At 35.6% G+C, this 68,639-nt stretch overlaps 6 protein-coding genes across 6 annotated transcripts; 2 read left to right on the top strand and 4 right to left on the bottom strand.

Annotated features, from left to right (window-relative positions):
* The first annotated feature begins 8,388 nt into the window (after positions 1–8,388).
* Positions 8,389–10,392, top strand: LOC131623699 (protein PHYTOCHROME KINASE SUBSTRATE 4). The gene has a single exon (XM_058894716.1). It carries the CDS (start codon positions 8,559–8,561, stop codon positions 10,179–10,181), a length of 1,623 nt encoding a protein of 540 aa, XP_058750699.1. The 5' UTR covers positions 8,389–8,558; the 3' UTR covers positions 10,182–10,392.
* Positions 10,393–11,146: 754 nt separating this feature from the next.
* On the bottom strand, positions 11,147–14,074 carry LOC131623656 (receptor-like kinase TMK4). Its single transcript, XM_058894666.1, has 2 exons — positions 12,639–14,074; positions 11,147–12,558 (listed from the first exon to the last, which is right to left on the bottom strand). The coding sequence occupies exons 1-2, from the start codon at positions 14,032–14,034 to the stop codon at positions 11,345–11,347; spliced, it is 2,610 nt and encodes an 869-aa protein (XP_058750649.1). The 5' UTR covers positions 14,035–14,074; the 3' UTR covers positions 11,147–11,344.
* A 2,789-nt stretch (positions 14,075–16,863) lies between these two features.
* LOC131623746 (uncharacterized) lies at positions 16,864–17,343 on the bottom strand. Its single transcript, XM_058894768.1, has one exon. It carries the CDS (start codon positions 17,341–17,343, stop codon positions 16,864–16,866), a length of 480 nt encoding a protein of 159 aa, XP_058750751.1.
* A 9,216-nt stretch (positions 17,344–26,559) lies between these two features.
* LOC131623698 (protein ENDOPLASMIC RETICULUM-ARRESTED PEN3-like) lies at positions 26,560–28,229 on the bottom strand. The gene has a single exon (XM_058894715.1). The coding sequence runs from the start codon at positions 28,149–28,151 to the stop codon at positions 26,712–26,714; it is 1,440 nt and encodes a 479-aa protein (XP_058750698.1). The 5' UTR covers positions 28,152–28,229; the 3' UTR covers positions 26,560–26,711.
* A 2,750-nt stretch (positions 28,230–30,979) lies between these two features.
* LOC131623655 (glutathione S-transferase T3-like) lies at positions 30,980–33,310 on the bottom strand. Its single transcript, XM_058894665.1, has 4 exons — positions 33,195–33,310; positions 32,831–32,891; positions 32,485–32,574; positions 30,980–31,972 (listed from the first exon to the last, which is right to left on the bottom strand). Exons 1-4 carry the CDS (start codon positions 33,260–33,262, stop codon positions 31,097–31,099), a joined length of 1,095 nt encoding a protein of 364 aa, XP_058750648.1. The 5' UTR covers positions 33,263–33,310; the 3' UTR covers positions 30,980–31,096.
* A 6,596-nt stretch (positions 33,311–39,906) lies between these two features.
* LOC131623696 (UBP1-associated protein 2B-like) lies at positions 39,907–43,133 on the top strand. The gene is made up of 2 exons (XM_058894714.1): positions 39,907–41,487; positions 42,795–43,133. Exon 1 carries the CDS (start codon positions 40,010–40,012, stop codon positions 41,474–41,476), a length of 1,467 nt encoding a protein of 488 aa, XP_058750697.1. The 5' UTR covers positions 39,907–40,009; the 3' UTR covers positions 41,477–41,487; positions 42,795–43,133.
* Positions 43,134–68,639: the final 25,506 nt, after the last annotated feature.

The following is a 68,639-nucleotide window of genomic DNA, read 5'->3' as shown; positions in this document are numbered from 1 at the left end:
AGAAATAATACAATAAAAAAGAAACAAAAAATTTGTTCAAAAACATTTAAAATAAAATGATTATTTAATAATTTAAACAATAAAATGAAATAGATGATTATTATTATTAAAGGATTTATTTAGTAAGTATTTTATTTTATTAAATAAATTAAAAATTATGATAATTAAATAAGATATTCTGCACTATCTGAATTGCGATCCTGGATAAGCTACTCATTTCTTTTCGCATAAATGATAAATATGGATCTAATTAGCAATTATCATCTTCAAAGTGAACATTCTAAATTATTTGTCACTTCATTTAAAGTGAAATTTATCAAACAACTTTTAGTTAGATAAGTACTAGTTCGTGTGATTTGAGTTTACTTGTCAAGTCTTTCGCCCACCCCTTTTTATGTGAAACTTTATATCCCACACTCACATGGGGTTCCTACTTAGAAGTTAGAACTTTGTATCAAGCTCATTAAGAACACGTTTATTACAGATTATTTTATAATAAAAACATCATCTTTCTTTTAAAATATTTTATCCGTGTCGCACAAATTTTTAAAGGAAAATTTAAAAGTAATCTAGCAAGTATTTCAAATTAATTTTTATTTTGAACAATTTATTTTAAAAAAAAACATTTCTATGAATAATTCATTTCATGTAAAAAAATCGACTTTTATTTTCTTAAAAAAATATAAAACTATTTTTTTAAAACATTTTTAAATCATCCGTGACAAATAGACTAAGTTCTACTAAAATATTTAAAACAAATTAAACTAAAGGTTACTTGTACAATAATAAAAATAACTAAGCTGTATTCCATTAAATAGGATAAATCAACTTACACTCATAATATTTTAATAATGCCCATCTTTAAATCCAAATAGTCAATTTCAAAAACTTTTTTAGTAACTTTTTTAATGATTTTATTTTTCCAAGTCTTTCCCTTTTCTTTTTTCCATCCGATCTATTTTTTTTTACCGGATAATCTAAAAAAAAATATTCTACATACCATTTAAATCTATTTTCATCATCTTCTCTATCAAATATGCTATCCCAAAAGACCAAAACTCTAGTAATTATATTTTTAATTTTATCCTATTTAGTCTTATCACACATTCAATGCAACATATTCATCTCTAATATCCATAATATTGGCGACTTTCTACGTAAATGGAGGTAGTGGTTTTTTTAGTTTCTAGTCAAACATAAAACTATCAAATATGCTATCCCAAAAGGCCAAAACTCTAATAATTATATTTTTAATTTTATCCTATTTAGTCTTATCACACATTCAATGCAACATATTCATCTCTAATATCCATAATATTGGGGACTTTCTACGTAAATGGAGTTAGTGGTTTTTTTAGTTTCTAGTCAAACATAAAACCGTACTCTAATATTATGTTTAGTTTTTTTTTTTCTTTCGCACATATTCCGACCTACATAATAGATCGATTAACCCGACTCGTGCTACGGAGGCACGTCCACTGGCCAAACATTGTTTCTGCCAAGAATTGAACTCAGTATTCCCCAAATGTCGTCCATTACAGAGACTCGTTTGTCACTCGAGCCCAAACACTTGGTTTGTTTAGTTTTGTTTTTGGATGAGCCAAAATCAATTCTAATCGTGTAAAATTAATTATGAAATGATTTCGAGGTGTTTAATTCTTCTAAAGTAGAATTGAATCTACCTCCATAATTGATTATACTTGAAATTAAAATTTATAACTTCTGTATTTAAATGTGATTTATATAATGAAATTTATAGTTCAACTCAGTTTTACATAAAATGTATCCAAATATAAATCAATTCTACTAAAATCAATTATAACAAACTTCATTCTCTTAAAATCAATTATATCCACAGTAAAAGTAAATCCAAACACGAACTAAACCATAACCCTTATGAACCACTTCGAAAAATTATGAACCACTCTGTTTCAAAGATCTTATTTCATGGGTGTGAGATATTGGATCGAACTCTAGTATGGCCGAAGGGTAGCTTCTTGGTTCGACAGGGTTAAGCATGAAGTCGAAGGTTGTTCACATGCTTGTGTCGAAGATGCTAGGGTTGTTAGCATGTTAAATTAGGTTTTAGTGTTTAAACCCTAATTTGTTAAGTTAGCTTGTTTATTAAGTTGACTTGTGTAATGGGCCTTGTGGAAAAAGCCCATTAGTTAGTATGTTAGGTTTTATTATAAATAGCACATTAGTCTCTCATCATTGCTAAGCTAAAAATCCTAATTTAGGGTGAGAGAGGTTATTTGTTATTCTTGTAAACTTGTAATCTTGTTTTTTAAGAGAAAGTAAAAGAATAGCAGTTATAACCAATTATTGTGTTCTTCTTCTTCCTTGTCCTTTATTCTTCCTTGGTTTATACTTTGTTCTTGGCATTGAATTCACAACAAATTAGTGCGGTGAGCGTGGAGAAGATGCCTTCAACAAAGTATGAGATTGAAAAGTTCACCGGAGTGAATGATTTCGGTATGTGGCGCTTGAAGATGAAAGCCCTACTGGTTCAGCAGGGTTGTTTGGAAGCGTTGAAGGGAGATGCAGCCATGAATGCTGCATTAACGGCAGCGGAGAAGACAAATATGATCGAGAAAGCACACAGCGCAATTTTGTTGAACCTTGGTGATAAGGTTCTCAGACAGGTATCAAAGGAGACGACGGCATCAGGGTTATGGGTGAAACTTGAAAGTTTGTATATGACCAAATCACTGGTAAATCGACTCTACCTGAAGCAAGCTTTGTATTCATTCAAGATGGTTGAAGACAAAGTGTTGGCTGAGCAGTTGGATATGTTCAACAAGTTGATTCTTGATCTTGAAAATATTGATGTGAAGATCGATGATGAAGATCAAGCGCTGTTACTATTGTGCGCTTTGCCTCGATCACATGCTCACTTCAAAGAAACTCTCTTGTATGGAAGGGAGTCCCTGACGTTTAAAGAAGTCCAATCAGCCTTGTATTCTAAGGACTTGAATGAACGAAAGGAGCATAAACCTTCGTCTGTTGGTGAAGGTTTGGCCGTTAAAGGAAAATTCTTGCGAAAGAATGGTAAGTTCGACAAGAAGGGCAAAACCCAGTCGAAGTCTTACAGTGGCGAAGCATCTGGCATTCGATGCTATCATTGTAAGAAGGAGTGTCACACAAGAAAGGTGTGCCCTGAACGCCTGAAAGATCATGGAGGTAAGGATAATGGCAATGCAACCATTGTTCAAGATGATTTTGAATCATCTGATGTTCTTGTGGTTTCAAGTAGTGACTCGAGAAGAGAGTGGATTATGGATTCAGGTTGCACTTGGCACATGACTCCAAACAAAGACTTGTTCGAGGAATTATGTGATCAAGATGGTGGATCAGTATTGCTGGGAAACAACAAGGCTTGCAAGATTGCAGGTATTGGATCTGTTAGATTCAAGCTCCATGATGAGTCAATAAGGTTATTGACTGAAGTCAGGTACGTTCCTGATTTGAAAAGAAATCTGCTTTCTCTTGGTGAATTCGACAAGAAAGGATATGTTTTCCAAGGAGAGAAAAGTATCCTAAGAGTCATGAAGGGGTTGAAGGAAGTCTTGAGAGGCGTGAAGAAACAAGGCTTGTATACCCTTGAGGCTGAAGTTGTAAGTGGTTCGACAAATGTTGTATCCACGAAACCTTTGTCGAAGACAGAAATCTGGCACATGAGATTGGGCCATGTCAGTGAAAGGGGTCTGGTCGAATTAGGGAAACAAAATTTGCTTGGTGGAGAAAAAGTCGAAAAGCTGAAGTTTTGTGAACCCTGTGTACTTGGAAAATCTTGCATAGTGAAGTTCAACAAAGGCAAACATAAAACACATGGATCCCTTGATTACATCCATGCTGATCTTTGGGGGCCTGCAAGGTGTGCATCACATTCTGGAGCGAGGAATTTCCTATCCATAGTAGATGATTATTCCAGGAAATTATGGGTATCCATCCAGAAGACTAAGGATGAAACTTTTGAGAATTTCAAAAGTTGGAAGACTTTGGTTGAAAATCAGACTGGCAGAAAGGTCAAGAGGTTGAGAACTGACAATGGCCTTGAATTTTGCAATGAGGTATTCGACATTTTTTGTGCTGCCTCTGGTATTGCAAGGCACAGAACTACTGCAGGTACTCCACAGCAAAATGGTTTGGCTGAAAGGTTTAATCGAACTATTTTGGAGAGAGTCAGGTGCATGTTGACTAGCGCTGGACTAAAGAAGGTGTTCTGGGCTGAGGCTGTTTCGACAGCAACATATCTGATAAACAGATGTCCTTCGACAGCGTTAGATATGAAGACACCTGAAGAAGTTTGGTCGGGACATCCACCAGATCTCGACAAACTGAGAGTATTTGGCTGCGTAGCCTATGCTCACATTAGGCAAGACAAGGTCGAACTTAGAGCTCTGAAATGCATGTTCATAGGATACCCTGAAGGAGTCAAAGCTTATAGGCTATGGTGCCTAGAGCCAGGTCACAGGAGGTGTATCACCAGTCGAGATGTAGTTTTCAATGAAGCTGAAATGGCTTTTAAGAAAACTGATGATGATCGAAGTGCAGAAGAGCTGGAACAGGTAGAGATTCCTGTTGAGGTGGAGCATGTTGATGCTGAATTGCATATCCCTGATGAAGTCGAAGAAGAAGCAGAAGATGCTGAGGAAGATGAGGAAACTGACGATGACTACCTATTGTCGAGAGATAGGTCGAGAAGAGTCATCAAACCACCTCAGAGACTTGGGTATGCAGATTTTATAGCTTATGCATTAATCTCTGCCAGTGAGGTTCTTGATGATGAACCTAGAGATTATAAGGAAGTTATGAGGAGTCGAAATAAGACTGAATGGCTGAAGGCCATGGATGATGAGATGAAATCTCTTCATGATAATCACACTTGGGAACTGATCAAGAAACCTGCTGGGGCAAGGTTAGTCAGCTGTAAATGGATTTTCAAAGTTAAGGAAGGAATTGAAGGAGTGACATCGAAAAGATACAAGGCAAGGCTGGTCGCAAGGGGTTTCACTCAGAAAGAAGGTGTCGACTTCAATGATGTGTTTTCTCCTGTTGTGAAGCATAGGTCCATTCGAATGTTGTTTGCCATGGTGGCACAGTTCGACCTTGAACTGGAACAAATGGATGTGAAGATTGCGTTCTTGTATGGTGATTTAGATGAAACGATCCTGATGAGGCAACCTGAAGGGTATGTCGAAAAGGGAAAGGAAGATTATGTGTGCAAGCTAAAAAGATCTTTATATGGGCTGAAACAATCTCCTCGACAGTGGAATAGGAGATTCGACAAGTTCATGGCACGCATAAGTTTCATTAGAAGTCAGTTCAACCGCTGTGTTTAGTTCAGATTTTGACCTGGTAATTCATTTGTTATTTTGTTGCTTTATGTGGATGATATTCTCATAGCAAGCAACAATGTCGAAGATGTGATGAGGGTGAAGGTTGGACTCAATAAGGAGTTTGATATGAAGGATCTGGGAGCTGCGTCCAGAATTCTTGGAATTGACATTCGAAGAGATAGAAAGAAGTCTAAGTTATGTTTATCTCAAGAGGCATACCTACGGATGATTCTTGAAAAGTTTGGTATGTCGAATTCGAAGCCAGTTGTGACTCCAACAAATCCTCAATTCAAGCTGAGTATTGATCAGTGTCCCAGTAATGATGTCGAAAGAGCCTATATGAATAGCATCCCATATGCTAATATAGTTGGTTCTTTGATGTATGTTATGGTCTGTACTAGACCCGACATAGCATACGCAGTAAGTCTTGTAAGCAGGTACATGGCGAATCCTGGAAAGGCTCACTGGCAAGCATTGAAGTGGACTTTAAGGTACATAAATGGGTCTCTGAAAAGAGTCTTAATTTATGGTGGAGCCTTGGGTGAAGATGGTAAAGCAGCAATTGGAGGATATGTCGACTCTGATTATGCAGGTTGTATGGATTCAAGAAAATCTATTTCTGGATATGTTTTCACTATGTTTGGCACAGCAATTAGTTGGAAAGCAACACTTCAAAAGGTTGTTGCTCTATCAACCACTGAAGCGGAGTATATTGCATTAACTGAAGCTGTGAAAGAAACATTGTGGCTTGAAGGTTTTGCGAAGGAGCTGAAACTTCAAGGTCGAGGTATCACTGTTAAATGTGATAGTCAAAGTGTAATACACCTGTCGAAGAATTCAGCCTATCATGAGCGAACTAAGCACATTGATGTGAGGCTGCATTTCGTCAGAGGAGTAATCGAGCGTGGAGAAGTCCAAGTGCTGAAGGTTTCGACTGAAGACAATGCTGCTGATATGATCACCAAGACATTGCCGAGTTGCAGTTTTTCCACTGTATGCAGTTACTAAAACTGCATGAAGAAAGCTAGTTTGTTCCCTTAATGTTGTAGAGTTAGATCCAAGGTGGAGATTTGTGAGATATTGGATCGAACTCTAGTATGGCCGAAGGGTAGCTTCTTGGTTCGACAGGGTTAAGCATGAAGTCGAAGGTTGTTCACATGCTTGTGTCGAAGATGCTAGGGTTGTTAGCATGTTAAATTAGGTTTTAGTGTTTAAACCCTAATTTGTTAAGTTAGCTTGTTTATTAAGTTGGCTTGTGTAATGGGCCTTGTGGAAAAAGCCCATTAGTTAGTATGTTAGGTTTTATTATAAATAGCACATTAGTCTCTCATCATTGCTAAGCTAAAAATCCTAATTTAGGGTGAGAGAGGTTATTTGTTATTCTTGTAAACTTGTAATCTTGTTTTTTAAGAGAAAGTAAAAGAATAGCAGTTATAACCAATTATTGTGTTCTTCTTCTTCCTTGTCATTTATTCTTCCTTGATTTATACTTTGTTCTTGGCATTGAATTCACAACAATGGGGTTGAACATATTCTTATCTCATCTATCAGAAATTCAGACTTACCAAGATGAAACAACAAAACAAAAATAAAAACAACAATATAACAACAAATTAGTAATATCACACATCACAAACACTCCTTTCACTAAACAAACAGTAACTTAAGCGTGCATTACTCTCTATCAAACAAGATAAATTTTTTAGAAGTAAAAATAGACGTTAATAACAAGATAGAGAATATTCCAGTAAATACAGTATAAAATTATCATAGAGAAAAGAAAGCATGTAATCCAAATATTGATCAAGAGAGCCATGCGTAAATGGCTTAAAGGCAGGCAATAAAGCAGAGCATGTTACCTAGAAGATTAATGGTGACCCACTATACACTGCTTCCCAAATCAATCCACCTATGATAATTGATATGGTAAACCCATAAAGACATTTCTTTATGGTCTCTCAACAGTTCAGACATAACTTCTTCCCCTAAATGTCAAATCCAATGGACCCTCACTTAGGCACATTGTTATCTGGCGGGTGATTAATGTCTCAGATAGAACTTCTTTTCTTGCCTACTTTATTGAATCAATACTACTACCAAACTTATCAGCTAACCACAAGAAGAGAAAACCAACTTGGTAAGTAAGAACAGAATTTCATAAATTGCTATAGATGGAGTTGGAAAACAATCCAATCAAGGGAAAAAGTGATTCAGCCAATTTTAAGTCTTTGCAATAGTAACCTTGATTGTTCTAGAGACTTATGAAAGCTGTGAGTGAGTGAGTGACATAGACCTAACATTATTCTGTTATTCAAAGACAATGATTTGAATCACATGCATCACTTGTACAAATATAATAGGATAGGATTTGATATGCATATGACCTTGAGTAATAATAGCAATCACAGGTGTCAAAAATTGTATGTCCCTAAATCAATATAGAATTATTAATAACTTGTTCAAATAAAATAGTTCATTTCATTTAGATAGATCAGAGCTTTTTTTTCAGTCCAAAAAATTAAAAATAAAATAGCTTTAGGATCTATCTAAATGGAATGAGCTATGGCATTGAATTACACAATTAAGTAAATCTCTTATCTGATATGTAACACAACTTGGAATCCCAAAGGTATTATCAAGATTTATCATGTATATCTCTAATTCAAAAATAACATGTTTTGAATTGAGTAAAACCTACTTGATAGGAACTTCATAAAATCTCTAATTCAAAAATAACATGTTTTGAATCGAGTAAAACCTACTTGGTAGGAACTTCACAAATTATAAACATGGAGAATCATGTGCCAATTAAAACTATAATACTATTATCTTAATCTTAAAATTAAAAGGAACTTAAATTGGTTTCAATCATTGAATTTCTAGATAGAGATAGCTACTCACAGATGGTCATGAGGCAACCAAATAATGAAGTATCAAATATATATAGATAATTGGTTATTCAATCACTCTTTTTCACATAGATATCATAATATAGTTAGGATATATCTTCGATTTAAAAAAATTCGGACTTTTGTTGTATGCTTATAATAATACATTAAGTGTGTGAGGCAAATCATAGGCTGGGAATTTGTTTCATTGAAGAGTAAGGAAATAAGGTAGGGTAAGGAGAATATGACATGTTTGGTTAACAGCTTATAATTGGTGATATGTACACAAACCTGAAACACATATATATGATAGCAAAAGGAATATCATATGCAACCAACATCACAACCGAGTAGTTTTCTCAAATTCATTTCAATTTCATCTTCACTAGCAGAAGCACAAAAAGGGTGTATGAAAACAGATATGGAAAGAACAACAACAGCAATGAAAACCTTTGAATGCAGCCTGCCTCCAAAATCACCAATCTTAAGAGATAGAGCAGCATCTTTCTCATCATATCTCAACCCCCAAAAGCCAAACACTCGCACACTCGAAGATCCCACATCTGAGCTCAGCATATTCGATGCACACAAATATTTCAACGAATTGACCAACAATGAGAACATCCAAAAAGTCACAATCAGCAGCAACAACAGCAATAACAACAACAACAATAACAACAATAGTAGAGTCTCACCTGTGGTGGTTAACCTAAACAATGAAACAGAGCACATTGTTATACCAGATAACAGAAGATACTCCTCTGCTTCTTCCACGGTAGATAGTTATTCAAACATCAGAAACTATAGAGCGCGTTCCTTCCATACGGCAACACCAACAGCTTCATCAGAAGCTAGTTGGAATAGTCAACAAGGTTTGTTATCTCAACCAGCAGGTGCTATTTCAGTTAACATAAAAAACCCTTCAAATCCAATCCCTAACAACAACAACAACACGTTTAGAACATCACTTTCCAAACCGATTTGGCTTTTAAGGAGAAAATGTCCTTGCACAGGCAAAAAATCAGTTCAAGTCAAAGAAAAAAAGTCAACAGCATTACCCAAAAACAGTATCAAAATCCCTTCACCAGTTCCGCCATCACCACCACCACCACCAATCAACAATTGGGTTAACAATAACATGGATCAAACACAAACACCGAATCTTGTAACTAAATCTCAAAGATTCCAACCAGTGGTGACAACCGTAAGAGTACCTTACACCGAAGGGTTTACATTCCCAGTGTTAAACCCTAATTCAACTTCAACAACAGCAAAACTCAGTAACGGTGTCGTTTTGGAAGATCCTCCTCGAGAATCACTAGAGGTTTTCCAACCACCGGACGAACTAAAAGTGGATATGAAATCCCTAAATTTCCCCTTCCCGCCACCTATGTCGCGAATCATCGTTGACGACGGCGACGCGGCGAGTGATGCGAGTTCCGATTTGTTCGAGATCGAGAGTTTCTCAACCGCGACACAATCTTCATACGCTGCTGCAGCTTACCGGAGAAACAGTAGAGACTCGTTTGACGAAGGATCGGTGACAACAGCAATGACGGAGTGTTACGAGCCGAGCGAGGCGAGTATTGAGTGGAGCGTGACAACGGCTGATGGATACGACGAAAGTATCTACAGCGGTGGCGTTGGTAGTGGAGGTAGTAGTAGTGGCACCGGCGGCGGCGTGACAGCGGAGCATTGGAAGAGAAAGGGAGGGAACGGTGGTTTGTTAGTGAGCTGTCGGTGTGAGAAAGCGGTTAGTGTGGGGCCACAGCCAATAAAATGTGAGGGACAAAGAGGGGCCACGTCAGCATGGAAAAACGTAAATGGAAGTGTAAATAGTAGGGCAGGGGGTGTGAATAAACCACCACTTGCTAGGTCTTCTTTATCTCACCGAAACAACAACAGCAACAACAACACACCTCGTGTTACCTCTTTTTCTTTTGCGACATAATTCATGCACCCTTACAATGTTGCATTACTTAATGCACGGTACGGGAACTCTGTTTTTATGTTTCTTTGTTTGTTTCTTCAAATTCTTAGGCTCAAATATTGGTTTTCTTGCTTTGTTATTCTTTCTTCTATGTATACTGTGCTCGTTTTTTGTTTCATGGATTTGTAACTGGTAACACATCATGTAGCCACGTTGAGCTACTTGTATATTATATTTACGTTTTTTCCCTTCTATAACCAGATACCAAATTAATTAGTACTATTAGCTAAAACAAGTTTGGCTTAGGATGAAAAGACACATAACATAGTATCTTTTCCATTGTCGATTAAATATAAATTATTCTTTGCACCCTAATTTATCCCTAAAGGAGTTATCCCGATTCAAACGATTCTCAAAAATCTACCATTTGAGCACACAATAATTTTTTTCTTCAAATGATTGCTCTGAGGAAGAACTGTGCAGTTCAATTGTGAGCTCCTTAACTAGTCATAGAACCTTAAGTATAAGGTTAAGGTGTAACAAAAAAATGCATTAAAATATAATAAAGTTAAGAAGATAAAGTATATAAAATAACTTGATTGATTTTATGCGTAAAAAATTTACTAGTAATATTTGTAGAAGAAATTAGCCTACTGATCATAAAATTGTGGCCTATAGAAAATGTTTCATCATTCAGATACTTATGCGAATAGTGCATGAATAATTCACCTATTTTAGAATACATGGATATCTATATCCGAGTTACTATTTCTTTTTTTTTAACGTGTTCAATTGACTCTATTCTTATGTGCACAATTTTTTCGGTCCATAGTTTCACAATCTTCATCCTCTTTGTTTAGTGAAGCTATTGACACAAAATATGGTCATAAATTCAAATTATTATGTCTTAATAATGTGCTTTGACTATGTCTAAAGTATATGGACAAAATATTAAAATAAATTAAAAAAAACTAATATATAATAATCGTAACCGGTAGTAGAAGCACAAATAATACGTATGACTGATATACGCGAGGAAAATATAGAATTGAAAACTTATGAGAAAGTAATGTGTGAATTGCTTTACATATACATAGATTCTAACCGGGGAAAAAAAATCCAATAGTCACAACACAATATAAAGGATATGGAAAGGTCTATTCAAGCAATACTATCAAGATAATTTACATTACACTAATATTTTCACTTGTGTCTTTGCAGAAGTTATTTGATTTTGTGGAACCATTCTTCAGTAAGGCTGTTGAATTTTCCCCTATCAAATTATTGGAATACTCATACGAAGTTTGTAATGATAGCATTTCAGGAGAATATAAGAATGGTTTTGGAGGATATGCTATCGACTCAAGTGGTCCTTGTAGCATTTCTATTACTCTATTCATCGATGGTCTATCTGATGGATTTGTTTGAATGCACCATAGACTAATCATAGTAATCTTTCTTATCAAATCCCTTTCTTCCTCTGAGTATGCTAAACCGTTCACAAGGTTATGGCTTAACTCAAGATCCTTATAAATCCAATCTGCAAAGTACATTTCAGAAGTACACGATCCACCAGTGTCATAATTTTTTCTTCCACCAATAATTTCTAGAATCAACATACCATAACTATATACATCAGACTTGTGAGAAATTGCACCAAATGTTCGACTAAATACTTCAGGAGCTATATATCCTATAGTTCCCCGTGTGCCAAGTATGGACACAATACTATCATTCCTTCGACAAATTTGAGCTAGTCCAAAATCAGAAATTTTTGGACAAAAATCTTCATCCAAAAGAATATTCTGAGGTTTGATATCAAGATGCAAAATTCTTGAAATACATCCTTGATGCAAGTAGTCTAGCCCTCGAGCGATTCCTACTGCAATTTGGTACAATGTTTTCCAATCCAAATTACAAATAGCATCCGGAAATCCATTTTTGAAGATATACTTGTCTAGTGAACCATTGGGCATGAATTCATATATGAGTGCTCTTTTATTCTCATAACAAAAACCCACTAGTGAGACAATGTTCACATGTGAAGTTCGACTAATGCTAGCAACTTCGTTTATGAATTCTTCTCCATTTCCCTTTGACTCGTTTATCATTTTCACTGCCACTTGACGACCATCAGGTAAACTTGCTTTGTACACAATACCATATCCTCCTCGACCTAATTGATCTCTGAAAGAATTTGTCATTCTTTTCACTTCTGCGTATCTATATTGCTTAATTGGTACCGACAAGTTATAAGTTTGTATAAAATCCTCCACATTGTAGTCTATAGATTTCCTTGTACTTCTGAAGATCAACCTCTTTACTGTAATGGAATACCTCTTACGTTTACAAATAATCACAATAAATATTACAATTCCAACACTAAACATTGATGCCCCTGCATGCCATAAACAATAATGATTTTATTGTGTTGTCACAAAAGTAAAATTATTTTTTATAATGGATAAACATATATACCTGCAATCCAAAGAGGTCTAAACCCTGCTGTTTTAGATGTGCCTCCACCTCGTCCAAGCAAAGTATTGCCTCTTGTAATTAACTTCACCTTGGATGAAAATTCGGGAACTCGTCCAGATAGATTATTATCAGAAACATCAAGAAGTCGGAGTTGAGTCAAAGTTGCAAGACTATGTGGTATTGAACCTGTCAAATTATTGCCACCAAGATTCAAGTTCACTAAACTTGTTAAATTGGAAAATGCCATAGAGATAGTTCCTGTTAAACTCTGATTCCTCAAATCAATGGTCACAATTTTTCCACTTTGACACATAAACAATGATCCCTCTGAACAAGCATGGTTTACTTCACTTGAAAGATAAGCAGGATATCCAAAAGCTTCAAAAATTTGAAGCAAAATCGTGACCCGTGGATCACATGGTCCAACGCAAAAGTTGTTATCTTCCCAAGTTGCTTTAATATTCTTAGGAAACACAGGCACCGGTCCCTGAAGCAAATTATCATCTATTGAGATATTTTTCAAGGTAGAGAGAGGGAACAAAGAAGGTATAACCAAACCAGTTAAGATATTTGAGTGAAGTTGCAAATCAAACAAATATTTGGAACTAGACAAGTTAGGAATTGGACCGGTGAAGGCGTTGTTGTGAAGCCATGCTTGAGACAAGAACTTCATTGATGATATCACATCAATGGAACCTGAGAACCGGTCCATCTTCCCTCCTTGGTTGTTGAACCGTAAATACCTTACGGCAGATTTCCCAAGAGACACCGGGAGTGTTCCAGTCATGTTGTTGTGAGAAAGAAAAACAGTATGCAGACTTGGAAACCAATCGAACATTTCTGATGGCAAGGTTGCTAGGATATTTGTAGCTTCGAGATCGAGGGTTTGCATCAATGATGAATCTCTTAAATTCTTAGGGAATAACCATGGTACGAGATTCAAGTTATTACTGAGGTTTAGCGTTCTTAGATGTGGTAGCCCGCGAAAGCAATCCTCTGGAATGGAGGTGAACTTATTGTGACCAAAGGATGCAGTTTGGAGAAGGGAGAGACCAAACAAATTAGGGAAAGGACCTGTGAGTGAGTTGTTGTGGAGATCGATGTGGGTGAGATCAATAAGAGAGTCGAGATCGGGAGGGAGTGTTCCAGTGAGGTTGGATGATGGGAGTGTGATGGCACTAACTCGACCTGACATGCAAACAACGCCGTTCCATTTGCAAAAGTGAGTTTTGTTAGACCAACCTGTTGGAGTTGGGGTGAGAGCTTTCAAAAGTTGAGACATGTAATCATCACCTTCATCTGCATTAGCAATGGCAACAACAACAACAGGAATGATGAATAAGAGGATGGATAACAAAAGATAACGTAATGTATTCATGGTTGAGTTATGATGCATGAGTTTCTTATTAAGAGTCAAAAATAACACCAGTGTTGAGTTGAATCAATGTACTAACAGACATCAAGATTCAATTACTAAAATTTTATATAAAATTGCATCCGCGTTAATCTCGATTGAACTGCAGTCAACGAAGGTGAGCCACTGTGTTAAAATATTGCCTCTCAACATAGGCGTGGCCAAATATATATTCATATTTCAGTGTGTATACATTACTTGGCCAACCATGTTATAAGCTTTTTGTCTCAATCCAAAAAATATATATATAAACAAGACACATTAATGACCAATCTACCTCATATATATATATATATATATATATATATATATATATATATATATATATATATATATATATATATATATATATATATATATATATATATATATATGGGATAGGATCAAATCACACCAAGGTGTCAAAGTTTAATTTGACACCAAATCTCAACCGTTAAAAGAATTGATCAAACGGTGATACTAAATAGCCTATTTTTTAGGAGAAAAATATGCTATATATATTTTTACTATTATTTTATTTCATTTAGTATCACCATTTGATCAATTCTTCTAACGGTTGAGATTTTGGTGTCAAGTTAAACTTTGACACCTTGGTGTCATTTGATCTTATCCCTATATATATATCTGTGTGTGTGTGTGTGTGCGTGCGTGCGTGCGTGCGTGCGTGCGTGCGTGCGTGCGTGCGTGCGTGCGTGCGTGCGTGCGTGCGTGCGTGCGTGCGTGCGTGCGTGCGTGCGTGCGTGCGTGCGTGCGTGCGTGCGTGCGTGCGTGCGTGCGTGCGTGCGTGCGTGCGTGCGTGCGTGCGTGCGTGCGTGCGTGCGTGCGTGCGTGCGTGCGTGCGTGCGTGCGTGCGTGCGTGCGTGCGTGCGTGCGTGCGTGCGTGTGTGTGTGTGTGAGAATTAATTTTTTTCTCATATTTTACTTATTTGGTATGAAACTCTGACACGCCAATCAGAAGACGTGTACCCGCACCGGACACATATTGGACACTGACACGCGTACGACACATGTACGACACGTATCAGATACCTTTTTGAAGTGTCACATAAATTGGCACATACATCAGTTAGATGTCAAAAATGCATTCCTTCATGGTGAGTTTCAAGAAGATGTATACGTGATTATCCTTCCTGGCATAAAAATTGCAAAACCAAACCAAGTTTACCAACTCAAAAAATCTTTGTATGGACTCAAGCAAGCAAATAAAAAGTGGTATGAAAAGCTAACTTTCACTCTCATTCATAATGAGTTCATTCAAACTTATGAAGACCACTCATTATTCATTAAGAAATACATTAAATCACTCACTGTACTTCTAGTTTATGTTAATGACATCAACGTTGTTGGTAATTCTTTGAATGAATTTGACAAGATCAAATCAGTCCTACACCATCAGTTCCAGATAAAAAACCTTGGCTAACTCAAATACTTTCTTGGATTAGAAGTAGCTCATTCCAAGAAAGACATTTCTTTTTGACAAGAAAAGTATTGTCTTAACCTCTTATCTGACTCAAGATTAATTGGTTCCAAACCTGACAACACACCTGCAGACCCATCAATCAAACTATTCAATGATAACAATTTACCTCACATGGATAATTCAAGTTGTAGAAGATTAACTGGGCGCCTCCTCTACTTAATCTCAACGAGGTATGACATTACTTTCGTCACACAACAACTAAGTCAATTTCTCAACAAACCATTCATCACTTACATCAAAGCTGCCACAAGAGTCCTTCGATACCTGAAACAAAGTCTTGCCCAAGGCCTCTTCTTTCCTCGTGACTCATCTATACCTATTACGGGTTTTCCTGATGTTGATTGAGCAGGGTGTATTGATACTCGAGGATTTATCTCCGATCAATGTTTCTTAGATATGAGAGAGAGAGAGAGAGAGAGAGAGAGAGAGAGAGAGAGAGAGAGAGAATTTGGGATAATGAAGGTTTAAGGGGAAAATAAAAAGAAATAGAGAAGATATAAGTGTTGTATATTTGAAAAAATATTCTAATGTCCTTATAAATAATGACATTTTTAATTAATTTAATTCTTTTAAATTCAATTAAATAACTCTACTATTTATTTTTAATAGAATATATTAAACAAAAAATATTTTACAATTTTAATATTGTAAAAGGCTAGTTAATTAATTAATTTTCTATTTTAAAATTGAGTTGAAAATTGTAATGAAAAACGTTAAGATTATTGGAATACATTCATCGGTGTTTATACTTTGGCAATTTCTTTTTACATCTATATACCTTTTTATAAATTCATGGTGAAATTCCTAAAATACTCCTATATTTCGAAAGTACATATTCGAAGGCATCTTTTTCTTTAAAAAAAAGGTGATTTTGGATGTGCACTTTCGAAATAACCCCATTTTTATAAGAAAAAAAGTATTCGGAGATGCATATATCAAATAATGTCTGATGCAAAACAGAAAAACAAAGCAACAAATTAAAATTACATAATGTTAAACACGGGGTAGTTGAGGACAACACAAAATTTTGATAATGTCTTCTCCCGATCTTTGATGTTTCGCATCCAACTCGAACGGACCCTTCGAAGAATATCGTTCAAAAGTTGTCCACATAACCTTTAAATCGTCGTCGTTATTGAGCTCAAATGGGGTGAACTTGACGTTTCCTTCGGCGTCCAGTGGAGGTGAACGGTACCGAAGCTTGACCACCTTCTGATTTTTTGGATAATGCAAGAGAGAGTTCAGTGTCGAAATTAACTCTGTGAACAGCGTGTCGCGCGAGAATCTAAATTGAAGCGGCATCGAGTAACCACTGTTGAAATAGAATCCTTCTATTCGCGATTTAGCTGACATATAATTGGATGGTTGTGTAGCTTGGTCTCCAATGCGTGATTATGAAGTCCGCAGACGATCCTAAAATGCCACAAACCATCAGCTCTACAAGATACACGCAACTTAAACGGACATACACACTTTCTCGATTCCGTGTCATCATGTTTTAACTTCTGATTTTTTAGAACATACTTCCCACCCCTCTCGCATTTCATCACAACAAATGCTTTCCTTCTACTAGTGCCATTGTCGGACCTTGCTATCACAACGCCAAATCCAAGTTTACTTGCTTCATTTCGGACTAACTGTAGCAAATGTTCATAACAAGTGAAAGTCATTTCATTTGTAAATTGTGGTTGAACATCCACCGCAAGGACAATCATTTTAACATCGTTAATCGTCTCTTTAGACTTAGCATCTACTTTGACCTCTTCTAGAACCTCTAACTCATCTCGGGCAATGTTATCGGGATGCGTCATACCTAACATATGCACAAAATAAACATTCTGTCAAGATTATTTTTTGAATTCTATAACAGACCTTATTTCAGAAATGCATTTCCAAAATATGTTTGGTGGATTTCTGAAGTACATTTCCAAACTAACGTTGTTTTTTCTTCAACAAATCAGAACCAATGCAGTAAAATGAGAGACTGAATGAGAAAACTTTACCTCAAATTGTAGCTTTCTATGCTCTCCTTGATATGATGAACCACATGAAACTTTGTTTGGAGAAGAAAAAATGATTGAAATTGGTTGAGGTTTTAGAGAGGGTTTGTGTTTTGTTTGGAAGAAAATGAATGAAACTATGAAAGAGGGAAAAAGGCATATGAAGGTTTTTTCGGATATGCATTTATGAAAAAACATCTAACCTTTTACATCCAACGTTTAAATGGATAAAGGGTGGTTTCGGATATGCATCTCTGAAATAATTGATATGGGTCATTTCAGATATGCATTTTCGAAATTAGTAAAAACGTGAATAGGGTGCCTTCGGATATGCATATCCAAATAGTATTTTAGAAATATTATAGGTGTTTTCCACCCTATATGGGTGCATAAAGAAATTTCCTTATAATTTTCTTTTCACATTGTGATATAAGTCCAACACATCTGTTAAGACTGTGGTGGTAAAAAAGTTTGGATGTGGAGATACAAATGGAATATCTCTTTTATCTTCTCCTTTATTTGAATTAGGAAGAGAAGTTGAAAATATGTGGGTCCCCACGCTTTTATTCTCTCTTCACTAATTATATCCTATACCAAACTGGAGAAATGTCATGTCTCTTTTCTACTTCTCTCTTAGTTTTTTCTCTTGCACCTTCTTCACTTATTGGAACGAATCCTTAGTATTTAATGTTGTAGGAGCTATGCAAACCTATTTATTGTTGTCATTCCAAACAAAATAGTTAAACATCATGTACAAACCAAACTATTGCCCTACTCTACCCTTTAGTACATTACTTTACAACATATCATGTATAAATCCTTAGTTTTTAAAGTATTTTGAAATTGGTTTGTTGCTTTTTAACTATGTAGTTGAGATATCATATTAACATTTTTAAATTTAGTTAATTTTATAAACATGAATTGGACTCCATCCTACAAAATATTAAAGCATATGTATACTAATAGTAAATGCTAACATTTCTCACTTCGCCAGTGCAGACCTACCTCTTCGTCACCAATAGTTCTTTAGGCTCTTTAGTCACCTTCTTAGTGTTTCTAGATGATATCCTCACATCATATACTTCATGAACAATATCATCAACATAATCACCCATATCTTCACTAACCTCTTCAATCTCCTTAATGATATCTACATCATTACTAACATTATTTTGGACATCTTCACTCACAACTTTTTCAGCATCATCATTCTCTTCAATGACACCTTCAATGTCATTGACATCAATACTAACATCCTGACTAACTTTAATATCTTCATCTTCGTTGTTATCAACAATGTCATTTTTAATGATTTCTTTACAGACGCCACTACTAACATTCTTATCAACATCTTGATTTTCCTCCACATTATCATTAACATCATTCATGACATCTATATTGTATTCTTGACTAACTTCACCATTTACATGCTCATTGCCAATCACGTCTATATTTTTACTATCATCATCAGTAACATCTTTACTAGCATCTTTGTTGACATTTTCATAAACTTTAGGATCAACAATAGTGGAGGTATCATGCATGAGTTCGCTAAGACCAGTTTCAACATTTAGGATTATGTCTATAGAATTATCACTAGGTGGATTATCACATTCATTAATAGTGTCAATGGTTTGAATTAGGTAATCCATTCCATCATTTACATTATTTTTTACCTCTATTTGCTCAATTACATCTTGATCCACATTGCTAGCATTCGTAACGTTACTAGGGATCATAGGATTAGAAGAATTACCCTGGTAAATATTAGAAAGCAACATAATGAGAAAAGAAATGTTAAGTGGAACTTCATAATGAGATCTCTCAACTGAGAGAATCTTTTCAGGATCCTTGACAACTTTAATGTTCTTACGAGAAACAGAATTATCACTGGTTAGGTCAGACGTGGAGAGGGGAGTGTGATAAATAACTTTCTTTAACTTCCTATGATTGAACTCCTTTGGCTTGAATATAGGAGAAATACCTTTGAACTTATCATCAGCTTTTTCTCCAATCGTGATGCCTTTCATGAGAACACCATGGACATTCGTAAAACCTTTCATCCTTTTTTGGGAATTTTTTTCTTTATAGTCTTCTTGTCCTTACCTAAAGTATTGTTATCTTTCCTAGTTCCAAACATGGTGTCAGAGAGATTCACAATGTCAGAGGGAGATGAAAGGTTAGTGAGAGAGTTAAAGCCTAAAAATGAAAGAACAAAAACTTCATTTCTTTAATATTAATAAAATAAAACTTTTTTTTGTTGAGATGAAGGAAATAAGAGACATTTTATTGATGCAAATGGGCTTATAAGATTTCCATAACACCCGAATAAATTTCCAGCCACATGCACTTTAAATGATATAAGTCAAACACATATTTCTAAAGCTGGACTAAAATTTTTAAATTGAGTAACATCAAGAGCTTTTATGAAAATGTCAGCTAATTGTTTGTCTTTTCGAACATACTCAAGAACGATTTTATTTTCTTCTATGAATTCCTTGATGAAATGATGTCAAATGTCAATATATTTGGTTTACTCGTGTTCAATGGGGTTCTTACTTAGATTGTTAGTAAAGATATAGATGTGGTCGACAATGAGAATGTAAATGTTGAAGGTAGTCAAGAATATGGTGTACATGTCATTAATGATGTTAGTGACAATAGGGAGGAAAATCAAGATGTTGGAAAGGATGTTAGTAGAGATGTTTCTGAAGAAATCAATAAAAATGAAAGTGTTGATAACACAAAGAAGAATATATTAAAGTCAATTAGGATGTTAGTCTAATGTCAATGACATTGAAGGTGTCATTGAAGAAGATGATGAGGTTGAAATATTTGTGAGTTATGAAATAATGGTAGTAACGACATCAATGACAATTTTTATGTCATTGAGGAGACTGGAGAGGTTAGTGAAAAACTTTTCCAAAGGTTCTCATGCGATTAAATATAAGGATAAAGCGTTTTTGCATATCATAAATATTTTCTTCAAGCTTCATTATGAATAGTTCATATTCATTAGTCAATGGGTCCATCCTTTCCCTATTAACCTCAGTAGTACCTTTATGGGTAATTTGGAGGGTGACCCAGATTTCTTTAGTAGTCACATAGTGTGAAACACGTAAAAACTCATCAAGACCGAGGACGGTAGTGATAATAATTTTATCTTTCAGACTGCACTGCATTTTCTCTCTTTCCACTTTGGTCCAATCATCTTCCTTTTATTTTACCACAACGGCATTGACTTCATGTGTGGGAACAAATGAGCCTTTTTCATAGTCTTCCACATTTCAAAATCTATCTCTTCTATGAAGATTCTCATCTTCTCTTACCACAAAGCATATCAGTCTCCATTAAAGGATGGGATTTGTTAAGTTTATCATTTAAAGTCATTTCCTTTCTCCTGGGGCATTTTGTCTTGAATGAAATGTAGGCTATGATGCCACTAGTTGAACAAGTGACTCCAAACACAAGAGCGGGTGAATTGTGAAGTGTAGAAATTGTGCTTAATTTAAAAAAAAAAATCTTTAAAAAAATTATTTTAGTCCAGATATAAAGCAGCAGAAAAATAGAAAGAAGGAATTAGAGATGGGAAAAAATAAATTAACAAAAATAAAAGACATACGGAAAGAGGGATCGCACTGAAATTTATAGAGGTTTGACCTACTTCTCTCTCCAAGAATTTCTTCTTGAGAGTTACACTAAAATAATTTCTTGAGCCCATGAACCGACCTACTTTGATATCAAAAATGTAACGTCGTAGTTACGCATCTAGAATAATAATTGTAGCATTAACTTATGATATTGGATGCATTAGAAATACATTTCTAGATTTGGAAACAAAAAAATTTAAATGTAAAATGTCTAATTGATACATCATTTTTCATATTGAAATCTTCAACACACCGGAAGTTTGATCCAATGTGTCTTTAGTGTAGTCTTTTTTAGAAATAGAAGCTCGAATCTCCCTGAGCGTTTTTGGACCAAGGCGAACAAGGAGCAAGGGGCGGGGCCACTAGAGTCGTCGTAGACCCTCCCGTAAAACCATGTACCCCCAAGTCTTGCTCAAGCGTCCAACGTCGGTGGACAAACTCCCTATAGCTACGGTCGGCAATGAGTGTGGAGCATTTTCCACTATAATCTGATCGAAAGAATCACAAACCTCCCCTCGCATTGGATTAGGCAAACATAGAGTAACCATCTCAATTGAGGACACCATAGTCTGAACACCCCTTAGTAGCTAGAACGTTGGTAGCATCCCCCAAAGAAGAAATTACTAGAGTCCTTTTCATCTTTGCATTATTTCTTAATAGTTTATCTTATCTGCAAGTCAAAATAGACATGTTAGAAAAGAGTCACCAAAACAATCTCAAGGGCGATAGTCCCTGTGTCACTCACCAAAGATGATCTTTCAGGCCTCCTTCGTGCCAGCATCTACTAGCAAGTGTGTCTCTATGTGACGCTTATTTATTTCTTCAACGCCACATTAGAGGGGACAACACTGTCAATGTAGCCCAGACCCTCGAAGAAGGATACTAATTGCCTCTTCAAGTCAATCTCCACTTGAGACTAGTCGTCCATTTTATGGTGGTTCAAAATTTTTTGAAAAGTGACTCCAACATCATAATTTGGAGAACCTATTCAACCATTGATAAGGCGGCCTGGGCTCTATGATGCATACGTTGGCATGAGCTATATCATTGAGTGGGGAAACAAAACAATCTCGGCCTTTGAGATGCTTCATGCTCTCCGAATAAACATTAAACATCTTAGTACATTGTTTGAGGGATATTAGACATTGACCATGTGTCAAATTACTAGAGTTGTGTTGGGCTTTGAAGAGGTGAAAGAAGGGGGCGCAATCAAAACAACATTCTTATACTCGCACCAATGCTTAAAAAATTGATGTAAGCTCAGTTCATCAAATGCAATTCTAAAAGGGTGTTAAATAAATGATTAAGCACGCTAACCTCAAAATTATTTAAGGGATGGAAGAATCCTATCAAAGAGAATCGGCATTCATGAAGGGGAACAACAAACTCGTCAAATTTATTGCAGATCCTCTTGTGTTTCTCAGGGAGAATCACCCCCTAATCTTTAGAAGATTCCACTTCCACAAAGGCACGGTCTAGACCGTCCTAAGCAACAAAGACATAAGCAATATCCAACGTCTTTTAGTCACCAACACATATGAGTTATCACCTTTCACCTTGCGAATTTAAGGTTGAAAGTCCTTCATTATAAAGATTTTGTCAGCACATAAAAAGAATAAATACAAATATCTTCCGAAGATAGACTTAAAGCATCATTATCAAAGTACGTGTACGACAAAGGGATTCATCAAACTGTAAAACAGACAGACCAAAAGGCCATGGCCCTCTTCTCCAAAAACCCTAATGAAGAAAACAATATTAAGAGAAAGTAAAACATGGGTGTTACCTTAACAGAAATAAATCTTTGGTATCCACGCGCTGAAAGAAAGGGCACAAAAATAGTCAGAGAAGAATACATGTGCAAGGAAGTTGACAACAATGGAATAAATCTCAAACGAAGAAGAAGAGCTTCTTAAATCCACGGGCAGCGAGAAAAGAGAATATCACTTGTCCAAGAACTTCTTATTTACATTTTTGTTGTAGTAAACTATGTAATCCACAACATTAGGAAGTGTGAACCCACCAACGGTCGAGATTTTATCATGGAATGTTCAAAGTACATTAGCATCCTAAGACAGAGAGGGTATCATCATCGTCAGATATAAGGACATGTGTTGGTACTTCCTTGTGAAACATCGTTGATCAAGAGAAAAACATTTATCGTACGCATGTTCTCAATGCTAATGATGTCCCATCAAGTCCCATCACTTACTCATGTTAGCAGTCAGCCTAAAAGTGAACATGGCACAGCCTTCATTCTACAGTGTAGAAATAAGGTCTTGAGGGGCAAATGTTATGGGTCGTTCGTAAAGCACAATAGCACACCTCGAATTAAAGGCGTGCATAACATGTAGCATTTGTTTGGTGAGAAACCAGCGATCTCACACTTCAATGCATCAACTACCATCTGATCCAATCAAACAGTTGTTTGCACCGCACGTTGCATCATGCGTGAACGATTTCAACTACTCTTGATATGAAAGAGTAAAGCGCGTCATTTCAAATATTCAAATTTCTTATCGCTCTCACATTACTTCTCATTCTCTTACTGACATAAGCATTTGAATACCAACCATGCATGTCAATCTCCTCTCCGTCGTATCAGAAATTTGTTTACCAATCCAATATCTCATATCACCATTGCACCGAACATTCTGTTCCCTAATGGAACAGAAATCATGTCTTACAAGGAACAAATAAAAGGCAAAACGTGGCCTCAAATTTTCTGGACTTTGCATTATGAGAAGTAGTGTATGCCCTTAGACGTGATTATTCCAAGCGTTATAATAGACATGATATACTGATAATTTTAATTTAAAAAATTATTTGAAATTTATCAATATCTAATCAAGGTCATTTGTGGAGGCTTGGGTCTTGAGAGTGTGCTCCTCTCGAGGTCCTGAGTTCGAATCTTGCTAGGTGCTAACAATTTTTGTGTTGGACCGGTCCATACAGAGCTTTGTTCTGGATTTAAACGGAGTCCCCGCTAGTGGACGGTGGGATTGGTCTTCTTGGATTAGTCGGTCGCAAGGCCGGATATCAAAATTTCAAAATAAATAATATTATAAAGGTCCAAAATATTTAATGGTGCACTCTACATCTCGTGTCCTTTCTCCAACCATTCTACTTCTTCTTGGATTCACTGCAATTCTGCAAACACTTTTAAATGTGACTGTATTGTTAATCTAATCTAAACCATTAAAAGAAATAAATGCATGATTAAACTGAACCATTAAAAGAAGTAAATGACTTTTAATTTGTTGTGTGTCTTTGAATCTTGCACCAACAATCCAGATTTACTTGCAATCATGAAAACTAAAATGCTGACAATCCAGGTCCCTTCTCAAGGTGGGGGCTTTGGTTTAGCCACTAGAAAGTACTCTTGTATAGTGGAATGTTATTTTGAGAAGTGGAACGTTATTAGTGCAGTTCTACTCTCATGTTTATGTTTCTGTTATTTGGATCAAGCAGTACCTAAAATTGAAATATATGGACAGCTCAAAAACTTGAATACCCTCTTTACCAAGTTTGGGATTTATAGTATGATTTAGGTTACAAGGTTGAACAAACAATTCGAAATAATTATATTCTACGTATGGGATTTGATTATAACAAAACTGGTAAAACTTGTGCGTGATATCAATGATACTACCTCAGTGATACAACATGTCAACATGTTTTCCTTTTGTCATAAAATTTTAATGACTCCGTGCAATCTGATTTCCTCTAACAGAATAAAAAATCAAGTTGACCGCATGCTACCTAGTTCCCTTTCAATTTGTTTCATCTATATGTACATGGGGGGAATGGCTTGGGTAACTTTACTGTTACCCATGACTTTGTAACTTTAGTTAAAATGTTACATAAATAAATAACTAATATATATTATATTAATGTGATGAATTTTATTTTGCCTAAAGTTACCAAAGTTACACTATTGCAAAGTCACTGAAACCTGGTCCGTACATGGGAGGGTAATGTGGTCACTGAAACCTGGTCCGTACATGGGAGGGTAATGTGGCAGCAACTTTGCCTTCTATTTGAAGGGTGATTCTGATTCCTAAGCAGCACACAATTGAGAAGCCTCACAAAATTTATACCTGAATGCCCAATTGCCAAAACATTTCACCAGTATTTATCAAGACTTCTATCTGCATTCTGGCCAACAAATTGATAGAAATGTTTTTAGATGAAATCACAAGTTTCCTCCTATACGAGGCTATACTATTCAAAATCAACAGAGCAGCAAGGACCTACCTTAAGAGATTTACTTTTCCTAAGTCATTGAACTAAGGTATTCCCCCACCAAGGATTGCACTTTCATTTAATAACTTGCAGTCCTAGCATGCATTCACTAAACCAACTCCGATCGGTCAATTATTATAACTTATAAGCATCTAAACTTTCTGCTAGAGATGATATTACTAATAATAGTAATGGGACATCAACTCATAGAACCTTAGAGAGGATCTTTTGTTGTTTAGTTTGACTGGAGAATTTTCAGTATTTAGGGGAGTAGCTTCCTGTGTATTTTTCTTTCCACTATCAATAAATCTGTACCGAATAATTATCTTTCCTCTATTTTGTTCTTTCATAGAACCATAAGTTCCGTAACACTTTCACAATGGTATCATATGTAGAGCTTCTGAATTTTAATGAGAATAAAAGAAGAAAAAAGTTTCATATATACACTAAATGTAGTTAAACAATTTCCTGTGATAGGAAATGAAAAATACATAGAATAGACGATAAAAATGAGCAATCAACTAATTGACAGAGCATGGGATATCGTAAATCATGAAGCTGAAAACTTCTTTCTCTTACCATCCCACCTAAAGCAGGATTGCAAATTCTAATTAATCAACATGATAGGCAGATTTCCAATCTATTACTTGCAGACTAGGGTGATCAACAAATCATTAGAAATGACTTATAGTTACATATTTGAAAGATAAAATCCATACATGAAAGGGTGGGAATGACAATCAACAATTGAGAAATTACTACTAATAAAATATGTGATGGAGGGTTACCTGAAGTTAGAGATTATTGGACCCAGAACAAATGGTGCTTCAGATTCTAAAAATCGTCAGTAAAACATTGAATCGAGGGGAGTTCAATCTGAGGCTTCCACCAGACTTCTCATTTTCTCATGTGTCAATCAAAATGGTTATATATCCATCATCAAACTTCTCTAACATTTAAGTCAGATATGATTACAATATACATGAGAAAGTTGGTATTAAGATAAACAGAGAAGTAAAATATAGTTAGTTTTGATGATACACTTGACCCAAAAGGTTAATTGATCTTGAACATCATAACAAAGTAATTTAAGATCCATTGTGGTTTATTCAAGCTACTAGTGCTAATGCAGTAAAGAAAATGAAATCAATAAAATTGCATCAAATTATGGCTATTCACAAAAAATCAGAACATCAACCAACTACATAGTTTTTATGGAGGAAGAAGAATCTTACAACAAGGTAACGAAACCCAACCCTACCTATAAAATCCTATCCCAATTGGTCACAAAACAGAAATGGCTCCAGCAGAATGGGAACTTTCCCACACTTCAATACCTTCAACATCTTCTCTGCTAATAAACAACCTATCCCCGCCACCTTCAATCTTCTTGATCACTCCTTTCCTCGAGTCCTCTCTCTTATCGACAAAATTCCTCCTATAAACTCCCTCGCCGTCACTCTCCCTCTCCCTCTCACTCTCACATTCTACCACCTCTTGCACCCTTGACCAAACCTCCAACTCTCCACCTCTCCCTACAAAAACTTGTCCCTTGTAACAATGTACCACACTACTAGTACTCCCATCACCACCATCTGTCCATAAACTAGGGTTCTTCTCCTTCAAATAAATCCAAGGATCATCACCCAAACGACGCATATCTGCCATAGCTAAATCCCCGGACTTCGAGCACAACTTAAATAGTAACATCTTTTCAACATCAACCTCTATAGCAGAAAATGAATCCCCAAACCTACTGCTCCTACCCGACGCGCCTGGTTCGTGTGTTTCCCAAACCACCTCCCCGGACTTAGGATCCCACAACCGGATGTATCCGGAGTAACCAAACGCTCCGCCAGTGACCGCGCTCCCTACGAGAACTCCGGTGGACTGTATCCACGTCAATTTCATGGGAACCATGTGCTTCGCCTGGTTCCCCGATTGTCGACCTAATTGCGACACGATCTGGATCTTAGCCTTATCAACCTCGAGGATGCAATTCTCCCTGTGAGAACAATCGAATGAGGCGAAAACGGAATTCTCCGATGCGGTTATCGCGTTGACTCGCGCTTTGAAGATTCGCGGATCCGTTGGATCGCTCCAATGAATTGAACCTACATGGCGACTGCCGGAGAAGTTGTAAAAGTGTAAACCGGCATCGGATGCAGTTCCGACAGCCGCGATCTCTGGCCAGACTCTGCAAATCGATTTGATATCATCGAGGTGAGTGCGAACCGTTGCGGAGTGGATTAGGTTCCAGTCGTAGCTTGATAGTTGACCACCGTGAGCGATCCAGACAGAGCCGTTATCCGCGGCGGTGAAAGTGGAAGGGAAGCCTTCGGATGCAGGACGGACGGTTCCGACAATTGAAGCATCGATGCCGGAGAAGGGCGGTGGAGAAGTGGCGGCCTTGAGGTGAGAGTCAATGCCGTAGAAGTTGGCTTCGTCGGCGAGTTCTTGCTTGGAGAAGCGGAAGGCGGTGGAAGGGAGGTGGGTGGTGCGGAGGAGAGAGAGGAGAACCGAGAAGATCTCTGGGTCGCGGTCTATGAAAACCGGGTTCGGGTCGTTGGAAAAGCGGTTGGATAGTGCGAAAAGGAGGGAGTCTGGACCGCCGGAGCGGATAGTAGAAAGCGTGGTCTCGAAGAGCTTTCCGCCAACGTTAAGCTTGATGCGGTCACTGGTATTGGACTCTACGGTGGCGTTCGAAGTGCTCTCTTCCTCCATTAGTGTAATCCAAAAAATATTGCTTATTGCTTGCTTATTTTGACCAAACAGTGCCTATTATCTTGCTCCTAATGTGTTATGCATATTTTGCCAAATGATTTTTCCGATTATATTAAAAATATGTATTTTTTTTATGTTTATTATTAAAATGTTTATCCGCCAAATTAAAATGTTTCTCTCTCAACTATCATCTCTCCAACTAAAATGTTTTTCTCAAATATTACACCAACATGGTTATATGGTATAATCCACTTGTATAGATTCAGAATCATAAAGCCTTTTAGCACTCTCTAACGCAAACAGAGCTCCCACAATTGTATTTACCACAAGTGGATTATACTCCAAAGTGGGAGGTCATGGGAAACTAGCACTGCAAGTACCACAAAGTCAATGGTCATCTTCTTGTCACCAATTGAAGAAAGAAATAAAGTACCTTATCCAAAAAGGCAACTTGAAAAAAATCGTCCAAAATCGTCACAAAAAGGGGAGGTGAGATTTTCAACCCTACACCTCTAATTGGTCTGCCCCGCTTTTTTTAAGACGGGTTATTGATTGGGCGTTAAAACGGGGCGGGTCGACCAAAAGTCTAGGGAGGTTCATGTACCACCTCGGAGCTACCTCATTGAAAGTGCTGAATCATAATTTGCATTTCAAAGAATCATCGATGCTAATTTTTCCATTTGAGTGTTGATGGAGACGATGGATTTATGTAGGCCGCTCTTTCTGTCGTAGGCTATTAGGGACGAAGACTTGAAGTTCTATGGAATCGAAGTGCCTCAAATTTTATTAGAGAGAGGTTATGGATCCAAGAACTCGTCCCCCACTGTTGGATTGTGTTCATAAGCGGTTGCTGAAGATGCAAGGCTTTGTCTTGCAGGACTTCGTTGTAGCCACACATTCCTCCACAGTGGTCTACATACCCGCTATGAATTAACTATTAATGTTATTGCTGTTGGTGCCTCATCTCACAATTGTGAAATAATGATTAAGGCAACTAAATGTTAAGTGAGAGTGTGGTCTAAGTCAATTTTACCGAGATCTGTCAAGGGCACTCTAAGTCACGACATCGTGTCTCCTTCTACTCCAAAGTGGGAGGTCATGGGAAACGAGCACAACAAGTAGTGCAAGTACCACAAAGTCAATGGTCATCTTCTTGACGGTTGTCACCAATTGAAGAAAGAAATAAAGTACCTTATCCAAAAAGGCAACTTGAAAAAAATCGTCCAAAATCGTCACAAAAAGGGGAGGTGAGATTTTCAACCCTACACCTCTAATTGGTCTGCCCCGCTTTTTTTAAGACGGGTTATTGATTGGGCGTCAAAACGGGGCGGGTCGACCCTTTTGCATCCATATATCCAATGACTCAAATGAATTCTCAAACCCATAATTGCACTTGAATGCATTCGAGTATACGTATGTGTGTCGCCTCCCTAACCTACGTGTGTGGGTGCACATGGAGACCTCTTTCGTAGCAATGTTATGTCTGCACAAAAAGCATTAAAATATATATGTTATAAATGCCAACTACCTTCCATTCAGCGCCACAAGCCCACAACAAAGTTATCTCTTCCTAGCGCATTCATTCAACAGACGAGCTACACCTCGAAGACACCTATTCTTAGGTTGGTCTCATGGATTTCTACTTTAACTTTCCTTGCTTCAAAGTTAATAGCTAAGACTTGGAGAAAATTGTTTCGGGCTCGCCAAAGGCCTAATTTAGCAAAAAAATCATATTCACTAACACACATATGGGTCTTCACTTCTGGATACCGCATAGAAACATAGTTTCCTCCCTCATCATCTCGACTGTTGATTACATCCAACCATTTCCCGCACTCTACGCTGGACAAATTGGAAACAATTTTAACTGTATCTTCTTAAGTGTGTCCTGAGTCACACCTATATATTCTTCTTACATACAATTGCAACTTTCACCTCATTCAAACACTAACTTGAGTGTTAGAGTTCTAACCTTTTGCAAGTACCTCCTCTATGGTCATGTTCAACATTTCATCTATCTTGATTTCACACGATGGTCGTGTTCAACATTTCATCTATCTTGATTTCACTACGGAATAGAAACAGCGGTTACCATGAGAAATTAAAAAAACACATTTTTGTCTTAAGAAACACCCAACTGAGGTTATAGAATCCAATAGGATAATATAGTGTTTGTCACATATTTGGATTGTACGATTTGGATGTGCATTAGATGCTTGTTTGAATTCTACAATTTGAAATAAATTAATACTGAAGATAGTTTAATAGTCACGTTACCCTTGCTTTCAGACGAAAAGTGATGTGTCGGCGTGAATGGAACAAAGACACTATAAAATACAATGAAGAAAGTTTAATAGTCACATTAACCTTGCTTTCAGACGGAAAATGATGTGTCTGGAGTCTATTGATTTTATTTGATTTCTATTAGAAACACAAAATATGTACTTTTCAAAGGGTTTTAGTAGGATTTGAAAAAAAGTGGGAATATATGGATACAAAAAACACAGATTAAATCATGATTAGCTAACATCAAACTAGTTAACAAATTTCAATTCAAATCCAAGCTAAAACTAATGTAAAATTTAATTCAACCAACAAAAAACTCTGATATATGAAACCACAAATTAAATTCTGACTCCATTGTATCGGAGTTGAGGAAACAACAAAAACAAGTATGTGCCGAATATTCAAACAAAACCAGACATTTTGATGCTAGTTACGTGGTTATCCAGTTGCAGAAGATTTCAGAACAGTTAATTGGCAAGAAAGAATTCAAGAAACAAGATTATCCTAAAGCTGAGACAATTTGATAAGAAGATGGAACAAGATTGAAAGGTGGGAAAATCTTCTAAGGTGTTAACAAGACAACATAAAGACTAGTTTGAAAAATACAACATTTTGAACAATGACTACCTTGACTAAAACATCATTTACATTGCATTACATTACATAATTCCATGTTTTTTTCTAATCACATTACACAACATCTCATGATCTCGTTGTTGTCTTGCTGTCATCCCAGACGTATCCTTAAAGAGAAATTCTAGCTCAAACTCTCTCTCCTTCAGATTCAACTCTTTCTCCTTCAACTTATTTTGTTCATCTTGGATTCGTGCCATTTCTGCCATGACAAGAACTTTTGTCTTCGGAATCTTTTCCATTTCAATTACCTCAACATTAGCCGAAGATGTTTCCTCCGATTTTGACTTTCCCTTTCTTTTCTCAACTTCTGTCTCCGTTGGACAAACCACGGTAGGTGAAGCTGCATTGTATTCACAACTTGAAGGTGTCTCGAGATTAGAAGTTGTCGAGTATGTTCCAGAAGCAGAAACCTTTGTTCGTTTACTAGTTCCTTCAAATGATGCATTCAACCATTTAGGTTCATCTTTCAACAATCGCCACGCAAACTCTAACTTGAAGTGTTCGCCTTCGTCTTGATAATAAAGTGTATACGCATTTCCCATGATATCAGACTCAGAGCTGCCACTTTTCTTTTTCTCAAAGGCTGCTTTGTAGCATCCTGCAAAATTTTTAACTATGTTACTCAACCTATGCCATCGCGATTTTATTTGTGACTCTCCCCTCGGTTTGAAACGGCCACGACACTCATTATAATTATTTTTCATTCTTGACCAAAAGGAATCTGCTCTTTTGTTTGCCTCGACAATCGCAATCCTGGGAACATTTAGCCATGCTTGGATCAGAATTCTATCTTCTCCCGGGGTGAACTTTGTTCTTGGCTTTTTTTTAGTTGATAGTTGTTCTTCACCAAGCATAACATTATTCAACCCAAACTGGCTTGAAATCGGAGGGGTTTGAGCCTGAAAACAATACCATAATAATTACTGAACGTTTAACCCATTGACACTTTCAGAGCTCCCCGGACACCCTAACATATTGATTACTAATTTGTTTAGAGAAAATCAAACTATATTCACCAGAAAATGAAGAACTATATCATGCCAAACTGTCAAACTGAAAAACATGCCAAACCAGATAATTGTAAAATGAATTGTTATGGATGAAAATTTTACACAACTAAGAAGAGTATTTAATATTCATACCAAAATAGTTCATAGTATTCAGGCACTAGGCTCTGTCCTAATAAAGATGTGGTATCAGACAGCACAATCTAAGATTTAGTATCACCCTAAACGATTTGAATGAGTAATTACGTGCAATCGATTTATAAAGCAATTCAGAATAACCACGACACTAAAAACGTTTTAGCCCATCATAGGCCGCAATGGCGTTATTATATAGGGGATTTTTGGCCTTCCGCCATTGACAACATTAAAAATAACTGCTGAGCCTAAAAGTAATTGACAAATACCTTAGATAGACCGGTTAACCCATCTCTAGCGTTTGGAATGATCATAATCCCCGGAGGTGCTTCAGGAGCCATATTCCTAAAGGTGAGCACCTGTCAAACAGAAAAGATGAAGGGATTATCAATTGCTAAATCCAATAAAATAGCTTGCTTGCTTGACCAGTATAGGCTTTACTGTGTAAAGAAAAATTAACAAACCAGAAGGTTTAACAGACAATGTGAAAGATTCAGGACTTTCACTGAAACTGGAAAAACAAAAGAGAACCACATTTCATAGGACAACAATAAAGTTTCAACAAACATTATTAAGTGGGGGATAATTCCATAAATCATCAGACTCAAACAGTACCTCATGATTCTCATAAAACATAGTAGAAGATTTTTCCGTTTTGATGCTCCTCCTATCAAACCTGTTCATCACAGAATACATGAGAAAACATTTATGAATAGTGAATACTATGATTTTAAAAAATTATCAATTAAAAATAAATAAACACAAACATGATAAAAGGGGAAAACAATTCAGCACCATATATCTACATAAAATACACAGGTAGATCATCACATTATAAAAATGTAAGGTTTAAAGAGTTTTTGCGAATCAATTGATGATATCACAGTATAACAGATTTCAAGGGAGAAGAATGCAGGATAAAAAACCCAGAGGTTTGAGAAACAAGTTGGGAGAGGAGAATGGGATTAAAAAAGCTTACATGGATGGAGGATAAGATTCAGAGACAGAGGAAGTAGTAGCAAGAACAGCTTCTTTGTTTGAAGCCATGGGACAAAGAACAAATGAGACCAGATTACTGTGAGAAAATGGTGTCCTGTTTTATACTGCTGACTTGAGTATGATGATCCTCCAAGACCGAATTGGGCCCCACTCTTTGAGTTTTATTTTACGGTCTGTTTGGTTAGGAGAAGAAAGTGAGAAGAGAGAAATAAGTGAGAAAGTATATGAGAAGAGAGAAATGTGTGAGAAATTAAGTAGATTTGGTGTATTGTTTGTTATAAGAGAAAGATAAGAGAAATAGAAAAGAAAGAAGTGTTGATATTTTTAAAAGTACAAATATATCCTTAAATTAAAAATGATTCTCATTAATTTTTATAATTTATAAACAATTAATTTTATTAGTTAATTAATTTATCTATATTAATTTATATAATTTAAGAAAGATTTTAATTATTTTAATTATTATTTTAATTCAACTTATATATTAATTAAATTGAGTTAAATATCTTACTCCCTGTTTTACAAACCGTCATTTGAAATTATCCAGACATATGGCTGCTATCTACTATTATTTAAAACACGAGCACAAACAAACTTTTTATATATGGATGATGCATACATACAAATACAAACAAACTTTTTATATATGGATGATGCATACATACAAATACAAACAAATACAAGGAAAGGGTAAAATTGGAATAATAAAAAACTAAACACCCTTTCTCAGCTTTCTTCACAATATTAGAGAGATTGGAAATCGTGTGGACCCCGTGTCAACTTAATCACTCTCTCCTACTTCTCTGATTAACCAAACAAGAGAAGTTTAGATCTTCTCCTCAACTTCTCTCTTAGCAATTTCTCTCTTTCTTATTTCTCTCAAACCAAACGGACCCTTAGGGAATTTCTTATAGTACCCTATATATTCAAGAAAGATTCTAGGCAATTCTTAAAAAGCTCATTAACTTTTAAAAATGTATTTTCGGACACATTTTTTTTTATAAATATAGGTTTATTTCGGAGATGCATTTCAGTAAAAGTTTCGGAGATGCATTTTCGAAATGTATACCACAGTTCCACAATTTATTTTTCAACGATTTTCATATGAATAACACAAAATGTAAATCATCAGAACATTTTCTCATGTTCGGCTATAATAACAATATGAATACAACGACATGTATATAAATAATAGTCAAGACTACAAAATAGATCAAGAGTATCAAGAGTTACACCAAAGTCGATAATAAAATACAATCCCAAAATATATCAAGTGTACAAATGTCAAGACTAATGTGTATGTCAGACTATGAGCCGGCTCCGCACTCTCCCCGCGTTCTTGTGTTGTCTCCTATACTGCAGAGCCTCCCGAGCCTCCGTTATCATGGTATTTATAACACCTATCGCCTTAGAGCCATGAGGAAAGAATCCTCCATTAATATTCGTCTGCCCAATTTTCATAATACGACGACACTTAGGCAAGACATCATGAGCATGATCGGCATATAATAAAACAAACATTTTTTAAATTAATAGTTCCAATCAATTTTTACCTCTCTGTCCCAGATATTTTGGCAACATGGTCCAGGTAAAAAGGCAACAGTGATAAGTCGAAATGCCCTCCTCCAAAACTCACATGTGCTGCAGGTGCAGCCTCATCTACATGGGCCTGGACCTGTGATGCCTCAGGTGCCACTTGGGACTGGGGCTGAGATGCATCGAGTACCACCGGTGTGGCCTGGGACTGGGGTTGGGACGCATATCAGGTATCGCTGGTGTGGCTTGGGACTAGGGTACGTTCTCAGGTGTGGCCTAGGGTTGTGATGCCTCTCCTGCCTCATGTACCTGCATATGTGAATTCATGCATCTACGTGAAGATGAAGGCAGGGAGGCATGAGCAGGAAAACCTTGCCTGTTACGGGAGGACGATGAAGAAGAAGAAGGCAGAGAGACATGAATCCCGAAACCTGACGCCGCCTCCGCCATAACCTGTCTAGAGGTAGAAGGAGCTTAAGATGTGTGACTTTTTCCCCTCTGAACTGAAGCATGCGATGCTACCCTGACGTGTCTCAACCTGGATTGTCTGTCAGTCATAACTCTTGTAAAAGGACAAAATAAACGTTACACAATGACTCATGATTAAATAAAGGAAAATAATGCAGGAAGATGTATTTAGGAGTTGCATCTCCAATTTTTATGTAATCGTTGAAAAATTTCGGAGATGCTTCTCCGAAAAATTTATGCAACCTTATTCAGCGTCAATGGCGACTTGCAGGGTCTGAGGACCTCAAAAAAATGTCACTGTTCGTCAAAACAACCTAACTAAAACGTTCTATCGTAGTTCTAAGCTAGCAAACACTTAAAATATTTCAATTTTCTAATCTAAAACTCAAATTCTAAACTATTTTATATTAACTCTAAAAAGTTCAAAAAAAAAAAAACTTTCAAAATCTCTCAAAAACTTGATTCTTGATGCTTGATGAAACTTGAATATTGATGTTAGATGAAGATTGATTATTGTATGATGATTTTTTATGAAGTTTCACACAATGGGGTTGGGAGTGTTTTGAAAGATTGGGTTTTGAAATGAGTATCTGAAAATGAGGGAGGGAAGAGACGATGACACGTATTTGAGACAATATCGTCCGGAGACACATCTATGAAAGGATGTCAGAGATGTATCTCCAGAATATTTCTGCGTAACATCTGGTCTTAAGGCAACGCGTGCACTAAAGTTGGAGTGCGTCCAGAGATGCAACTACATAAATATTACATATATGCATCTCTGGAGAATTCTTTTCACTGATTAAGGGTCTTGTTCAATAATGTGTATACTTTTGGTGCTTTTGGAGATACATCTCCGGAAATCTGAGAACATTTTGATGTGTTCGGAGATACATCTCCATAATCTGTAGATATATTGATATTTTCGCGCGGTGCGCTAGAAAGTTATAGGGTGCATTAAGAAATTCTCTTATTTTAAGGCTACACTAAACTATGTAAAATTTTCTTTTTTGGATGAGCTTTTTATCTCATATTTTAGAAAGTCAAACGCCCATAATTTTTTAACGTTCATTTTTCAATTATTGTTATTAGTTAATAATATATTAAACACACTTATTTGCACTAATGGTTAATAAATATTAATTACCATACGTATTTACCAACAAGTCTTAAATGCAGTACATCAATTAGTAGAAAGGTTGCACGGAAAAAGTAAAAGTCCTAACTTTCTCATTGCTCAATGTAATGCATTTCTCAATGTCTAATGCTGCTGAAGTATAAAGTTATGGGTGGAAATAGACTGGGTTGATCTAGGTTTTTCCAAATCTAAGCTTAGTCTGCCAAAAAAATTGAAGCCTTAGCATGACCTATAGCTTGTCATAGGCTTATTTTAGGCCTAAGACTGACCTTTTCGAAAGTTTGATCAACCTGTTAGCCTATATAAAGTCTATTTGTTTTAGACATGTGTAAATAAGGAATTTAAGTAATGTTTAGATAGACTAACAAACTAAAAGACCAATGACACTAAAAGTTTGTTTGCATAAACTTATTTTAACTGATCTATTAACATAAGTTTTGTGAGACTATTTGTTTAAGATAACATCTGAAAACGACTTATAACATTGTTCATAAGATGGTTTAGTCTTGTTTTCATAAGTTCGCCAAGATAACCAAGTTTTATTTATATATTTTAATTCAAAGTACAAAACATAACATAATGATAACGAAAAAATTATTTATATTTATTTAAATAGTCCGATCTGATAGACTTAAAAGGTTTTTTTATGATTAGATACATAGTCTTTTTAACTAAATAGACTTATAAAAAAGCCTAGACCTTTTCTATTTAAAAAAAAAATTATTTTCACCTTATTTATTTGCACAACAAATATAAACGTAGTAATTTGTGTTTGTTTATATATTTATTTGTTTAAATATACATCTGATCTATGTTAATATACTTTTTTTTTTAATGTTTCAATGCCTAGAATTTATTTGTTTAGTTTTGAGAAACTCTAACATATGTATGAAATATTTATTTTAATTTTATATCACTAATATAAAAAAATATATAAAAGAATATATCAATAAGTCAATTTTAATATAACATTGATATTTTTTCCTTTAAATGTAGAGATTAACTACTATGTATTAGCGCCGTTAAAAAAACTATGAATTGAATCGAATCGAATTGAAATTAAAATAATCCATTATCGAGCTGTTATATTTGGTTAGTGAACTAAATCATATTGTACAAACAGTTCTAGAATCAAACCAAAAATATAACTGAAGTGAACCGAAATTATAACCAAACCGAACTAAAACTATAACCAAACCGAACTGAACTTGAAAATGAAAAATATAAAAACAAGTTTAATTTTTTTTTAAATTAAAAATAGTTTAATGGTTCGGTTCTTTAATAAATGGTTCAGTTTAGGAAAAATTAACTTCTAACGGTTCGGTACAGTTCAAAATTTCAAAACAGTATACCAAACCAATGACTATGGATCGGTTCGAAGTAAATTGAAACGGTCTGGTTCATTTTGAATAAATTTTATTTTGGTTTAGTTCGGTTCAGTTTTTTCTTCAGTGAACCATACTATTAACAACCCTGTTATGCACTATCAGTGTAAAAAGTTTTACATTGTCAATTCATCACCATCACCCGTTTGCATTATTTATAGGTAGTTAAAATGAAAGTCAAATTTCTTCTAACATTCAACATTTATAATTATTTGAGTGTGTAAAAATCCTTTTACACACGGTCACGATTTCAATTAAATTCTTTTTTTTGTAAGCAAGGATTAGATTAAATGAGTAATAGGGGTACTCAACCGCGATTACAAAAACCGAGAGAGAACTCGAAAAGAGGAGATATTACTGCCTAAATGAAACTTAAGCTAAATAATACAAATGGTCTTTGTAAAACTCATAAAAAATACATTTGGTATAATTAATATCATCTATAAAAGACCACTTCCACGCCAACACTTTAATATTCCAAACAACATCTGAAGCATTGCACTTTTCGCTCTTAACAAAACTCTGTTCCTCAATACCCAATTGCTCCAACAAACTGCTATCCAAATGCTACATTCATTACCAAGTTTGACCTTTTTCTTCTTAAAGAAACGAAACCAATGCAAAAAGATCAACCACGCATTCTCCTCGTTACGAATAACTATCCCTATCCCAATAGATATCTCATGCCAAACCGACCAAGAAAATTCACAAGACCATAGAAGATGGAATAAAGTTTCCACTTCCGCTGCACACAAAACACAACTAAGCTCAGAATTATGGTTCAAAATACCTTTACGCAATAATTGATCCTTCGAAGCTACCCAATTCCAGAAACATCTCCACCCGAAAAACCTGGATTATGAACGGAACCTTGAGCTTCCACAACAGAGAGAAGGCCTTTTCTTTAATTGGCTTTGTCCCCACGACAGTCGGAAAATTGTTAAGCAAGTTGTAGCCAGTTCTAACCGAGTAACCAACCTCCAAATCTGGGATCCAAGATACCATATCTGTTGCCTCCCTTGCCACTGACACTTCAGACAAAAAATCCTGCAGATGCCGCTCTTCCCTCCTATTGTCCATGAATAGATTTGGTCCATTAAATTATTTTTTACTCTTTCTTCTTTAGTGAGTTTTGGGAACCAGAAGCTTGCAAACCGAAACTGCCCCACTCCCAAGAATCCGAGCTCCAAGAGCCTATCTCTACCACTGTCTTCTTTTTGAGAGAACCCGTTTCAAATAAAGCCGAAAACATATTTTTAAAAGGACCGCAACTGACCCAATTGGCGTGCCAAAACGGAATATCAATACCTTTACCGAAAGTGAACCTTCATTTACCAGAAAAAACATCCACTTGATGTCTCTTATTCAAGGAACAAATGTCTTTCCACCAAGATAATTTGGAAATGCTACTACTCGAACCGATTTCAGATAGTATTTCATGATTCAAACACCCATACCTCGCCTTCAGAATGTTAATCCTCACCCTTCAAAATTCTCCATTTCCATTTCATCAACAAGGCTATGTTGAATTCGTCTATCCTTTTCAAACCTAACCCCCCCCTCTCAATCGACCGACAAACAATATTCCACCATAACCAATGAATCCTCCTTCTGTCTTCTGTTTCGCCCGAAAGAAAGTTGTTTTGAATTTTAGCTATTTCTTTACAAATCGTCACCAGAGCTCTATAAAAGAAAAGTTGAAAAATTGACAACCTACGTAAAACAAACTTTAACAATTAAGAAACCCTCTATCTAACAAGACAATCACGTCTTCAACTTTAAAATTAACAAACACCGCTTCGCGTCAGACCCTATCCAAATACCAAAAAAGAGAACATTTTATCTTCATCATGCAAAATAAAAAGTTAGCAACATTAGTATATAACATTATTTTTATACTAAAAGCAAAATAACATACTAAAACCAAAATTAAAAAAAAATTACAAAACTAAAAAATAAAAGATAGTACAGCTGCAAGACCATAGTACATATTCAAATCTAAACTGTTTTAACACGTGAATTTCACCCAAGAAAAAAATTATCATGTGTAACCGGTAAAAAAAAATTGTTAACACTAAAATAGTGTGAATATTTGTTTTGACCGAAAAAGTGTGATATTTTTTCGATACAGAAAAAAAAAATGATATATAAATATACTCTGATATTTTGTTGGAGAAAAAGACACATATTGTAGTGAGGTGATTGTGTTTGATTCCCAATCTGAAACCCTAATAATCAATCACCTTCACTTCACGCGAACAACAAACAATGGTGAGAAAGAGAAAGCTCGTCGCTAAATCTTCTCAACCAGAGGAACCACCACTCAAACAGCATCACTCTCAGCCCGAACCCGAACCGGAACCCTATATTCCCACCGAAGAATACGAAGAAGTTGAGGAGGAAGTTGAGTATGAAGAGGTTGAGGAAGTAGAGGAGGAGGAAGAAGAGGAGGTGGAGGAGGAAGAAGAAGACGGAGGAGAACAAGCTCAAGGTGGAGAATACGTGGAAGAAGACGATGAACCGATTAAGGATCTAGTGGAGCCTTTCACAAAGGAACAGATCGCGACTCTCCTTTGCGATGCGGCGGCTAAACACCGCGATGTCGCGGACCGGATCAGGAAGATTGCGGATGGAGATGCTTCGCATAGGAAGATTTTTGTTCATGGTTTGGGGTGGGACACGACTTCCGCAACGCTGATTAACGCCTTTTCGCAATACGGTGAAATTGAGGATTGTAAAGCTGTTACTGATAAGGTTTCTGGGAAATCTAAGGGTTATGGGTTTATTCTTTTTAAAAAGAGGAGTGGGGCGAGGAATGCTTTGAAGGAGCCGCAGAAGAAGATTGGGAACCGGATGACGGCGTGTCAGCTGGCATCTATTGGTCCTGTGCAGCAAACTCCGCAGCCGACGGCGCAGTTGGTGCCACCTGGGTCGGAGTATACACAGAGGAAGATTTATATCAGTAATGTTGGTCCTGAATTGGATCCGCAGAAGCTGTTTGCTTATTTCTCGAGGTTTGGGGAAATTGAGGAAGGGCCGTTAGGGCTTGACAAGGCGACGGGGAAGCCGAAAGGGTTTTGCTTGTTTGTTTATAAGAGTCCTGAGAGTGCAAGGAGGTCGTTGGAGGAGCCTCATAAGGAATTTGAGGGACATATTTTGCATTGCCAGAGGGCAATTGATGGTCCTAAGGCGGGGAAGACACAACATCAACAACCTCAGCAGCAACAACACGTGAGTTCATTGAATCAATTGAACCAACTGAACCCATTGACTCAGAGGACACAATTTCAGAGAAATGACAATGTTGGATATGTTGGTGGTAGTAGTGTTGCAGTTAGCCAACCAGGGCATTTAATGGCACCGGCTGGACCAACAATCGGGTACAACCAGGCCGCCGCTTCTGCTGCACAGGGGCTGAACCCGGTGCTGACGCCTGCACTTGGACAGGCTTTGACGGCACTACTTGCATCTCAGGGTGCTACTTTGGGGCTGAGTGATTTGTTGGGGAGTCTTGGAACGAGTAATGCTCTTAATCATGGTGGTGTTCCTGCTGCAGGTCATGGAGTTCAGAGTGGGTACAGTGCTCAGCCTACTATAAGTCCATCAGTTATGGGAGCATATGGGAATTCAGTACCACAGGTTGGGTTGCAGGTGCAATATCCCAACCAGCAAATTGGACAGGGTGGTTCCGGAAGAGGGCAATATGGCGGTTCTGCGCCTTACATGGGGCACTAAGTGGGTGGCAGGTATGTTTAAAGGATGGTATTCATATTTTCTCCTTCAATTGGTTTATCCTCCTCCCTTTTAGCTTGTTTTTGATATTTTAATATCTGTTGGATGCTATTTTTTGCTTGTGTTGTGATGAGAAATAGGGAAGCAATTTGGAGAAAGGTATAGCAAGCTATTTTTTTAGTCTAGTCCTAGTATCTAGTTTTCAAGGGTGTGAAATAGGTTATATTGATTATCTATCATGAGTTCACTCTATACCCGCCTAGTTGTTTTTGACAAAACAAATACTTAGTTCCTTGATTTTTCTTTTTATGTTCATTTAGTACCTCCTTTCCCAGGATTTCCCTTCCCGAGTTCTCCCGTTATGATCTTTTTGTTAGTAGCCAAAAAATAATTTAGGGTTTTTCTTTGTTTGATATTTTTTGATATCGTTGGTGATTGAGAATTAACAACTTTGCACTTAGTGTTATCTATAACGCATTGTGCAGCACTGTACATTCATAAGCAACTTTTTTTAATAGTTGGAACTTTTGTGAGTTTATGTGTGTGCGTGCATAGTTTCTTCTTTAATGCACATAGCTTTATTTTCAAAGGAACATGCATCAATAAACTGGACAAGCTTTATTACTTTAGCTTGATTAAAATATTTGTGAGAGTAAAGGGGAGTTGGTTTATTTGCGTTCTGAAATTATGGGAAGAAGCGAAGCAATGAGTCTTTTAAGTTTATCACATATGGAGTGCTTTTTGGCAGCCTATCTGTTATAGTGTTGTTTGTAGTCTCAGTTTGATTTGCACTGACTTTGCTATTCAGATTTTTTTCCTAAATTTCTGCGCACATCACTCTTATTTGCACCAACTTCAGTAATCCTATTATATTCTTGCTTGCTTGCGAGTTAAGGAACTCAACCGAGTTGAACTCTTTTATGAACTTCTTAGTCATGCTTATGATCTGCTTAGTTTCTTTAACCAATTTATGAAAAAGATTTTTTCTTGTTTTCTTCTCACTAAAATCTACCTTTTACAGCCTCTTATTTGTTTGAATAGACGTTTTCTAATGTTTTTGGCTAATAAGCGTCGTAATTTTAGAAATATTTTTAATAAAACATTTTATATCACACCTTCCATATACCCAAGATGTTCAATTCTAATCATTTTGAGCTGGAAGGTTGACATATAATTCTCAACCAGTTTTGCGAAATATTTGTTTTTCGGGTCCTTATTTTACTATTTCCAACATAAATTGTTTTTAACGCTTTTATATTTTGGACTATTCCGTTCTATTTTCAACTTAAATTGTTTATCGTGATTTTTATTCATTTTGCAGATACTACATAAGTGCATCAGTCTTTTATTACTGGCACGGTGATTCTTCTGAAGTTTAAGGAGCTGATGCAATTGGCGTGTTTAAAAAGAAATATAACCTAGTACACTGATCAGAATATTTAAATTACCAAACCGTGTTCTGTTTTTCGCTGCCTAGTTTTTCATAATATCTTTTATTTCAAAATATTGTATTATTTTGACTTAGTTTATCTTCTAAAAACCTATGGAACTGTTTTTAGTAGTACTTTGAACTATATTTACATCCTTACTATCACTGGTTGGATGCTGAACAAGTTATATTTTAAATTTTATGTTTGTGTGGACCATTTTGCGTCGTAAACTTGGTGTTCAAGAGCTGCTAGCCATTGTTTTTTGTTATTGAATACTGTTTTTGCTTTGTTTTAATTTAATTTCTTTTTTGAAATACAGTGATGTGCATAATATACTAAGTGCAATCTGTTCTTGCTACCTGATAGAAACCGGCACCAAAGTACTGATTAATAGTAATAACTGACTTTTATTTATGGCAGAATATGCTTATAAACAGACACATAATTACAAATACTATAGAGAAATACATAATTCACTAATAAATAGTTTACTATTAAAAGACAATTCCTAATCAAGAAGTTAGAGATTTTTGGTTTCTCCCTCCAATAATTCTAGAGCTTGGTCTCTCCCTCCCCAAACCTTTAAAAAACTATCCCATAATCAGTTTCTCACTTTCTCTCTATTTATTCCTAACACTTAACAATACAACTGACATAATAACTTCCCAAAACTGCCATCATTAGAAGTCTTAACACTATCCCGTCATTAAAATTGACTAGAAGCCAATTTGTTAACTTTTGTTTTCCTTTGCCTCTGTTAATAGTCTGTGAACCTAATTTATTGCAGTTATTTTGCAGGTTTGACAGTGATACATAAGTGTGTACCCATAATAAAATCAATCAAAATTAAAATAAAATTTTCCGCATTTTTATAAAATCGTTGTATATATGGTAGAGTTTGTCAATTAGGTATGTGATGCAGTTTTCTTTGGGCTTAATTGCATCTTTGGTCTCTCAAGTAACTTATTTGTGATTTTTGAATTTAAACCTTAATTCGTTTTAATGTTACTAAGATATTTCTCTCTTTGTTCCCTAAATTTATCAAATTTACAATTTCAACCAAAATTTATTCACATTTTGAATAGTCCATTAACTTGTTTTCAAAATACACCAGTTGAAATATCAATTTTCTCCAGATGAACCCTAAAATTTCCTCCTTTTTCAGTAAATTGTTTACCAGAATTTCAAATGGCTAAAATTTCCTCCTTTTTCTGTTGTCTGATTAAGCTGCACTTTGAATATTATATTTTCCCGTAAGTGGATTTATAAGGCTCTGGATTACTCCTTTCACATTGTTATATGTTTGTTTTACAAAAAAAACAAATTAACATATAAGTTTTGTCAATCCTATAAATTAAATTCTAAAGTAAAAAGATGAAGTCAGCTTAGTGTGATAATAACAATGGACTTTTTAGTAGCTGGTTATCCTCAAATTAATAGGTGGCTTTTGCAGACCGGAAGGTAAGTTGCAGAATATTGTGTCTAATTTCTTGTCTTGGTTGAAAAGCATGTTGGCATACTTAGTGGTTGATATTCTTCCTGAATAAACGACCTTTGCCTTATTATTGAAGGAAAAATAGCTAATTTATTATACTTGCTCGATCCAAAGGAAGGTGTAGTATATTTATCTGTATTGGTACTCCTATTTCTTAGGACAATTCTTTACTTTCCTCAGTTTAGAAATTGAAATTGAAATGCACCAATTGGGAGTTGACAGCTTGAGGTAAAATCTTTGTTTAAGCTAAGTGGATTATTGGTTGTTGATTTAAACAACTGTTGTATCATTGTATGTAGAAATCAGATAGTTTATGCTTTTGTATTGCTACTGTTTCTTGTGACAATTCTCTCCTTTCCTCTGATTAGAAATTTAAATTCAGATGTACCTATTGGGAATTGACTGGTTGAGGTAGAATCTTTGTTTGAGCTATGTGGATTATTGACTATTGAGTGCTTTTTATTAGAACCTTGGCTTGTTTTTATTTTTTGATTTCTTCCTCTGATAAGACATGGTTGAAAATAACTTTGTAATATCAATTATTGTTTCAAACAATCGCCTTTACATGGTTGCGTTGCGTTATCCCGGGATGTTCTTTTGCATATCATGTTTAGGACTTGGTAGAACAAGATTTTAGAAAGGATCATGGTCAGTTGCTGAGTACTGTTATAGACTGTTTTGCTAGTGAGTTATCTTCTCAGGAGTGGACTGTTCTGTCATCGAAAGTTGTCACCCTTCCCTGGAATGGGTTAGTTTTAGCTTTATATATACCTTGAGTAAGATTTTGTGATTTTGTAATCCAAACAGCTAACAAAATCACAAAATGGTGTTTTTCTCAAGGTATAGTTGTTGGATGATAAAGAAGATAGTTGTGAAAATGGTGTTTTTCTTCTTTGTTTGATTATATAGAAATTTATAGAGATCCTTTTTTTTTTTTATATTATTTACAATATATAGTTTCATTTTCCATCAAATTAATGACCTTTGTGTATTTATTGAGTCAAAAACTCTAGTTATTGACACTTTCATTTCTTTAGGGAAATGGAGAGGATTCCAATCTGTTTCCTTAATAAGCTTAATTTCTTATTACATAGTTGATAAAGCAAATTCATGCTTACTACAAGGGCCAAATGGAAAAAAGCTGAGACAAATTTTTAACTTCAATTTTTCCATTAGGAACATGATCAATGAGATGTAGAACACATTTGGGAGTAACTGAGTAAGTATATTAAGGTATTAAAAATCAATAGTTTTCTTTTGCTCATAAGCAGTTAAGTTGTCTTGGTGTTTTCATCCTTTAATTATTATTATTATTTTTTTTAACTTTGGTGTTTTTCTACTATTTCTTTATAACTGTTATGAATATTTATGTTAGTGGTCCATTCATCTCCTAGTTCTTCATATTCCATACTAAATATGTGTTTAATATGTGTAATTTTCTATCTCCATTGAGTTTTATAAATAGAGACCCATATTACAATGTAAAGTACACTTGAAAGATGATAATACAATATTGCTTTTCTCTTCTCTACCTCTCTTTGATCTCTATTGTTTTAGTTAATTTCTTAACACGTTATTAGCACGATACTCTAACGCGAGTGATGATATAGTCAGGTTCTACGTTATTTTTCTAATCTTAATATAATTCATGATTTTGTTACTATTTTTTTTCTTCAGATAAATATGTTTATTTTTTGTATATTTTGTAGAGAAATTTATTTACCTTGTACAATAATATTATATTTCTTTGATAATTCTTGTTAAATTTTGGAAGAAGTTAACATTAAAGTATTTTTATATGTTTGCTCGGAATTGAATCTTAACACATAAAAGTGTTAATTTAATATTCAGGCATCCCTGAAGGATTGCACAAAGAATAATTTTTCTTGACCGTTGTTTATGGAAATAGTTTGAGATGTGATATTTGTAGAACTAAAGATTAACATTAAAATATCTCCAAATTATTGATCAAAGATTGAGTTTAATCGATTATTGTGTTTATCAATAATTGACGAATTCTAGAAGAATTCAACGTTCAATCCCCTTTAAAAGGTTGCATCTATAATATTATTGAATTCAAGAAGGATTTCATAATTTTTTTGTATCAATCTAAAAATTCATAATTTGTAATATGTTCATTCAAAGATTGTCATTCGAGAAAAATGACAAATAATTTTAACACATCTTAGAAGGATGGTTATTTTTTTTTTAGATTATTGTTTATAACAAATTATTTATATAGTTCCTGAAGAACTTATCAAACATCCCTGAAGGATAGAAAAATAAATTATTTTTATAGTTCTTGAAGAACTTATCAAGCATCCCTGAAGGATAGAAAAATAAATTATTTTTATAGTTCTTGAAGAAGAATAGTAAATCAAATTAATTATATGACGATATAATTTTAGAGATATAATATTGTATGATTAAATATATTTAATTTTAAAAGGGGTAATTGTTTGATAATTATATGATAATATGTTCATATGAATGTGTTTGATTAAAGTGTTTAATAACGAGATACTATTATATTGGTTTTAAATTATATTGGAGGTATCGAATATCTTTGTATTACACAACACAATTTGGAAATAAAACGTGTAATAGAAAAGCTACTGCCTTTTTCCTCGGGCTTGTACTACACTTATAGTACAATTTAAGCACATGTCATTGTAAAACCAATAGTTTACAAATTACACTTAAATGTGTCGTTGGTAAAACCAGTTGGTTCATGTCGGATATAATATGAAGCGAATAATTTGTATTGAAGAACCAGAAGTTTCTTCAATCCAATCAATTTTTGTGTGTTTCTAAAGGAAAATAAAAATTTGAGAAATTGCATGTTTATGACATTAATTGTTGCATCGACTAAACTATCATGCATATGTCTTTACTCACAACCAGAAGTTTGTGAAATTATTTTCTCAACGTGTTAGACTAAGATCTTGTTTTCTGGATTTTTTAGGATTTCCTGTATAAGTATCACATATATTATTAAAATTGTTATTGAATATCATGTAATATATGTTCATAAAAAGAAAATGGACCCGAAGATCCATTCTTTAGACGTCTAAAGTTAATTATATGATTGATACTTATGAGATCATCAATTCTAAATTATATATTTGAAACACCCAAAGTATGATATTAAGATATTTATTCGCATTAAGCCAACAAGATACTATATCTTAGTCCTCCCTAATTTATTCTAATACTTCTCATCTAAGTGAACATTTGGATGTGTTGTGTATATTCCAATTGCTCCAATATAATACATTAAGATGAGTCATGAAAGAATATTGGAAAAATATAATTAATATGAATCTCAATTTTGAGGATATAATTTGAGAAAATAATCAAATACTTGATTGCTTCCCAGTAGGCTGATTATCACTTGATAAATTAATTTTCCCAATATTAGGGGAGGGTATAAGCAGCTGAAATCATGAACAAGAAGTTCAAATGAACAGATGAAATCATGAACAAGAAGTTCAATTGAATAATTTAAAATAAATTGTTGTCTTGATCCTCGTACAGATCAATATGAACCAAAAGTTCAAAATATTATTCATTTGCAAAGTTTAAGAAATAAATTATCATATGATAATACTCCACTCAAAGTGGATTCTCCTATTGGATAATATAATATTGCAAATGAGTTGTTGCTGCGCTTGAAGCGTGGTATGAAAGTCGGTTCCAATGTTAAAAGTCCTCTAATAAGAAAAGAAACCGAAGATGACCCAAGTGAGGATATGAAAATGCTAAGAGCACTTTGACCTAATTTAATTTTCAGTTCCAGAAGAACAAATCAAGTACTTGAAATATGGTGTGCGTGTGTGTGATCTAGCGGTGAAACGCTTGGGTCTTGAGAGTGTGCTCCTCTCAAGGTCTCAGGTTCGAAACCCGCTAGGTTCAAATTGCTTATTAAAAAAGTACTTGAAATATGAAATAAAGAGATCTCGATAAATTATGTCATGGATGAAATGGAATGGAATCGAAATTGAATAACCAAATAAAGTCAATATTGACAATGTCTTTGTATACAATATAACACTAAAAGTGATCAATGATAACGAGGATCATGAGTCAAAGTCTATTAAAGATTGTAGACTAAGTGAGAATTGGCCAAAATAAACATATTCAATTGAAAAAGAATTAAACTCACTTTACAAGTGACTCACTTTTGGACATGTAGTCCGAACACCTCAAGGTGTGAAACTAATTGGATATAAATGAATTTTTGTGAAAAAGAAAAATAAGAATGATGTAAAGTTTGATTTATTGCTCAATGATTTTCACAAAGACCTAAGATTGAGTTTGATAAAACATATTCACTTGTAGTGGATTCAATCGATTTTTGATAATTAATTAGCCTTGTAACACATGAAGGGCTTAATTTGAACATGATGGATGTAATGACATCTTATTTATCTGGTTCACTTAATATTGGAATTTACGTGAAACTCCCTGAAGGGTTCAATATACCAGATACACACAACTCTGAATCTCGAAAACGCTACTCCATAAGATTGAACAAGTCTCTCTATGGGCTGAAACAATCTGGACGAATATGGTAGAATCGTCTTAGTGAATATTTGCTTAGAGAAGGATATACAAATAACTCCATTTGTCCCTATATTTTTATAAAAAGACCAGGAAAGGAATTTGTAATAATAGCTGTCTATATGTATGACATAAATATTATTGGAACTCCTGAAGAGCTCCCAAAAGCTATGAATTGTTTAAAGAAAGAGTTTGAGATGAAGGACCTAGGAAAGACAAAATTATGTCTAGGTTTTCAAATTGAACATTTGGACAAAGGAATATTTGTACATCAAGAAGGCTATATATAAAAAGTGTTAAAACGCTTCTATATGGACAAATGTCACTCGTTGTCTACTCCAATGGTTGTTAGATCATTAGATGTGGAGAAATATCCTTTCAGACCTCGAGAAAAGGATGAAGAATTGCTTGGTCCTGAAGTACCATATCTCAATGCAATTGGAGCACCAATGTACCTTGCTAATTATACACTTCCTGATATATCATTTGCTGTAAATCTATTAGCAAGATACAGTTCTTCACATACACGAAGACATTGGAGCGGCGTAAAACATATACTTCGTTACCTTAGAGGTACAATAGACATGAGTTTGTTTTATACAAAAGTATCCAGATTCGAATTAACAGGTTATGCAGATGCACGTTACTTGTGAGATCCTCACAATGATAGATCACAAACATGTTATTTGTTTACATGTAGGGGTACAACTATTTCATGGAGATCGGTGAAACAAACCATAGCAACAACATCATCTAATCATGCAGAAATTTTAGCATTACATGAGGCGAGTCGAGAATGCGTTTGGTTGAGATCCTTAATTCAGCACATCCAAAATACTTGTGATTTATCTTCCGAAAAATTAAATACAACGACCATATATGAAGATAATAATGCATGCATCACTCAGTTGAAAGATGGTTACACTAAAAGGGACAAGACAAAACACATTTTCCCAAAGTTCTTTTTTACTCATGATCTTCAAAAGGATGGTGATATAAGCATCCAACAAATTTGTTCATGTGATAACCTTGCAGATCTTTTTACAAAGTCACTCCCAAGTAGAATTTTTAATCAACTAGTACCAAAGATTGGTCTTCATCGAAGAAATGACTGTTCAACTGAAGGGGAAAAATGAAAGAATATTGTACTCTTTTTCCTTCACTAGATGTTTTTCCACTAGGTTTTTTCTAGTAAGGTTTTAACGAGACATATCCTCAACGAACATCCAAGGAGGAGTGCTATGAATATTTATGTTAGTGGATGTCCATCTATCTCCTAGTTTTTCATCTTCCTATTCCATACTTAATATGTGTTTAATATATGTGATTTTCTATCTCCCTTGAGTCCTATAAATAAAGATCCACGTTGGAATGTAAAGCACACTTGAAATAAGATAAGATAATATTACTCTCTTTCTTCTCTACCTCTCTTTGATTTAGTTCATAACAAGTTTGAATTTTTCTTTAAAGTCCGTTGGCTTTCTTTTGCTATAAAAAATCTTTTGTGTATTTTATCATTAACTTTAATTTTATAAAAAATAATTTTGACTAAAGTTTTAAATATTTTTAATTGTTTTTAAAAAAAAGTTGAAAGTTGATGCGTTACATTAAATTATTATGTAAAAATTGACTGTGAATTGTAGATTTCAAAACGTGATTTATTAAAGGTTAAGTAATAATTAGGTGGGTGTAATTACTTTTAGGTCCCCGATTATCATTTTCAAATTGGTGGTTAGAGGGTTAATAAAATAATTTACTATGTAATCTATTTTATTATTATATTAAAAGTAGATAATATATTCAATAAGTTCTAACTAAATATCTTTTAAAAATTATTAATTATAAATGAAAACGTTATGCTAACGTATTAGTTAAATAATAAATTAATACATTCAGAAAAGTTGGTAGGTTGTCCGTAAAATAAACTAATTGAGTGGGTGTAAAGTAAATAATTCAGGGGTGCAAGAGCTAGAATAAGTAAGATATTAGAAGTGAATTTAAAAATTCAGGGAGTTCAAGTGCACCCACTCAGATCACTGTGGATCCGCCCCTGGTTTGATGTTGGAGATACGTAAGACAGTACTTTCAAGTTGTTGAAAAATACATAATAAAAGAGAGAAAGCAAAAGAATGTTATCATGAAATATTTGTAAAGACTGCGTATTTTATATACTAAGCAGATACAGTCCCCACTCTTCCACTATACTATAGAGTATAGACATATTTCTATTGTGTGTGTGAGCCAATCTTTGATTTTAATATGTCTCTAATCAATCAAAAGAGGACAACAGTGTACTAAAAGATAGAATTAGAAAGCAATCTATCATTTTTTTAAACTTAAGTACTACTACATCTTAGATTCTTAGTTTCTCTTTTGAATGATAATGTTGGTTAGTCATTAGCTGTTATTGTTATTAATGTGAAAAGTTGAATGCATTTATGACCTCTTATCACTCTAGTCCTAATTTATGTCCCACCCTTTAATTATTTTTCCTTGAGTGGTTCAAAAGTTATGCGTAAGAACAAAACCTTATCAAGCATAAGCAATGAGCCAACTCATATAGTACTATAGTTATTGATAAGCAATGAGCCAACTCATATATTACTATAGGCTTAATTAGTGCAGAAATTCTATACCTTAATATTATATTCTATTTTAGTTTCTTATTTAATAAACGTTCTATATTAGTCTCTTAAAAATTATTCTGTTAATTAAATTGATCATTTCCGTTAAATTTTTTTAAAAAAATATTAATTTCATCTACGTGGCATGACAACAAAACATTTGTTAATAAGCTGAATCAGCATTTGTATTAAAAAAATTAATATTTTATTTATATTGAAGAGATTCTATTTTGGGAGGTTAAAACCGCAAATTATTAATAATGTTAAAAAAATATACAACATAATTCACACATTCAAACATAATAAGAAAAACAAAATATTCAAATCGTACAATTCGTCTCTTTTCTACATTAAAACCAAATTCTACTATACAATCTTCAAATCCTACTGTAAAATCTTTAGCTTCAAACTCACAACATAACCAACTTGCATTAGTTCCAACCTCAATCACCTAATAATCCAGATACACAAACAAATTATTGCTCCAAACTCAAAACACTTTAAGGCTAGCACTATATTTTGCAAAACTAATTAAAGGTAACCGTTGTTTACAACGAATATCGTGGGGTGCTAATACCTTCCCCGTGCATAATCGACTCCCAAACTTGAATTTGGTTGCGATGACCATGTTTTTATTCTTTTAGAGTTTTATCGATATTTTCTGTTTTTATAAATAAACTTCGGTGGCAACTTCATTGTCATTTGAGCGTTTACGTGCTCGGGTATTTTTGGCGTCATGTCAGGCTCATTTGCATCCCTCCCTTTTTTTGAGAGTAGTGTTCTTGTGAGTGTGGCTATCAGTTCTTCCTTCAGAATTAGGCGAGAGAGTATGATGCCTTCTACTTCATTTATGACTTAGTGACTTTGGAACTGCTCTGTATGGTGAGGATGCATATACCAAAGCTTGTTGTGGTATGATTCCACGGTCTCCACATGATTCCGCCTCACGTGTTTGTTGGCCTTCAGAGGAGCGCATTGCAAGTTCTCTTTAATTTAGAGTATCCTGTCGGCCAAGGTTTAGGATTTTTGCTATTGTACCAGGTTATAAACATTATTCACTAAGTTAACTACTTCTTGCTTGTCTAGTTTGTCTTGCAGTTGTTGAATGTTCAATAATATTTGGTCCAATCATGGGAAATTGTGAAAAAGGTTGCAAAGGTTGGCCTTGATAGAACTGTTGCATAGGTTGGAAGAATAGTAAAGTTTGGAACGTTCCCGACTCAATTCTTGGAGTAGAAATATCTCCATATATAGGAATGGACATAAAGGTCACGGGGACTAGATTATTCTCTACTGAATGAGGAAGTGGAGCTTTGTTAGCCTTAGCAGGTGCATCACCAGTTTGACGTTGAGCGACCCATCTGGTGATCTTTGAAGTTACCATATATTTTGGATTCCGTTAAATAATTTTTTTAAGAATAAATTGTTTTTTTGGGAGAAGAAAATCAACAATGTGTGAGAAGAAGATCGATGGTTTTCTTGGAAAAATAGTGGGAATCAAGATTCGTTTCCCTTAGACAACACCAATGTTTCGTTCAAGAACCAGAAACAAGTAGTGAAATGGTGGAATGAGGCCATGGAGTGGTGGACCAAGCTTATGGTATAACAAAGTGGTTACAGACCTACAAGCTTAATACTCCAACGCCCAAGTTAGTTACTGAGTAAAAAGTAGTATGAAAGTGAGAATACACTGAATACCTGGAATAATGCGATTTGATTTTTATATAATATGAGATGTTAGAACCGCTCGCGTGTGACCCGACACCTTAAGAAGATGACCATTTGATTAGATATCAACAATAAGAGATATGATGAAAGGCATGATCATGCTTCCTTGGCAAAGAGGAGGGTCCACCAGCTCTGTGCGGCCTCCCTTTTAGTGTTTGTTATTGGGCCTTCTTTATGGGCCTTGCAGACAGCCCAAAACATAAAATAACCCCATAAATTCGGTCTCCACCAAAAATTACTTAGCGGCCTCAACAATGAACATAAGGCCTTATAGGTCATTTCGAGCCATGTCTACCCCATTGTTAAGAAAAAGATAATGTTTGTCATGAATTAGAGAATGATCCTGGAAGTGTAGATGCTCTCTAATCTCATTTCCATAGAGTTCTCGATCCTTTAAAGATTGAAAAGTTTTAACAAAAGTGCAAACCCTATGACCATCTTGATACGCCTCAATAGACTAAAGATTTTTTAAGGGAAACATAGAAGAGGAAGGAGCATACCTAGCCTCCCCGACAAAGGGATGATTCAAGCTAATCTCTCTGACTCCTTCTGTAGGAGCATTTGTGTTACCACCAAAGAGGGGACTTAATGATTCAATGTCATCTTTAATAGAATCCCACTGACTTTAAATTATTGGGGTGGGCAATTGCAAAAGAATCAACATTCCACATTTTTGGGTCTACTACCCTATTGCGAGACAATGAATATTTTTATAACATTCTCTTGTTCACCCTCTATATTGACCGTGGATAAAATAATAGAGATAAATCAACAATTGTAAATGAGACAGATATAAGTGATACCTAGAAAACTATAAGTTCGAAGGGAGAAGTACAATGATATTTCGCTTGAAAATGCGCTAAACCAAGGGTGTGCATCTTCCAAAGGAAGAAAGGAACGGGTAAAATGAGAATCATTAAGACTCAAGGAAGAAGAGTCGAAAGTTTGAAAGTAGAAGAGAAAAGAAACAATTTAGGCAAAGAGTAGACATATCTTCTGAAAAATGAAATGACCATTATATAGTGAAGTGAGATAAATAAATCAACGACCAAAAATGAAGGAAATAAGGTAGACGAAAAAAAATATATGATTTACCTCGAATGTACCATAATACTCTATTACACTTGAGCACCCCAAAGGAGATAGCCTTGCCCTACTCTAGGGCCACATGTAGAGGCAATCGTGAGAGATGTCACAATAGTGAGACTAACATTTGATGCGCATATTCTCAAGATCACTCAATCCGCTTATGTGAATCTTTTCCACTTCTGCAAACAACGAACCCATCTGGAGGATCCCAACCTAAGGCAACACCGACTTGATATTCTAGAAGGCTTCCGATTACCATATAATGGCAAGCCTTATGGGATATTATTCTGGGTTGGCTTAAGACCCAATAGCAGAAAGTCCCGATGACAAAAAGACCCAGTCATCAATGCAAATTCATAAGGTGTAGGAGATACAGTGCACCAGGACCTCCTTGCATGTAGTCGATCCACACCACATATTATCCTTCAATATTGGATGCCATTCAATGGCCTCTTGCATACCACTCCGAAAAGCAAAATAATCTCTTACTGCTCCTCATGTATAAGGGATCCCACATAAAACCTAATGTAGATTCTAATCATACTTTACTCACACACTACTTTTCACTCAGAAATTAATTTGAATATTGTTTGAATTCTAACCATATCAGATCTCTCTCTAATGCGCCTGAAGATCACTCTACCACATCAAGAAATTATTACATATTTTTATTTCCACCATAAAACACTTAATATTTTAATCACTTACCATCAAATTACTTCACATATATAAACACTTATTGTTAGAGACATATCCGTGTTTACTATCGAATTTAGTTTCTAACTTTTAAGAGATTCAATATGAATAAAATTTGATATAATCAATGATATATTTTTCAATGTAATATTTGTAAAATATTGATAATCTTTTAGTAGTAGCTATAAAGGACTTAGTATCTGCCGCCAGCCGTCAAGTAACTAACACCTGTGGTCTTGGAATCTGCTTCTGACAAAGGAGTGGCTTCCAACTTCCTCGACCAAACCACTTACTTTTGCAGGAATAAATGGAATTGAGGAAGGAAGAGACAATATCTTCCAAAGTGGCATTGTGCTATGCTATTGTATACTATTTTAGTGTTACCAGGACAACTAGTTGTAGTAAATAATTATTTCAATGGAGCAATGGCTATATATATGCAGGAAGCATCAAATGGTGAATGTTTGTGTCTTTTATATACGTTGAGTTTGGTTTGGACGAGTGATATTAAAGGAAAAGATATCAGAGTATCTGAGTATAATATTAATAGGTAAAAGTGTGGAAAAAAGGTTTGTTGTTTGTTCATATACGGAAAGAAAACACATGCACGTGGATTTGGGCATTGGTGGAATGCGCACGCGGATATTGATGCATACATTACATGTGCCTTTCAATCAGTTTGTCAGTTTCCTCATCCTTCATGATCACATGTTAGGGCATGCTCTTGCTGGCTCGTCAAGTGCTGAGTCAGATTCCTATGCCAATGTAACCATGGAAATGACTCCAAGTAAATGAAGTAAAAATGCAAGAGATAAAGTAAATTGTTGTCATTGTAAGAAAGTTAAAGTGTTGTTTGGAATGAAATGTAGACTGAAATTAAGAAATTAGAAGTTATCATTTGTAGAAATTTAATGGAGTTAAGGACATGGAAGACACAGTTATGTTTTGGAAGGCTTTCGGTTAGTTTTCGTTAAGTATACGTAGTTGCCATAAATAATTAAGTATTTGACATTTTTCGGCTATGTGTAAACTGATATTCATGGAAGAAATAAGTTAAGTAATTTCTCCTTAGTGATAGGTCACATAGATCATGTTCGTTACTTTTATTGAACTAGTTTTCTGAAGTGGCACGCCTTAGGCCAACACATATTCAGTTTTTATCATTGTTGGCCATTACTTGTTGAATTTGACAGTTTATTCCACTACAAGATAGGTGAGGTTAAATTAAATCCCTCTATACCAAAAATCATCCGCAATGACAACATTTGTCTGGGTAAAAATATGATGGAAAATTAAAAAACAGAACAGACTAATATGCAGTGGATATAAAATTTCTCACATTTGAAGGAATTTTGAGGATCAACAACAAATATAAGACGGCAAATTGAACAAATAAAGACACAAAAGAACACCGATATTTTAACGCGGGAAACCACTCAATATGAGAGTAAAAACCACAAGTCGTCCGGATAAAAAAAATAGCCCAACTATAATCAATTAAGAGTACAAGAGAATCTTAAGTGATTCATAAACTAGTGATAACAACCGCAAATCACAAAGCAAACTAGCTTCCAAATAAGAATAAAAAAGCTAAAAAATTACACAAATCTACAACTTAAGTGCGAAGCATATATCTCTTAACTCATCCTTTTTTTTTGGAATTCTGAACGGTCAAAAGTTAGATACATGTGTTGCGAACCTGCCCTCCAAATTTGAGATCGATCCGGCAGTTAACGAATTCGGAATCATTGTTTTAGTGAGACTGGTTGTAGAAAAACGGGAATAGATTTCTCTCCTCTTCTCTCTCTTTGAATCCTTATTTTCTCTCTATCTCTCTCAACCCTAAATTTAACATCTCCATTTAAATAAGTGAGACAAATGAGCTATTCATATTTGGGTCTTTCTCCACATAGGAAGGGAGATCAAACCCAACAAATCTCTCCCTCACAACTATGGAGGAAATCGCCAAATTGATGATAGCACAACAAGCTTCAAACTTCCCTCTTGATAATGTTTTAGTCATCATGTCATAACCATTATCATTTGTATGAAATTTAGCTAACTCCGACAACTTAGCATCCAAAACATCACGTATTCAATGATATCTCACATCAATGTGCTTGGACCTACTATGAAAAGTCAGATTCTTACCAAGATGAATAGCATTTTAACTATTAACAAATAACACATATTTGTCTTGAACAAAACCAAGCTCCTGCAAAAATTTCTCCAACCATAATAACTCTTTGCATGCTTCGGTAATGACAATGAACTCAGACTCTGTAGTAGACAATGCTATACACTTTTGTTATCTGGACTGTCAAACCACAACTCCCCATGCAAATTTAATTATATAACCCAAAATGCTTCATTTAAAATGCTTAAGGAATACATTTCATATAAAATGTTCCATCTTCATGTAGGACTTTGATTTGGACTCAACTTGAAATGAGTAGCGAGAGGAGTGTTTACTGCCTTAAAATTTTTCATTTGGAATCTTTGCAGCACTCTTTTGATATAATGTTCTTGTGACATCCAAAGTTTATCTTCCTTTCTATCATGCATGACTCTAATGTCAATAATTTGTTTAGCTGCTCCCGTGCTTTCATGACAAATGACTCGTCCAACTGCTTCTTTAATCTGTTATTGTTCGAAATATTTTTCCCTATAATAATCATATCATCAACATATAACAACAAGATAATGAAATCATCGTTAAAAAATTTCTAACAAATACATAATGATCTGAAGTAGTCTTATGATATCCTTGATCACACATAACAGACTCAAACTTCTTGTACCAGTGCCTTGGAGCTTGCTTCAACCAATATAAACTTTTTCTTAATCTACACACATGATCTTCTTTTCCTTTAACTTGAAAACCATCGGTTTGTGTCATGTAGATCTCTTCCTCTAAATCAGCATGAAAGAAAGCCGTTTTCAAATCCATTTGTTCAACCTATAAATCAAGAGTAACATCCAAACTCATCACGGTTCTAATTGATGATATTTTTACAACAAGTGAGAAAATATCATTAAAATCAACACCCTTTCTTGGACGGAAACCTTTCACCGCTAATATAGCATTATACCTTGGAGACTTAGAGTTGCTCTCATGTTTAACTTTATAAATCCACTTGTTTTCCTAAGCCTTTTTGCCTTCAGGCAACTTAACTAAATCATAAGTGTGATTATCATGCATTGCATCCAACCACTTTTGATTTTCATCACTTTACATGGCCTCTTGAAAACACTCATGTTCACCCTCATCTATCAAGGTCCCTTACTCATTCGAATTATACCTTGTTGAAGGTTGTCTATATCTATTAGACATCCTAAGTTGAACTTAAGATAATTCTGGAGTTCAACGAGATTCTCATCCTGTGACATATCATTCGCCCTTTCATCTTCATAAGTTGGAATATTCACCTCATCTCCAAGTTGTTGATCATCAAAATAATCATATGGCTCACTATTATGATCTTCACCACCAATAGCATCTAGATTATGATTAGGTAACTGAATTGAGTCAATATTAGACAAACTAATATATTTCTTGGGTGTAGTCTTCTCTACCTTATCATGTAGCTGCATATCCCTAGAGAGAGTTGTTGCACCTCTTCATCTTATGCAAGGGAAATTTTTTGATATGATTATGTTTTGATCGCTTGTCTTATCGCTTTCGTATCTTATGCAAGTGAACATGTCACCCCGGGTGCCTCCCCCATCTAGAAGCGCATGACACAGATATGGCAAGCTGAGACCCTAGACTAAGGATCGAAAATGAAAGGCCCACTCCCACAAAGGACCTTAAATAAGTCCAGATTGGGCCTTTGGACCACCAAGTTACAAAGTTGGGCACCTCTATATCTGAATTTGAAAATGAAGAGTTGGTTTCCCAACTCAAAAGGAACATCGACTTATTTGATAGGGACCCTTCTCATATGTCATACATAGATATGAGAATGATGCACCACCGCCTCGCCATTGATCCCATAGTGGCTCAGATATCCAAAGGAAGCATGATCCGCTTGTTAGAACAAGATTTGTTCTTATCAATTATCTTAGTTTTGATGATAACAATAATATGAATTTTGCTTAAGATAATATGGTACTCTAATCCAATGCAATTTCCCTTTCAGGAAATATATATAAAGAGTACGCATAATTCAGCGCTCAGAAGATGTGTCTCAAATGGTTCAGCATGCAACATCAGAACATGGTCTGGCAAGACATCAGAAGATGGTCGAAGCAGAATCAGAACATGGGTCTATGGAAGCATCAGAAGAACATGAGATCAGAAGCACTGAAGATCAGAAGATGGTATCACGCTCAGAAGCACTTCAAGGTCAGAAGATCAGAAGATGCTGTGCACCAAGCTGTTTGACTCTGATGATATTCAAACGTCGTATTCACAAACATCAGATCAGAAGGAAGTACACGTGGCAGACTACGCTGACTGACAAAAGGAACGTTAAAGCTACTAAAGGCTACGTCAGTAGACACAGCGTGAACAAGGCTCGAGGTAGTTGACAAAAGCGTATAACATTAAATGCAAAGCTGTACGGAACACGCAAAGCATTAAATGCATTCAACGGTCATCTTCTCAACGCCTATAAATATGAAGTTCTGATGAGAAGCAAGGTTAACGATTTTCGCACCAATACAATTCAAATTCACTTGCTGAAACTCTGTTCAAATCAAAACTCAGAATCTTCATCTTCATCAAAGCTCACTACATTGCTGTTGTAATATCTTAGTGAGATTAAGCTTAAATTGTAAGAGAAATATCACAGTTGTGATTATCGCTTTTTAGAAGCATTTGTAAACTCTTGAATAGATTACATTAAGTTGTAAGGAACTAGAGTGATCAGTTGATCAGTATACTCTAGGAAGTCTTAGCAGTTAGCTGAGCAGGAAGTCTTGGCAGTTGGCTGAGCAGGAAGTCTTGGCAGTTGGCTGAGCAGAAAGTCTTAGGAGTGAACTAAGCCTAGAGTGATCGTGTTGATCAGTAGACTCTAGAAAAGTCTTAGGAGTGAACTAAGCAGTTGTTCCTGGAGTGATCAGGTTGTGATCAGAAGACTCTGGAAGACTTAGTTGCGGCTAAGTGGAAAACCATTGTAATCCGTGCGATTAGTGGATTAAATCCTCAGTTGAGGTAAATCATCTCTGCGGGGGTGGACTGGAGTAGCTTCGTTAACAGCGAACCAGGATAAAAATAATTGTGCATTTTATTTTTATCGCTCAAGTTTTTAAGTCACACTTATTCAATCCCCCCCCCTTTCTAAGTGTTTTTCTATCCTTCAATTGGCATCAGAGCGCCGGTTCTAAGGTGCAAGCACTTAACCGTGTTTAGAAAAGATTCAGGAAGAGAAAAACGCTTCATTTAAAAGATGGTTGATGAAAGTGAAAGGACTATACCCACACCTGCATCTACATCTGGCTCTGCTGAGCAATACAACGGTAACAATGGTTATACTAGACCGCCGGTATTTGATGGTGAAAACTTTGAATACTGGAAAGATAAACTGGAGAGTTACTTTCTGGGTCTAGATGGTGATCTATGGGATCTTCTGATGGATGGTTACAAACATCCAGTAAATGCCAGAGGCGTGAAGCTGTCAAGGCAAGAAATGAATGATGACCAAAAGAAGCTTTTCAGGAATCATCATAAATGTAGAACTGTTTTGCTGAATGCTATCTCTCATGCTGAGTATGAGAAGATATCTAACAGGGAAACGGCCTATGACATATATGAGTCCTTGAAAATGACTCATGAAGGAAATGCTCAAGTCAAGGAGACAAAAGCTCTTGCCTTAATCCAGAAGTATGAAGCCTTCAAGATGGAGGATGATGAAGACATTGAAAAGATGTTTTCGAGATTTCAAACTCTGACTGCTGGATTGAGAGTTCTTGACAAAGGATACACCAAGGCTGATCATGTAAAGAAGATCATCAGAAGCTTACCCAGAAGATGGGGTCCGATGGTGACTGCATTCAAGATTGCGAAGAATCTGAATGAAGTTTCTCTGGAAGAACTTATCAGTGCCTTGAGAAGCCATGAGATTGAGCTGGACGCAAATGAGCCTCAAAAGAAAGGTAAGTCTATTGCATTAAAATCTAATATCAAGAAATGCACTAACGCTTTTCAGGCTAGAGAAGAAGATCCTGAAGAATCAGAATCTGAAGAAGAAGATGAACTGTCCATGATTTCCAGAAGGCTAAACCAACTCTGGAAGACCAAGCAAAGGAAGTTCAGAGGCTTCAGAAGTTCAAGGAAATTTGAACGTGGAGAATCTTCTGATGAAAGAAGATTTGACAAGAAGAAGGTCATGTGCTATGAATGCAATGAGCCTGGACACTACAAGAATGAATGTCCAAATCTTCAGAAGGAAAGTCCCAAGAAAAAGTTTCATAAGAAGAAAGGTCTTATGGCAACCTGGGATGAGTTAGAAGATGATTCAGAAGATGAGCAGGCCAACTGTGCGCTGATGGCGACAGAAGGTGACGGATCAGAATCTACATCAGAATCAGATTCTGAAGAGGTATTTTCTGAACTTACTAGAGATGAGTTAGTTTCCGGTGTAACTGAACTTCTGGAACTCAAGTCTCAGATCAGTCTCAAATACAAAAAGCTGAAAAAGCAATTTGAATTTGAAACAAAGAAGCTTGAGTTGGAGAATTCTGAATTAAAAGAAAAACTTTTAAAACTATCCAATAATGTTGGATCTCCTTCTGATTCAGAAAAATCCACTCCTAGTCTGAACCATATTCTGAAAGAATATGATTTAAGTTTCAGAAAGTTCTTATCTAGAAGTATTGGCAGAAGTCAGCTAGCTTCTATGATATATGCTGTGTCTGGAAACAAAAGAGTTGGCATTGGTTATGAGGGTGAAACCCCATACAAACTTGAACCTGTTGATGAAATGAAAATTACATACAAGCCATTGTATGATCAGTTCAAGTATGGCCACTCACATGATATTAGGCACACCTCACATGCACAGAGTTTTCACATTACACACACTAAGAAGCATGTGACACAACCTAGGAAATATCATGAAACTCACATTAAGAATTATCATGCTGTTCCTCCTATTGCTTACATTGTTAAACCCAAGTTCAATCAGAACTTGAGAAAATCTAACAAGAAAGGACCCAAAAAGATGTGGGTACCTAAGGATAAGATTATTCCTATTGCAGATATCCTTGGCTGCAAGAAGGACAAAGCACAACATGTCATGGTACCTGGACTCTGGATGCTCGCGACACATGACAGGAAGAAGGTCTATGTTCCAAGACCTGGTGCTTAAGTCTGGAGGAGAAGTCAAGTTCGGAGGAGATCAGAAGGGCAAGATAATTGGCTCTGGAACTATAAAATCTGGTAACTCTCCTTCCATCTCTAATGTACTTCTTGTACAAGGATTAACACATAACCTTTTATCTATCAGTCAATTAAGTGACAATGGTTATGATATAATCTTTAATCAAGAGTCTTGCAAGGCTGTAAATCAGAAGGATGGCTCAATCCTATTTACAGGCAAGAGGAAGAACAACATTTATAAGACAGATCTGCAAGATCTTATGAGTCAGAAGGTGACTTGTCTTATGTCTGTTTCTGAAGAGCAGTGGGTCTGGCACAGGAGATTAGGTCATGCTAGTTTGAGAAAGATCTCTCAAATTAACAAACTGAATCTTGTCAGAGGACTCCCTAATCTGAAATTCCAATCAGATGCTTTTTGTGAAGCATGTCAGAAAGGCAAGTTCTCCAAACCTGCATTCAAGTCTAAGAATGTTGTTTCTACCTCAAGGCCATTAGAACTCTTGCACATTGATCTGTTTGGACCAGTCAAAACAGCATCTGTCAGAGGAAAGAAATACGGATTAGTCATCGTAGATGATTATAGCCGCTGGACATGGGTAAAATTCTTAAAACACAAGGATGAGACTCATTCAGTGTTCTTTGATTTCTGCATTCAGATTCAATCTGAAAAAGAGTGTAAAATCATAAAGGTCAGAAGTGATCATGGTGGTGAATTTGAGAACAAATCCTTTGAAGAATTCTTCAAAGAAAATGGTATTGCCCATGATTTCTCTTGTCCTAGAACTCCACAGCAAAATGGGGTTGTAGAACGAAAGAATAGGACTCTTCAAGAAATGGCCAGAACCATGATCAATGAAACCAATATGGCTAAGCATTTCTGGGCAGAAGCAATAAACACTGCATGTTATATTCAGAATAGAATCTCTATCAGACCTATTCTAAATAAGACTCCCTATGAATTGTGGAAGAATAGAAAGCCCAACATTTCATATTTCCATCCTTTTGGATGTGTATGCTTTATTCTGAACACTAAAGATCATCTTGGTAAGTTTGATTCCAAAGCTCAAAAGTGTTTCCTTCTTGGATATTCTGAACGCTCAAAAGGCTACAGGGTATACAATACTGAAACATTGGTTGTAGAAGAATCAATCAATATCAGGTTTGATGATAAGCTTGGTTCTGAAAAACCAAAGCAAGTTGATAATTTTGCAGGTTGTGATATTGACATATCAGAAGTTGTTGAGCCAAGAAGCAACGCATCAGAAGCAGAGCTCCTCAGAAGCAAAGAATCTGAAGATCAAGTAACAGCTTCTCTGGAGGATCTAAGTATTTCTGAAGAACCATCTGTCAGAAGATCATCCAGACTCATCTCTGGTCATTCAGAAGATGTCATTCTTGGAAAGAAGGATGATCCAATCAGAACAAGAGCATTCCTTAGGAACAATGCAGACTGTCAATTAGGTCTTGTATCTTTGATCGAGCCAACTTCTGTTGATCATGCTCTAGAAGATCCAGACTGGATAATTGCTATGCAAGAAGAACTAAATCAGTTTACAAGGAATGATGTTTGGGATCTTGTTCCTAGACCAGATGGATTCAACATAATTGGTACAAAATGGGTCTTCAGAAACAAGCTTAGTGAGAAAGGTGAAGTGGTAAGGAACAAAGCCAGACTGGTGGCTCAGGGTTATAGTCAGCAAGAAGGGATTGACTACACAGAAACCTTTGCACCAGTGGCCAGGTTAGAGTCTATTCGTCTATTAATTTCTTTTGCCACTCAACATAACATCACTCTCTATCAGATGGATGTTAAGAGTGCCTTCTTAAATGGTTATATAGATGAAGAAGTTTATGTCCATCAACCTCCTGGTTTTGAAGACTCTATGTCTCCTAATCATGTTTTTAAACTTAAGAAATCATTGTATGGATTGAAACAGGCTCCCAGAGCTTGGTATCAACGCTTAAGTTCTTTCCTTCTAGATAATGGTTTCACTAGAGGAAAAGTGGACACTACTCTCTTTTGTAAAACCTTTGAAAAGGATATTTTAATTTGTCAAATATATGTAGATGATATTATTTTTGGAACATCTAATGCTACACTTGGAAAGGAGTTTGCTAAGTCTATGCAGGCTGAGTTTGAAATGAGCATGATGGGAGAACTCAAGTATTTCCTTGGAATACAAATAAATCAAACATCAGAAGGAACGTATGTTCACCAAACCAAGTATGTGAAGGAACTTCTGAAGAAGTTCAATCTTCTAGACTGCAAAGAAGCCAAAACTCCTATGCATCCAACATGCATCCTAGGTAAGGATGAGGTAAGTAAGAAGGTAGATCAGAAGCTATACAGAGGTATGACTGGATCTCTTCTATATCTGACTGCTTCTAGACCTGACATTCTGTTCAGTGTTTGTTTGTGTGCTAGATTCCAATCGGATCCTAGAGAATCTCATTTAACTGCTGTTAAGAGGATTCTAAGGTATCTGAAAGGTACTACTAATGTTGGTTTAGTTTACAGAAAATCTAAAGAATACAACTTAGTAGGATTCTGCGATGCTGATTATGCTGGAGACAGAATTGAAAGAAAAAGTACTTCAGGAAGTTGCCAATTTCTTGGAAGTCACTTAATCTCCTGGTACAGCAAGAAGCAAGCAACCATTGCTCTATCAACCACAGAAGCAGAATATGTCGCAGCTGCTGGTTGTAGTACACAGATGCTCTGGATGAAGAGTCAGTTAGAAGATTATCAGATATTTGAGAGTAACATTCCTATATTCTGTGATAATACTTCTGCTATATGTTTATCTAAGAATCCTATTCTTCATTCAAAAGCTAAACATATTGAGATAAAACATCATTTCATAAGGGACTATGTTCAGAAGGGTGTTATATCTTTAAACTTTGTTGATACAGACCATCAATGGGCTGATATCTTTACAAAACCCCTAGCTGAAGATAGGTTTAAGTTCATTCTGAAGAATATCAGTATGGATTTATGCCCAGAATGAGAAGATGAGAATTTCTCATGTATGAGTATCTTCTGAAATGAATGTGGAAAATTTTTTTTATCAGAAGTTCTGATAGAATTCGTTTAGAAATTATGATTCGGTTATTACTAACGTTTCATTGTCTAAGTTGATTCAGAACCTCTTTTAAAGCAAAACAGCTGTTACGCTTTATCTCGGATGGTAAACCTGCCGTTACTATTCATGGATAAGCGCGCGTGCAGTTGAAGGGACGCCGACCATAGGTAACTGTGCCAGTCACTTCATTTGTCTTTATTATCTCTCCTCACGTCACGTAACATTAAATGCTTTTCATCATTCGTTTCATTTTATTTTCCTTTAAATACTCTTCAAAATGGTTTTCGGTTTCCTATCTCTTTGTTTTCCTCTTAAAATTTTTTTTCTCTCTCTCTCTCGTTTTTTTTCTTCTCTCAAAACCTAGCATTCACCTCAAGCCTGTTGAAGCTCCATGACTCAAAGGCGACAGATCTCTGTGCATCTCGGGATGGCTCTTCTAATACCGCTCAAGTCAGATCCTTCTTTGATGTTGTTATCAACTTTCATCCAAAGACAGAAGACTTTCTTGAGTTGTGGGAAGATATACTCAACTTCTATGTTGAGTTTCTTGACCGATTTGTGTATTTTTTATTTTTTGTAGTCATTTCCTCTTTGGAAATTCTACTTTGTAGTTTTCTTTTCCTTGCTGCTTCTGCTTGTTTTGTATTTGCTAGGAATGTTTTTCATCTTGTTAAACATAGGAACCTTTTGTAATATCTTTTGATTATCAATGAAAAAGTTTCCTTGTGTTTTACATTCCAGTAAATGTTTTCTTTTGTCGTTTTATACATCTGAATCTTTTTATATATACTTTTTGATGTTATGACAAAAAGGGGGAGAAAGATAAATGATAAATGATTTGATTATATCTATCAGTTGCTGGGTAAAGGCTCCCACACATTCACTAACATGAACTGCAAGTTCAATATGGTTTAAGTGTTTTGCAGGTACAAAGAAGTGAAGTGAATCTTCAAAGCAAACACTAGAAGCAAAACCATTGAAACTGAAGCAAGCTGAGTGCTGTCAAGCTTCAGAGATCAGAAGCAAGAAAGAAGAATGAATCAGAAGCACTGATAATAGAATTTGAACATTCCTGTTCTGACAAAATTCTATTTGCCCTGATACACATAATGTTATGGCTCTGATACATTATTTGCTCTGATACATGTTTTTAGCCTAAAATGCTCTGATACATTTGGCTCTGATACATATCATGTATTTGAATATACATTTTATGTTCTAACTCGTTCATGCTGACTTTTGTCGTTTAGTTTTTGTTCTGTAACATTTCAGGATGTAGAGATGCTCAAATGATGCTCTGGTACATTCAACAATGTTCTGATACAAATCTAGCATGAAGTGATGTTAGTAGACATTCAAAGTTCTGAAGCTATCCGAGGGAAGCAGAAATCAGAAGATGTGAATGTTCTAAAAGATCCAGAAATTCAAGTTCTGAAGCTGTCCTGAATGGAAGCAGAAGTCAGAAGCTGTGAATGTTCTGAAGATCAAAGAAATTCAAGCTCTGAAGCTGTCCAATGGAAGCAGAAGTCAGAAGCTATGGATTCTCTGAAGGCAGAAGCTCATATGATCGTCTCTACCGAAATAATCAGGGAAGTCTTTTATTAAAGTTCTTCGAGTATTTATTTCAGGGGGAGATTATTTATCTCAGGGGGAGATTGTTAATCTCAGGGGGAGACATATTCATATGCTTATGCTATAGCTGTGTAATTTGTCTTTTGCCGTCTACTCTTTCTGATCGCAAATTCATATCATTTATATATGTTTTTGTCATCATCAAAAAGGGGGAGATTGTTAGAACAAGATTTGTTCTTATCAATTATCTTAGTTTTGATGATAACAATAATATGAATTTTGCTTAAGATAATATGGTACTCTAATCCAATGCAATTTCCCTTTCAGGAAATATATATAAAGAGTACGCATAATTCAGCGCTCAGAAGATGTGTCTCAAATGGTTCAGCATGCAACATCAGAACATGGTCTGGCAAGACATCAGAAGATGGTCGAAGCAGAATCAGAACATGGGTCTATGGAAGCATCAGAAGAACATGAGATCAGAAGCACTGAAGATCAGAAGATGGTATCACGCTCAGAAGCACTTCAAGGTCAGAAGATCAGAAGATGCTGTGCACCAAGCTGTTTGACTCTGATGATATTCAAACGTCGTATTCACAAACATCAGATCAGAAGGAAGTACACGTGGCAGACTACGCTGACTGACAAAAGGAACGTTAAAGCTACTAAAGGCTACGTCAGTAGACACAGCGTGAACAAGGCTCGAGGTAGTTGACAAAAGCGTATAACATTAAATGCAAAGCTGTACGGAACACGCAAAGCATTAAATGCATTCAACGGTCATCTTCTCAACGCCTATAAATATGAAGTTCTGATGAGAAGCAAGGTTAACGATTTTCGCACCAATACAATTCAAATTCACTTGCTGAAACTCTGTTCAAATCAAAACTCAGAATCTTCATCTTCATCAAAGCTCACTACATTGCTGTTGTAATATCTTAGTGAGATTAAGCTTAAATTGTAAGAGAAATATCACAGTTGTGATTATCGCTTTTTAGAAGCATTTGTAAACTCTTGAATAGATTACATTAAGTTGTAAGGAACTAGAGTGATCAGTTGATCAGTATACTCTAGGAAGTCTTAGCAGTTAGCTGAGCAGGAAGTCTTGGCAGTTGGCTGAGCAGGAAGTCTTGGCAGTTGGCTGAGCAGAAAGTCTTAGGAGTGAACTAAGCCTAGAGTGATCGTGTTGATCAGTAGACTCTAGAAAAGTCTTAGGAGTGAACTAAGCAGTTGTTCCTGGAGTGATCAGGTTGTGATCAGAAGACTCTGGAAGACTTAGTTGCGGCTAAGTGGAAAACCATTGTAATCCGTGCGATTAGTGGATTAAATCCTCAGTTGAGGTAAATCATCTCTGCGGGGGTGGACTGGAGTAGCTTCGTTAACAGCGAACCAGGATAAAAATAATTGTGCATTTTATTTTTATCGCTCAAGTTTTTAAGTCACACTTATTCAATCCCCCCCCTTTCTAAGTGTTTTTCTATCCTTCACCGCTGTCGCACGCGGATCAAAAACGAGTTATTTTGAATAAAATTGTAGATAGCGACAAGTGACTCGAATAT

Source organism: Vicia villosa, unplaced genomic scaffold, assembly GCF_029867415.1.
Source record: "Vicia villosa cultivar HV-30 ecotype Madison, WI unplaced genomic scaffold, Vvil1.0 ctg.000077F_1_1, whole genome shotgun sequence".
Taxonomy (NCBI): Eukaryota; Viridiplantae; Streptophyta; class Magnoliopsida; order Fabales; family Fabaceae; genus Vicia; species Vicia villosa.
The sequence above is the reverse complement of the archived record's forward strand: the minus strand, read 5'-3'. Positions and strand labels throughout refer to the sequence as shown.

Coding starts and splice junctions, on each gene's coding strand:
- LOC131623699 (XM_058894716.1), top strand. CDS start 8,559: ATGCAACCAACATCACAACCGAGTAGTTTTCTCAAATTCATTTCAATT.
- LOC131623656 (XM_058894666.1), bottom strand. CDS start 14,034: ATGCATCATAACTCAACCATGAATACATTACGTTATCTTTTGTTATCC. Junction 12,559..12,638: donor TAGACCTCTTTGGATTGCAG/GTATATATGTTT, acceptor TATGGCATGCAG/GGGCATCAATGTTTAGTGTT.
- LOC131623746 (XM_058894768.1), bottom strand. CDS start 17,343: ATGACGCATCCCGATAACATTGCCCGAGATGAGTTAGAGGTTCTAGAA.
- LOC131623698 (XM_058894715.1), bottom strand. CDS start 28,151: ATGGAGGAAGAGAGCACTTCGAACGCCACCGTAGAGTCCAATACCAGT.
- LOC131623655 (XM_058894665.1), bottom strand. CDS start 33,262: ATGGCTTCAAACAAAGAAGCTGTTCTTGCTACTACTTCCTCTGTCTCT. Junction 32,892..33,194: donor GAATCTTATCCTCCATCCAT/GTAAGCTTTTTT, acceptor TGTGATGAACAG/GTTTGATAGGAGGAGCATCA. Junction 32,575..32,830: donor TGTTTTATGAGAATCATGAG/GTACTGTTTGAG, acceptor TCTGTTTGACAG/GTGCTCACCTTTAGGAATAT.
- LOC131623696 (XM_058894714.1), top strand. CDS start 40,010: ATGGTGAGAAAGAGAAAGCTCGTCGCTAAATCTTCTCAACCAGAGGAA.